Raw genomic sequence first — 72089 nt, 5'->3', positions numbered from 1 at the left:
ACACAAGTACAATTACAGTGTGATCCCCGGAGTACCACAGTCACACAGGTACAGGTACAGGTACAGTGTGATTGTGGGAGTATCAGAATCACACAAGTACAATTACAGTGTGATTCTGGGAGTACCATAGTCACACAGGTACAGGTACAGTGTGATCCTGGGAGTACCACAGTCACACAGGTACAGGTACAGTGTGATCCTGGGAGTACCACAGTCACACAGGTACAAGTACAGTTACAGTATGATCCTGGGAGTACCACAGTCACACAGGTACAAGTACAGTGTGATCTTGGGAGTACCACAGTCACACAGGTGCAGTTACAGTGTGATCTTGGGAGTACCACAGTCACATGGGTGCAGGTACAGTTACAGTGTGATCCTGGGAGTATCACAGTCACACAGGTGCAGGTACAGTTACAGTGTGATCCTGGGAGTATCACAGTCACACAGGTGCAGGTACAGTTACAGTGTGATCCTGGGAGTATCACAGTCACACAGGTACAGGTACATTTACAGTGTGATCTTGGGAGTATCACAGTCACACAGGTACAGGTACAGTTACAGTGTGATCTTGGGAGCATCACAGTCACACAGGTACTGTTACAGTGTGATCCTGGGAGTACCACAGTCGCACAGGTACAGTTACAGTGTGATCCTGGGAATACCACAGTCACACAAGTACAATTACATTGTGATCCCGGGAGTACCACAGTCACACAGGTACAGTTACAATGTGATTTTGGGAGTATCACAATCACACAAGTACAATTACAGTGTGATCCTGGGAGTACCACAGTCACACAAGTACAGGGACAGTTACAGTGTGATCCTGGGAGTACCACAGTCACACAGGTACAGGTACAGTTACAGTGTGATTTTGGGAGTATCACTGACCTACATTGGCTCAAATTTAAAGTCCTTTCATGGCCTTGACTCTCCCTAACTCTGTCCCCTGCTCCAGCCCAACCTCCCACTCCCCGAAATGCAAGTTGTTGTAATAAAAGTGGAATTTGCAATATTCAATAACCGTAAACCAGTGCCCGTGAGAATGTCTCAGTAAAAAAGGAGGTAGCAGACAAACTGGATAAGATGAAAATAGATAAATAGGAGATAATTAAAAGGTTGGCTCAAAGTAGTAAAGTCACCCGGTCCAGATGGGAAGCATCCTAGGTTACTGAGGGAAGTAAGGGTGGAAATTGCAGAGGTTCTGGCCACAATCTCCCAATCCTCCTATAGATATTGGTGCCAGAGCACTGGTGGATTGCAAATATTACACCCCCGTTCAAAAAAGGGGAGAGGGATAAATCCAGCAATTACAGGCCAGTCAGCCTAACGTCGGTGGTAGGGAAACTTTTAGAGACAATAATCCGGGATAAAATTAATTGTCACTTGGAAGAATATGGATTAATAAATGAAAATCAGCACGGATTTGTTAAAGGAAAATCATGTCTGACTGTCTTGATTGAGTTCTTTGATGAAGTAACAGAGAGGGTTGATGAGGGTAGTGCAGTTGATGTGTATATGGACTTTCAAAAGGCGTTTGATAAAGTGCCACATAATAGACTTGTTTGTAAAATTAAAGCCCATGGGATTAAAGGGACAGCAGCAGCGTGAATACAAAATTGGTTGAGGGACAGAAAGCAGAGAGTAGTGGTGAAGGGCTGTTTTTCAGACTGGAGGGAAGTAAACAGTGGTGTCCCCCAGGGATCAGTATTAGGACCACAGCTCTTTTTGATATATATTAATGACCTGGACTTGGGTATAGAGGGTATAGTTTCAAAGTTTACAGATGACACGAAACTCAGGAATGTAGTAAATAATGTGGAGGATAGTAACAGACTTCAGGAGGGCATAGACAGACTGGTGAAATGGGCAGACACATGGCAGATGAAATTTAACACAGAAAAGTGTAAAGTTAATTTTTTTTTAATGCAGTGAGTTATTATGGTCTGGATTGCACTGCCTGAAAGGTGGTGGAAGCAGATTCAATAATAACTTTCAAAAGGGAATTGGATAAATGCTTAAAGGGGAGAAATTTGCAGGGCTATGGGGAAAGAGCTGGGGAATGGGACTGATCATTCTATGATTCTAAACAAAAAATCTGATTAAACTAAATCTAATTTAAATCATAATACTGTTACCGCTGTCGATAAAACATGCTTAGCACCATTTTGTGAAGAATTGGCCTCCCTGAGCCAGGTGTCCAGCTCCAGACAGGAGAGTGGCATTAACCTGCCCCTATGTTGGGGGAAGGATGCTCTGTGGCTCCAGTAAGGGTCCCTGGAAGCAGGGCAAGTCGACTCTGACTGTCCCTCTCTCCCTCAAAGGAAAATATCTCCCTTGTGCTCTGCTTCACCCAGAAGGTTCCTGTCAAGATTGGAAACTCCCATCAGGGGGAAATCTCTGCTGGCAAAGGGGAGGGTGAGCAGGCAGAGGTCGTGGTCCACATTGAGACCAACGACATAGGTAGGAAGGGAGATGAGGTCCTGCATCAAGAATTTAGGGAGCTAGGTGGCAGATTAAAGAGCAGGACCTCAAAGGTTGTAATCTCTGGATTACTCCCAGTGCCACGGGCTAGTGAGTACAGAAATAGGAGGATAGAACAGATGAATGCGTGGCTAAAGAGTTGGTGCAGGAAGGAGGGTTTCAGTTTCCTGGATCACTGGGCCTGCTTCTGAGGAAGGTGGGACTTGTACAAGTCGGACGGGTTGCACCTGAACCAGAGCGGGACAAATATCCTTGCGGGGAGGTTTGCTAGCACTGTTGAGGGGGGGTTTAAACTAACTTGGCAGGGGGATGGGATACAGAGTGGAGCTACAATAGGGGGTGATGTGCAGCCAAATATAGAGAAAAAAACAAGTCAGCTTGGAAGACAGGGCAAATATGTGAGGGCAAGGCTGGATGGCATCTATTTTAATGCAAGGAGTCTTGCGAATAAGGTGGATGAACTGAAGGTGTTGATAAACACATGGGAGTATGATATTGTTGCTGTCACAGAGACATGGGGCCCGATTTTACCAGGGGTGCGGGTTCTCGGCGGGTAGGCCAGCGCGCCCGGTGAAATTAGTGGGTTTCCCGCGCGATCGCAGCAGGCAACACACTAATTGGAGCCAATTACCTGCTCCTCCGGGTTCCCCGATGCTGATCTGCGACTCGGGCGGGCTGCGCATGCGCAGTAAGATCTGTCAGCTGGAGGCGCTCTATTTAAAGGGGTAGTCCTCCACTGACAGATGCTGCCACAAACAGCAAAAATTACAGCATGGAGCAGCACAGGGGGAAGGCTGCTCCCAGTTTAATAATGCCTCACCCCAGGTATCATTAGATGGGGTGAGGAGGAGGGGGAGGAAAGAGATCTTCCCCCCGGCGGGCGGGAGGAAGCGGCCCACCTCTGCCACCAAGAAAGCCTGGCTCGAGGTGGCAGAGGGGGTCACCTGCGCCACCAACATATCGCCCACCTGCACACAGTGCAGGAGGCGCTCCAATGACCTCAGTCGGTCAGCCACAGTGAGAACACGTAGTCTTTCCCCTACACTCCGTCTGCCACATCACTGCCCCCACCCCACATCTCCATCGGCACTGCCAACACGACTCTGTCACATGACCCCTCATACCCACTCAAACCTCATCCTCATCTTACCTGCACTTACTCACCTCGCCAGTACTCACCCCGCCACTACCACGCAACCCAATCCTCATACAATCTCATGGCTCTATCCCATACTCACCCTCTCGTGCATCTCTCTCACGGCCAGCCTCACTGAACCTGCCACTACCTGTGCTGCAGCCACAGGGCATGCATCACATATGTGCAGTAGGCAGCGTAAGGCAAACGTGTCGTGAGCATGAAGGGGATGCACAAGGGTGTTTGAGGGATTGTCATGGTTCTTACTTCTATTGAATTAAAGAACAACTCACATCACACATTATATTGGCACCACTACTGCCATGTCTTCGCGAATCCTGTCCGGTTTGTGCAATAATGCCCGCTCCTGGGTATCCCTATGAGGACCCACCACTGATGCCACCCATTGTGTCACTGCAGAGTGGGTGTAGGTGTATTTGCAGGGCTCTTCTGCGCAGACGACTGAGAGACATCGGGGATGTCCCCGGTTGCAGCCTCGAAGGCTGTGGAGCAGAAGTTCGGGAGGGCAGTGGTGACTTTGACAGCGACAGGTAGGAAGATGGTGCAAGGGCCAGCCAGGTGCAGCTCGGCATGAAAGAGGCTGCAGATGTCCACGGCTACATGTCGAGTGACTCTGAGCCTCCGTGTGCACTGCTGCTCAGAGAGGTCCAGGAGGCTGAGCCTCGGTCTGTGGAACGTGTGGCGAGGGTAGTGCCCTCTGCGACGCATCTCTCTCTGCGGTAGCCCTCCGTCCTGCTGTGCAGGTGGATGTGTCACAGCACTCTGTTGTGGAGCTCCATGTGTCAGAGGTGGACGGCGTGGATGGCGAGGCTGGTGATGCTGTTCGCCCTCTGAGGAGGTCATGACTGCAGCTACGGCGGCCCCCATCCGCAAGATGTACATCTGAGGGGGTCCGCAATGTCTCCGGACCCCGGGGTAAGTGTGCAGGTTGGTGACTTCGACCATCAGGAGGGGGGTGGTGGAGGCCAAACTTTGTCCCAAGTGACAGAGTGGCCTCCTGCAATGGCTGAAGGTCTCGCCCCCCCCCCCCTACCTGTCAAATGGACCTTTGCAGCTGCCACAGGCTGACGGCTGCAACACGTCTATTTCAACTGGGAGTGTTTCCCCCAGTGTGTGAAACAGTCCCATGTTTATCCAAAATCACACACAGTCCCTTAATCAGGTCAGTTAAGGACCTGAACAACCAAAGTAAATACACTCAAGTTGCATCACGCTGGCTTTAATTGCCTGCGGGATTCCCACCAGCGGGGGCTGCGCACGCACCCCCGCACGTCAGCGCGGAACCCGATAGTGGGCGGGATCGAGGCGCGATCCGGTCCCGCTCCGGGATTTCGGGATTTTCTGGGCCCCCCCGCCGAGAACGCACCCGGTAGCGGGTGCTAAAATCGGGCCCATGGTTGAGGGAGGGGCAAGACTGGCAGCTCAATATTCCGGGGTACAGAATCTTCAGGCGAGACAGAGGGGGAGGTATAAGAGGAGGGGGGGTCGCAATATTAATTAAAGAATCAATTACTGCCATAAGGAGGGATGATATATTAGCAGGTTCCTCTAATGAGGCCATATGGGTGGAGCTTAAAAACAAAAAGGGGGCAAGCACTTTGATGGGAGTGTACTATAGGCCCCCAAACAGTCAGGGGGAGATAGAGGAACAGATATGTAGGCAAATCTCAGAAAATTGTGCAAATAATAGGGTAATAATAGTGGGGGATTTCAACTTCCCCAATATTAACTGGGATACTCAGAGTGTAAAAGGCTTAGAGGGTACAAAATTCTTAACGTGCATCCAGGAGAGCTTTTTGAGCCAGCATGTAGAAAGTCCGACAAGAGAGGGGGCGGTACTGGACCTAATTCTAGGGAATGTGGCCGGCCAAGTGGAAGAAGTGCTAGTAGGTGAGCACTTTGGTGACAGTGACCATAATTCGGTGAGATTTAAGGTGGTCATGGAAAAGGACAGGGAGGGGCTGGAAATAAAGGTTCTAAATTGGGGGAAGGCCGATTTTAATAGGATAAGGCAGGATCTGGCCAAAATGGACTGGGATCAGCTGCTTGTAGGAAAATCCGCATCGGAGCAATGGGAGTCTTTCAGAAGGGAGATTGAGACCATACAATGGCAACATGTTCCCGTAAAGGTCAAGGGTGGTTCCAAGAACTCCAGGGAACCTTGGATGTCAGGGGCTATACGAGAATGGATTAGGAAAAAAAGGAGGGCTTTTGGCAGATACAAAAGGCTAAAGACGGAGGAAGCCCTAGAGGAGTACAAAAAGTGCAGGGGGATACTTAAAAAAGAAATTAGGAGATCAAGGAGGGGCCATGAAATAACACTGGCGAGCAAAATAAAGGAAAATCCTAAGATGTTTTATAAGTATATTAAGGGTAAGAGGATGACTAGGGAAAAAATAGGGCCCATTAGGGACAAAAATGGCAATGTGTGTGTGGAGCCGGCAGATGTAGGAGGGGTTCTAAATGAATTTTTTGCATCTGTTTTCACTATGGAGAAGGACGATGTAGACATAGAAATACGGCAGGGGGACTGTGATATACTCGAACATATTAACATCGAGCGGGAGGAGGTATTGGCGGTTTTAGCAGGCCTAAAAATGGACAAATCCCCAGGCCCGGACGAAATGTATCCCAGGCTACTGTGTGAGGCAAAGGAGGAGATTGCGGGGGCCTCTCTGGCCACAGGGGATGTGCCAGAGGACTGGAGAACCGCTAATGTAGTACCATTAATCAAGAAGGGGAGTAGGGAAAAACCGGGGAACTACAGGCCAGTGAGCCTAACATCAGTGGTAGGAAAATTATTGGAAAAAATTCTGAAGGACAAAATTAGTCTCCACTTGGAGAAGCAAGGATTAATCAGGGATAGTCAACATGGCTTTGTCAAGGGAAGATCATGTCTGACTAATTTGATTGAATTTTTTGAGGGGGTGACTAGGCGTGTGGATGAGGGTAACGCAGTGGATGTGGTATACATGGATTTCAGTAAGGCCTTCGATAAAGTCCCCCACAGGAGACTGGTCAAGAAGGTACGAGCCCATGGAATCCAGGGTGCCTTGGCACTTTGGATACAAAACTGGCTTAGTGGCAGAAGGCAGAGGGTGATGGTCGAAGGTTGTTTTTGTGACTGGAAGCCTGTGGCCAGTGGGGTACCACAGGGATCGGTGCTGGGTCCCTTGCTGTTTGTGGTCTACATTAATGACTTGGATATGAATGTAAAAGGTATGATCAGTAAGTTCGCTGATGATACAAAAATTGGTAGGGTGGTAAATAGCGAGGAGGATAGCCTCAGTCTGCAGGACGATATAGATGGGTTGGTCAGATGGGCGGAACAGTGGCAAATGGAATTTAACCCAGAAAAGTGCGAGGTGATGCACTTTGGAGGGACTAACAAGGCAAGGGAATACACAATGAATGGGAGGACCCAAGGCAAGACAGAGGGTCAGAGGGATCTTGGTGTGCAAGTTCACAGATCCCTGAAGGCGGCGGAACAGGTAGATAAGGTGGTAAAGAAGGCATATGGGATACTTGCCTTTATTAGCCGAGGCATAGAATATAAGAGCAAGGAGGTTATGATGGAGCTGTATAAAACACTGGTTAGGCCACAGCTGGAGTACTGTGTGCAGTTCTGGTTGCCACACTACAGGAAGGATGTGATCGCTTTGGAGAGGGTGCAGAGGAGATTCACCAGGATGTTACCAAGGCTGGAGCGCTTCAGCTATGAAGAGAGACTGGGAAGATTGGGTTTGTTTTCCTTGGAGCAGAGGAGGCTGAGGGGGGACATGATTGAGGTGTACAAAATTATGAGGGGCACAGATAGGATGGATACTAAGGAGCTTTTTCCCTTCGTTGAGGGTTCTATAACAAGGGGACATAGATTCAAGGTAAAAGGCGGGAGGTTTAGAGGGGATTTGAGAAAGAACTTTTTCACCCAGAGGGTGGTTGGAGTCTGGAACTCACTGCCTGAAAGGGTTGTGGAGGCAGGAAGCCTCACAACATTCAAGAAGCATTTGGATGAGCACTTGAAATGCCATAGCATACAAGGCTACGGACCAAATGCTGGAATATGGGATTAGAGTAGACAGGGCTGATGGCCGGCGCGGACACGATGGGCCGAAGGGCCTCTATCCATGCTGTATAACTCTATGACTCTATGACTCTAAGATGGTGTGGCCCTTCCCTCAGTGCAGTCGGTGAGAGGGACAAGTTCCGTCTTGGTGCACTTACTTAATCTCTGTTGCTCCCTTCTTCTGTCCTGCCATCACTAACACAGACTTTATGGACCTCATTCCAAAGTCATAGTGATCCTACGGAGACAGGAAACGATAGTGAGTTCAGAAGCTTCCTCAGAGAGAACAAATTATTCAAAAATTCTGGCCCCTCTCTGTGTTCCACTCAGAGCATCTTGGAACATGGCCCTCACTACAAACAGCTGCTGTGAATGTGACATCAATGGGATACTGCTGGTGAATCATTAATTACTCAGGGACATGCTGGCAGCTTGCCCATTCAAACTTAAGCAAAACACTTCCATTTGCATCACTCGGAACATAGGAACAGGAGGAGGCCATTCAGCCCCTCGAGCCTGTTCCGCCTGATACTGACTGTGATGTCGCTTTTGGAACTGAGAGTCACCAGCGTGCAGATTGAGTGCAGGATCCGACCTGCAGTACTCCCGGCTTCCAGAGTGAAATGTTCTTTAACAAGACTTTCCTCCTCCTACCACCCTACTCCCCCCCCCCCGCCCCCACCGCCCCAATCTCATCCTAATGGATCTGACTAGGATTCGAGCTGGACAGGGAGAAAGCCGGGCAGTATTTTTGGGTGGAAACCTTCCTGATGGCCCCTGTGAATCTAGTCAGTGAGTGTCTATTATGCCATGAAAGGCGTCACTGCCAGGCCTCCCCTGACGTGAACATGGGCACACGTTCGAGCAGGGCTCACTGGAGAGCGATCAAGAGTGGGACGCTCTCCCTCCCGGCTGATTTTGCCCTCCCCGGTTCAGGGGAAGTGAGGCCTCCACCGGCCCCTCTGCCTGAGTCCGACAATCCCAGCCCGGCTGAGGAATCGAAGTTGGGATCTTTCTGAGCTCAGCGGCTCCAGGCCACACTGGGTACTTAGCTTACATTTGAATGGACAAACTGCCAACATGTTCTCCAGTAAAGTGGGTTTTACTGTTATCGACTGAGCCACAGAGCCATTGGGGGAAATCATGAATTTAAGGCAATTACTGTGCAAAAATGGCTTCATTCAACTCTCTATATGTTCTCAACTCTGTAATTGTGCAATTAAAATTGCATCCAGATCAATCCCCATTTTGAAACTGGTTCAATAATCTTTGGAAGCCTGAGCTCCTACCTGTTGGGATAACTGTTTGCTGGCCAGCTGGTACAGATCGACGATCTTTCCGGAGAGAGATTTGGCCGATTTAAATCCCTCGGAGAACAGCATGATTTCTGCTATGAGCTGGTAATCAGGCACGATCATTGCCACCGGCCTGAACAAGGTCTTCAGGTTATCTGGAAGTTCGACACGGCCTTCGTACCTGGAGAAATGAAAACAAGTCTGGCATTACACACAGGAAATGCACAACAGGTTAGGCAGCATCTGAGAGGGAAAAGGCTGGTCAACAATTCAGGGGAAGGTGCTTCCCACTGAAGACAAAGCTTAACAGCTGACTGCAAACCGACACACTCACACCGCAGGCCGACACACTCACCCAGCACTCACAGTGGAGACCAACACCCTCACACCGCAGATCGACACACTCACCCAGCACTCACACTGGAGACCAACACCCTCACACCGCAGATCAACACACTCACCCAGCACTCACACTGGAGACCAACACACTCACACCGCAGATCGACACACTCACCCAGCACTCACACTGGAGACCAACACCCTCACACCGCAGATCGACACACTCACCCAGCACTCACACTGGAGACCAACACCCTCACACCGCAGATCGACACACTCACCCAGCACTCACACTGGAGACCAACACCCTCACACCGCAGGCCGACACACTCACCCAGCACTCACACTGGAGACCAACACCCTCACACCGCAGGCCGACACACTCACCCAGCACTCACACTGGAGACCAACACCCTCACACCGCAGATCAACACACTCACCCAGCACTCACACTGGAGACCAACACACTCACACCGCAGATCGACACACTCACCCAGCACTCACACTGGAGACCAACACCCTCACACCGCAGATCGACACACTCACCCAGCACTCACACTGGAGACCAACACCCTCACACCGCAGATCGACACACTCACCCAGCACTCACACTGGAGACCAACACCCTCACACCGCAGGCCGACACACTCACCCAGCACTCACACTGGAGACCAACACCCTCACACCGCAGATCGACACACTCACCCAGCACTCACACTGGAGACCAACACCCTCACACCGCAGATCGACACACTCACCCAGCACTCACACTGGAGACCAACACCCTCACACCGCAGGCCGACACACTCACCCAGCACTCACACTGGAGACCAACACCCTCACACCGCAGATCGACACACTCACCCAGCACTCACACTGGAGACCAACACCCTCACACCGCAGATCGACACACTCACCCAGCACTCACACTGGAGACCAACACCCTCACACCGCAGATCGACACACTCACCCAGCACTCACACTGGAGACCAACACCCTCACACCGCAGATCGACACACTCACCCAGCACTCACACTGGAGACCAACACACTCACACCGCAGATCGACACACTCACCCAGCACTCACACTGGAGACCAACACCCTCACACCGCAGGCCGACACACTCACCCAACACTCACACTGGAGACCAACACCCTCACACCGCAGATCGACACACTCACCCAGCACTCACACTGGAGACCAACACACTCACACCGCAGGCCGACACACTCACCCAGCACTCACACTGGAGACCAACACCCTCACACCGCAGATCGACACACTCACCCAGCACTCACACTGGAGACCAACACCCTCACACCGCAGATCGACACACTCACCCAGCACTCACACCGCAGGCCGACACACACACACCACAGAACAACACACTCACCCAGCACTCACACTGGAGACCAACACCCTCACACCGCAGATCGACACCCTCACACCGCAGGCCGACACACTCACCCAGCACACCGCAGGCCGACACACTAACACCGCAGGCCGACACACTCACCCAGCACACCGCAGGCTGACACACTCACCCAGCACACCGCAGGTCGACACACTCACGCCGCAGGCCGACGCACTCACCCAGCACACCGCAGGCTGACACACTCACACCGCAGGCCGACACACTCACCCAGCACACCGCAGGCCGACACACTCACCCAGCACACCGCAGGCTGACACACTCACCCAGCACACCGCAGGCCGACACACTCACCCAGCACACCGCAGGCTGACACACTCACCCAGCACACCGCAGGCTGACACACTCACCCAGCACACTGCAGGCCGACACACTCACCCAGCACACCGCAGGCCGACACACTCACCCAGCACACCGCAGGCCGACACACTCACCCAGCACACCGCAGGCTGACACACTCACCCAGCACACCGCAGGCTGACACACTCACGCCGCAGGCCGACACACTCACCCAGCACACCGCAGGCCGACACACTCACCCAGCACACCGCAGGCCGACACACTCACCAGCACACCGCAGGCCGACACACTCACCCAGCACACCGCAGGCCGACACACTCACCCAGCACACCGCAGGCCGACACACTCACCCAGCACACCGCAGGCCGACACACTCACACAGCACACCGCAGGCCGACACACTCACCCAGCACACCGCAGGCCGACACACTCACCCAGCACACCGCAGGCTGACACACTCACCCAGCACACCGCAGGCTGACACACTCACGCCGCAGGCCGACACACTCACCCAGCACACCGCAGGCCGACACACTCACCCAGCACACCGCAGGCTGACACACTCACGCCGCAGGCTGACACACTCATCCAGCACACCGCAGGCCGACACACTCACCCAGCACACCGCAGGCCGACACACTCACCCAGCACACCGCAGGCCGACACACTCACCCAGCACACCGCAGGCCGACACACTCACCCAGCACACCGCAGGCTGACACACTCACCCAGCACACCACAGGCTGACACACTCACGCCGCAGGCCGACACACTCACCCAGCACACCGCAGGCCGACACACTCACCCAGCACACCGCAGGCCGACACACTCACCAGCACACCGCAGGCCGACACACTCACTCAGCACACCGCAGGCCGACACACTCACCCAGCACACCGCAGGCCGACACACTCACCCAGCACACCGCAGGCCGACACACTCACCCAGCACACCGCAGGCCGACACACTCACCCAGCACACCGCAGGCCGACACACTCACACAGCACACCGCAGGCTGACACACTCACCCAGCACACCGCAGGCTGACACACTCACCCAGCACACCGCAGGCTGACACACTCACGCCGCAGGCCGACACACTCACCCAGCACACCGCAGGCCGACACACTCACCCAGCACACCGCAGGGTGACACACTCACCCAGCACACCGCAGGCCGACACACTCACCCAGCACACCGCAGGCCGACACACTCACACAGCACACCGCAGGCTGACACACTCACCCAGCACACCGCAGGCTGACACACTCACCCAGCACACCGCAGGCTGACACACTCACCCAGCACACCGCAGGTCGACACACTCACACCGCAGGCCGACACACTCACCCAGCACACCGCAGGCCGACACACTCACCCAGCACACCGCAGGCCGATACACTCACAAAGCACACCGCAGGCTGACACACTCACGCCGCAGGCTGACACACTCACCCAGCACACCGCAGGCCGACACACTCACCCAGCACACCGCAGGCCGACACACTCACCCAGCACACCGCAGGCTGACACACTCACCCAGCACACCGCAGGTCGACACACTCACGCCGCAGGCTGAGACACTCACCCAGCACACCGCAGGCCGACACACTCACCCAGCACACCGCAGGTCGACACACTCACACCGCAGGCCGACACACTCACCCAGCACACCGCAGGCCGACACACTCATCCAGCACACCGCAGGCCGACACACTCACCCAGCACACCGCAGGCTGACACACTCACCCAGCACACCGCAGGCTGACACACTCACCCAGCACACCGCAGGCCGACACACTCACCCAGCACACCGCAGGCCGACACACTCACCCAGCACACCGCAGGCCGACACACTCACCCAGCACACCGCAGGCTGACACACTCACCCAGCACACCGCAGGCTGACACACTCACGCCGCAGGCCGACACACTCACCCAGCACACTGCAGGCCGACACACTCACCCAGCACACTGCAGGCCGACACACTCACCCAGCACACCGCAGGCTGACACACTCACGCCGCAGGCCGACACACTCACCCAGCACACCGCAGGGTGACACACTCACCCAGCACACCGCAGGCCGACACACTCACCCAGCACACCGCAGGCTGACACACTCACACAGCACACCGCAGGCTGACACACTCACGCCGCAGGCCGACACACTCACCCAGCACACCGCAGGCCGACACACTCACCCAGCACACCGCAGGCCGACACACTCACCCAGCACACCGCAGGCCGACACACTCACCCAGCACACCGCAGGCCGACACACTCACCCAGCACACCGCAGGCCGACACACTCACCCAGCACACCGCAGGCCGACACACTCACACAGCACACCGCAGGCCGACACACTCACCCAGCACACCGCAGGCCGACACACTCACTCAGCACACCGCAGGCTGACACACTCACCCAGCACACCGCAGGCTGACACACTCACGCCGCAGGCCGACACACTCACCCAGCACACCGCAGGCCGACACACTCACCCAGCACACCGCAGGCTGACACACTCACGCCGCAGGCTGACACACTCACCCAGCACACCGCAGGCCGATACACTCACCCAGCACACCGCAGGCTGACACACTCACGCCGCAGGCTGACACACTCACCCAGCACACCGCAGGCCGACACACTCACCCAGCACACCGCTGGCCGACACACTCACCCAGCACACCGCAGGTCGACACACTCACCCAGCACACCGCAGGCTGACACACTCACCCAGCACACCGCTGGCCGACACACTCACCCAGCACACCGCAGGCTGACACACTCACCCAGCACACCGCAGGTCGACACACTCACGCCGCAGGCTGAGACACTCACCCAGCACACCGCAGGCCGACACACTCACCCAGCACACCGCAGGTCGACACACTCACACCGCAGGCCGACACACTCACCCAGCACACCGCAGGCCGACACACTAACACCGCAGGCCGACACACTCACCCAGCACACCGCAGGCTGACACACTCAGCCAGCACACCGCAGGCCGACACACTCACCCAGCACACCGCAGGCCGACACACTCACCCAGCACACCGCAGGTCGACACACTCACACCGCAGGCCGACACACTCACCCAGCACACCGCAGGCCGACACACTAACACCGCAGGCCGACACACTCACCCAGCACACCGCAGGCTGACACACTCAGCCAGCACACCGCAGGCCGACACACTCACCCAGCACACCGCAGGCCGACACACTCACCCAGCACACCGCAGGCCGACACACTCACCCAGCACACCGCAGGCTGACACACTCACCCAGCACACCGCAGGCTGACACACTCACCCAGCACACCGCAGGCTGACACACTCACCCAGCACACCGCAGGTCGACACACTCACGCCGCAGGCTGAGACACTCACCCAGCACACCGCAGGCCGACACACTCACCAGCACACCGCAGGCCGACACACTCACCCAGCACACCGCAGGCCGACACACTCACTCAGCACACCGCAGGCCGACACACTCACCCAGCACACCGCAGGCCGACACACTCACCCAGCACACCGCAGGGTGACACACTCACCCAGCACACCGCAGGGTGACACACTCACCCAGCACACCGCAGGCCGACACACTCACCCAGCACACCGCAGGCCGACACACTCACCCAGCACACCGCAGGCCGACACACTCACTCAGCACACCGCAGGCTGACACACTCACCCAGCACACCGCAGGCTGACACACTCACGCCGCAGGCCGACACACTCACCCAGCACACCGCAGGCCGACACACTCACCCAGCACACCGCAGGCTGACACACTCACGCCGCAGGCTGACACACTCACCCAGCACACCGCAGGCCGATACACTCACCCAGCACACCGCAGGCTGACACACTCACGCCGCAGGCTGACACACTCACCCAGCACACCGCAGGCCGACACACTCACCCAGCACACCGCAGGCCGACACACTCACCCAGCACACCGCAGGCTGACACACTCACCCAGCACACCGCAGGTCGACACACTCACGCCGCAGGCTGAGACACTCACCCAGCACACCGCAGGCCGACACACTCACCCAGCACACCGCAGGTCGACACACTCACACCGCAGGCCGACACACTCACCCAGCACACCGCAGGCCGACACACTAACACCGCAGGCCGACACACTCACCCAGCACACCGCAGGCTGACACACTCACCCAGCACACCGCAGGCCGACACACTCACCCAGCACACCGCAGGCCGATACACTCACCCAGCACACCGCAGGCTGACACACTCACCCAGCACACCGCAGGCCGACACACTCACCCAGCACACCGCAGGCCGACACACTCACCCAGCACACCGCAGGCTGACACACTCACCCAGCACACCGCAGGTCGACACACTCACGCCGCAGGCTGAGACACTCACCCAGCACACCGCAGGCCGACACACTCACCCAGCACACCGCAGGCCGACACACTCACCCAGCACACCGCAGGCTGACACACTCACCCAGCACACTGCAGGCCGACACACTCACCCAGCACACCGCAGGCCGACACACTCACCCAGCACACCGCAGGCCGACACACTCACCCAGCACACCGCAGGCTGACACACTCACCCAGCACACCGCAGGCTGACACACTCACGCCGCAGGCCGACACACTCACCCAGCACACTGCAGGCCGACACACTCACCCAGCACACTGCAGGCCGACACACTCACCCAGCACACCGCAGGCTGACACACTCACGCCGCAGGCCGACACACTCACCCAGCACACCGCAGGGTGACACACTCACCCAGCACACCGCAGGCCGACACACTCACCCAGCACACCGCAGGGTGACACACTCACCCAGCACACCGCAGGTCGACACACTCACCCAGCACGCCGCAGGCCGACACACTCACCCAGCATACCGCAGGTCGACACACTCACCCAGCACACCGCAGGCCGACACACTCACCCAGCACACCGCAGGCTGACACACTCACCCAGCACACCGCAGGGTGACACACTCACCCAGCACACCGCAGGCCGACACACTCACCCAGCACACCGCAGGGTGACACACTCACCCAGCACACCGCAGGCCGACACACTCACCCAGCACACCGCAGGGTGACACACTCACGCCGCAGGCTGACACACTCACCCAGCACACCGCAGGCCGACACACTCACCCAGCACACCGCAGGCCGACACACTCACCCAGCACACCGCAGGCCGACACACTCACCCAGCACACCGCAGGCCGACACACTCACCCAGCACACCGCAGGCCGACACACTCACCCAGCACACCGCAGGCCGACACACTCACCCAGCACACCGCAGGGTGACACACTCACCCAGCACACCGCAGGCCGACACACTCACCCAGCACACCGCCGGCCGACACACTCACCCAGCACACCGCAGGCCGACACACTCACCCAGCACACCGCAGGGTGACACACTCACCCAGCACACCGCAGGGTGACACACTCACCCAGCACACCGCAGGCCGACACACTCACCCAGCACACCGCAGGGTGACACACTCACCCAGCACACCGCAGGGTGACACACTCACCCAGCACACCGCAGGCCGACACACTCACCCAGCACACCGCAGGCCGACACACTCACCCAGCACACCGCAGGGTGACACACTCACCCAGCACACCGCAGGCTGACACACTCACCCAGCACACCGCAGGGTGACACACTCACCCAGCACACCGCAGGTCGACACACTCACCCAGCATACCGCAGGCGGACACACTCACGCCGCACACCGCAGGCCGACACACTCACCCAGCACACCGCAGGCCGACACACTCACCCAGCACACCGCAGGCCGACACACTCACCCAGCACACCGCAGGCTGACACACTCATGCCGCAGGCCGACACACTCACCCAGCACACCGCAGGCCGACACACTCACCCAGCACACCGCAGGCCGACACACTCACCAGCACACCGCAGGCCGACACACTCACCCAGCACACCGCAGGCCGACACACTCACCCAGCACACCGCAGGCCGACACACTCACCCAGCACACCGCAGGCCGACACACTCACCCAGCACACCGCAGGCCGACACACTCACACAGCACACCGCAGGCCGACACACTCACCCAGCACACCGCAGGCCGACACACTCACTCAGCACACCGCAGGCTGACACACTCACCCAGCACACCGCAGGCTGACACACTCACGCCGCAGGCCGACACACTCACCCAGCACACCGCAGGCCGACACACTCACCCAGCACACCGCAGGCTGACACACTCACGCCGCAGGCTGACACACTCACCCAGCACACCGCAGGCCGATACACTCACCCAGCACACCGCAGGCTGACACACTCACGCCGCAGGCTGACACACTCACCCAGCACACCGCAGGCCGACACACTCACCCAGCACACCGCAGGCCGACACACTCACCAAGCACACCGCAGGCCGACACACTCACCCAGCACACCGCAGGCCGACACACTCACCCAGCACACCGCAGGCCGACACACTCACCCAGCACACCGCAGGCCGACACACTCACCCAGCACACCGCAGGTCGACACACTCACACCGCAGGCCGACACACTCACCCAGCACACCGCAGGCCGACACACTAACACCGCAGGCCGACACACTCACCCAGCACACCGCAGGCCGACACACTCACCCAGCACACCGCAGGCCGATACACTCACCCAGCACACCGCAGGCTGACACACTCACGCCGCAGGCTGACACACTCACCCAGCACACCGCAGGCCGACACACTCACCCAGCACACCGCAGGCCGACACACTCACCCAGCACACCGCAGGCTGACACACTCACCCAGCACACCGCAGGTCGACACACTCACGCCGCAGGCTGAGACACTCACCCAGCACACCGCAGGCCGACACACTCACCAGCACACCGCAGGCCGACACACTCACCCAGCACACCGCAGGCCGACACACTCACCCAGCACACCGCAGGCCGACACACTCACCCAGCACACCGCAGGCCGACACACTCACCCAGCACACCGCAGGCCGACACACTCACACAGCACACCGCAGGCCGACACACTCACCCAGCACACCGCAGGCCGACACACTCACTCAGCACACCGCAGGCTGACACACTCACCCAGCACACCGCAGGCTGACACACTCACGCCGCAGGCCGACACACTCACCCAGCACACCGCAGGCCGACACACTCACCCAGCACACCGCAGGCTGACACACTCACGCCGCAGGCTGACACACTCACCCAGCACACCGCAGGCCGATACACTCACCCAGCACACCGCAGGCTGACACACTCACGCCGCAGGCTGACACACTCACCCAGCACACCGCAGGCCGACACACTCACCCAGCACACCGCAGGCCGACACACTCACCCAGCACACCGCAGGCTGACACACTCACCCAGCACACCGCAGGTCGACACACTCACGCCGCAGGCTGAGACACTCACCCAGCACACCGCAGGCCGACACACTCACCCAGCACACCGCAGGTCGACACACTCACACCGCAGGCCGACACACTCACCCAGCACACCGCAGGCCGACACACTAACACCGCAGGCCGACACACTCACCCAGCACACCGCAGGCCGACACACTCACCCAGCACACCGCAGGCCGACACACTCACCCAGCACACCGCAGGCCGACACACTCACCCAGCACACCGCAGGCCGACACACTCACCCAGCACACCGCAGGCTGACACACTCACCCAGCACACCGCAGGCCGACACACTCACCCAGCACACCGCAGGCCGATACACTCACCCAGCACACCGCAGGCTGACACACTCACGCCGCAGGCTGACACACTCACCCAGCACACCGCAGGCCGACACACTCACCCAGCACACCGCAGGCCGACACACTCACCCAGCACACCGCAGGCTGACACACTCACCCAGCACACCGCAGGTCGACACACTCACGCCGCAGGCTGAGACACTCACCCAGCACACCGCAGGCCGACACACTCACCCAGCACACCGCAGGTCGACACACTCACACCGCAGGCCGACACACTCACCCAGCACACCGCAGGCCGACACACTCACCCAGCACACCGCAGGCCGACACACTCACCCAGCACACCGCAGGCTGACACACTCACCCAGCACACCGCAGGCTGACACACTCACCCAGCACACTGCAGGCCGACACACTCACCCAGCACACCGCAGGCCGACACACTCACCCAGCACACCGCAGGCCGACACACTCACCCAGCACACCGCAGGCTGACACACTCACCCAGCACACCGCAGGCTGACACACTCACGCCGCAGGCCGACACACTAACCCAGCACACTGCAGGCCGACACACTCACCCAGCACACTGCAGGCCGACACACTCACCCAGCACACCGCAGGCTGACACACTCACGCCGCAGGCCGACACACTCACCCAGCACACCGCAGGGTGACACACTCACCCAGCACACCGCAGGCCGACACACTCACCCAGCACACCGCAGGGTGACACACTCACCCAGCACACCGCAGGGTGACACACTCACCCAGCACACCGCAGGCCGACACACTCACCCAGCACACCGCAGGCCGACACACTCACCCAGCATACCGCAGGTCGACACACTCACCCAGCACACCGCAGGCTGACACACTCACCCAGCACACCGCAGGCCGACACACTCACCCAGCACACCGCAGGGTGACACACACACCCAGCACACCGCAGGCCGACACACTCACCCAGCACACCGCAGGCTGACACACTCACCCAGCACACCGCAGGCTGACACACTCACCCAGCACACCGCAGGCCGACACACTCACCCAGCACACCGCAGGCCGACACACTCACCCAGCACACCGCAGGCTGACACACTCATCCAGCACACCGCAGGCCGACACACTCACCCAGCACACCGCAGGCTGACACACTCACCCAGCACACCGCAGGCTGACACACTCACCCAGCACACCGCAGGTCGACACACTCACCCAGCACACCGCAGGCTGACACACTCACCCAGCACACCGCAGGCTAACACACTCACCCAGCACACCGCAGGCTGACACACTCACCCAGCACACCGCAGGCTGACACACTCACCCAGCACACCGCAGGTCGACACACTCACCCAGCACACCGCAGGCTGACACACTCACCCAGCACACCGCAGGCCGACACACTCACCCAGCACACCGCAGGCCGACACACTCACCCAGCACACCGCAGGGTGACACACTCACCCAGCACACCGCAGGCCGACACACTCACCCAGCACACCGCCGGCCGACACACTCACCCAGCACACCGCAGGCCGACACACTCACCCAGCACACCGCAGGGTGACACACTCACCCAGCACACCGCAGGCCGACACACTCACCCAGCACACCGCAGGCCGACACACTCACCCAGCACACCGCAGGGTGACACACTCACCCAGCACACCGCAGGGTGACACACTCACCCAGCACACCGCAGGCCGACACACTCACCCAGCACACCGCAGGCCGACACACTCACCCAGCACACCGCAGGCCGACACACTCACACCGCAGGGTGACACACTCACCCAGCACACCGCAGGCTGACACACTCACCCAGCACACCGCAGGCCGACACACTCACCCAGCACACCGCAGGCCGACACACTCACCCAGCACACCGCCGGCCGACACACTCACCCAGCACACCGCAGGCCGACACACTCACCCAGCACACCGCAGGGTGACACACTCACCCAGCACACCGCAGGCCGACACACTCACCCAGCACACCGCAGGCCGACACACTCACCCAGCACACCGCAGGGTGACACACTCACCCAGCACACCGCAGGCCGACACACTCACCCAGCACACCGCAGGGTGACACACTCACCCAGCACACCGCAGGGTGACACACTCACCCAGCACACCGCAGGCCGACACACTCACCCAGCACACCGCAGGCCGACACACTCACCCAGCACACCGCAGGCCGACACACTCACACCGCAGGGTGACACACTCACCCAGCACACCGCAGGCTGACACACTCACCCAGCACACCGCAGGCTGACACACTCACCCAGCACACCGCAGGCTGACACACTCACGCCGCAGGCTGACACACTCACCCAGCACACCGCAGGCCGACACACTCACCCAGCACACCGCAGGCCGACACACTCACCCAGCACACCGCAGGCTGACACACTCACCCAGCACACCGCAGGTCGACACACTCACGCCGCAGGCTGAGACACTCACCCAGCACACCGCAGGCCGACACACTCACCCAGCACACCGCAGGTCGACACACTCACACCGCAGGCCGACACACTCACCCAGCACACCGCAGGCCGACACACTCACCCAGCACACCGCAGGCCGACACACTCACCCAGCACACCGCAGGCCGACACACTCACCCAGCACACCGCAGGCCGACACACTCACCCAGCACACCGCAGGCCGACACACTCACCCAGCACACCGCAGGCCGACACACTCACCCAGCACACCGCAGGCCGATACACTCACCCAGCACACCGCAGGCTGACACACTCACGCCGCAGGCTGACACACTCACCCAGCACACCGCAGGCCGACACACTCACCCAGCACACCGCAGGCCGACACACTCACCCAGCACACCGCAGGCTGACACACTCACCCAGCACACCGCAGGTCGACACACTCACGCCGCAGGCTGAGACACTCACCCAGCACACCGCAGGCCGACACACTCACCCAGCACACCGCAGGTCGACACACTCACACCGCAGGCCGACACACTCACCCAGCACACCGCAGGCCGACACACTCACCCAGCACACCGCAGGCCGACACACTCACCCAGCACACCGCAGGCTGACACACTCACCCAGCACACCGCAGGCTGACACACTCACCCAGCACACTGCAGGCCGACACACTCACCCAGCACACCGCAGGCCGACACACTCACCCAGCACACCGCAGGCCGACACACTCACCCAGCACACCGCAGGCTGACACACTCACCCAGCACACCGCAGGCTGACACACTCACGCCGCAGGCCGACACACTCACCCAGCACACTGCAGGCCGACACACTCACCCAGCACACTGCAGGCCGACACACTCACCCAGCACACCGCAGGCTGACACACTCACGCCGCAGGCCGACACACTCACCCAGCACACCGCAGGGTGACACACTCACCCAGCACACCGCAGGCCGACACACTCACCCAGCACACCGCAGGGTGACACACTCACCCAGCACACCGCAGGCCGACACACTCACCCAGCACACCGCAGGCCGACACACTCACCCAGCATACCGCAGGTCGACACACTCACCCAGCACACCGCAGGCTGACACACTCACCCAGCACACCGCAGGCCGACACACTCACCCAGCACACCGCAGGGTGACACACTCACCCAGCACACCGCAGGCCGACACACTCACCCAGCATACCGCAGGCTGACACACTCACCCAGCACACCGCAGGCTGACACACTCACCCAGCACACCGCAGGCCGACACACTCACCCAGCACACCGCAGGCTGACACACTCACCCAGCACACCGCAGGCTGACACACTCACCCAGCACACCGCAGGCCGACACACTCACCCAGCACACCGCAGGCTGACACACTCACCCAGCACACCGCAGGCTGACACACTCACCCAGCACACCGCAGGTCGACACACTCACCCAGCACACCGCAGGCTGACACACTCACCCAGCACACCGCAGGCCGACACACTCACCCAGCACACCGCAGGCTGACACACTCACCCAGCACACCGCAGGCTGACACACTCACCCAGCACACCGCAGGTCGACACACTCACCCAGCACACCGCAGGCTGACACACTCACCCAGCACACCGCAGGCCGACACACTCACCCAGCACACCGCAGGCCGACACACTCACCCAGCACACCGCAGGGTGACACACTCACCCAGCACACCGCAGGCCGACACACTCACCCAGCACACCGCCGGCCGACACACTCACCCAGCACACCGCAGGCCGACACACTCACCCAGCACACCGCAGGGTGACACACTCACCCAGCACACCGCAGGCCGACACACTCACCCAGCACACCGCAGGCCGACACACTCACCCAGCACACCGCAGGGTGACACACTCACCCAGCACACCGCAGGGTGACACACTCACCCAGCACACCGCAGGCCGACACACTCACCCAGCACACCGCAGGCCGACACACTCACCCAGCACACCGCAGGCCGACACACTCACACCGCAGGGTGACACACTCACCCAGCACACCGCAGGCGGACACACTCACCCAGCACACCGCAGGCCGACACACTCACCCAGCACACCGCAGGCCGACACACTCACCCAGCACACCGCCGGCCGACACACTCACCCAGCACACCGCAGGCCGACACACTCACCCAGCACACCGCAGGGTGACACACTCACCCAGCACACCGCAGGCCGACACACTCACCCAGCACACCGCAGGCCGACACACTCACCCAGCACACCGCAGGGTGACACACTCACCCAGCACACCGCAGGGTGACACACTCACCCAGCACACCGCAGGCCGACACACTCACCCAGCACACCGCAGGCCGACACACTCACCCAGCACACCGCAGGCCGACACACTCACACCGCAGGGTGACACACTCACCCAGCACACCGCAGGCTGACACACTCACCCAGCACACCGCAGGCTGACACACTCACCCAGCACACCGCAGGCTGACACACTCACGTCACTGCCATGACCAGGTCAATAAAAACAACTCTGACCAGAAAGTAAATTGCTCCATGGCATGGAAAAGATTAAACTCATTGGTTTGTTTTGAGCCATCACTCAATCTCCAGATGGCACAAACTGGTCATGCTGTTTGCACAACAAGCTTTGCTCGAGGTTTTGAGCATTAAATCTCACCACTGGCTGTTGGTCCCGTGAATGTAACTCACAGAAACCAGGTGCAACTCCACAGAAAATCTTCAGCAAAGGATGGGGGAGGACTGGTCGGGTAACAGATCATTGAGGGGGGGGACTGGTCGGGTAACAGATCATTGAGGGGGAGGACTGGTCTGGTAACAGATCATTGAGGGGGGGACTGGTCTGTTAACAGATCATTGAGGGGGGACTGGTCTGGGAACAGATCATTGACGGGGGGGACTGGTCTGGGAACAGATCATTGAGGGGGGGACTGGTCTGGTAACAGATCATTGAGGGGGGGACTGGTCTGGTGACAGATCATTGAGGGGGGGGACTGGTCTGGTAACAGATCATTGAGGGGGGGGGACTGGTCTGGGAACAGATCACTGAGGAGGGGGACTGGTCTGGGAACAGATCATTGAGGGGGAGGGACTGGTCTGGTAACTGATCATTGAGGGGGGGGACTGGTCTGGGAACAGATCATTGAGGGGGGGGACTGGTCTGGTAACAGATCATTGAGGGGGGGACTGGTCTGGTGACAGATCATTGAGGGGGGGGACTGGTCTGGTAACAGATCATTGAGGGGGGGGACTGGTCTGGAAACAGATCATTGAGGGGGGGACTGGTCTGGTAACAGATCATTGAGGGGGGGACTGGTCTGGGAACAGATCATTGAGAGGGAGACTGGTCTGGTAACAGATCATTGAGGGGGGGGACTGGTCTGGAAACAGATCATTGAGGGGGGGACTGGTCTGGTAACAGATCATTGAGGGGGGGACTGGTCTGGTAACAGATCATTGAGGGGGGGACTGGTCTGTTAACAGATCATTGAGGGGGGACTGGTCTGGGAACAGATCATTGACGGGGGGGACTGGTCTGGGAACAGATCATTGAGGGGGGGACTGGTCTGGTAACAGATCATTGAGGGGGGGACTGGTCTGGTGACAGATCATTGAGGGGGGGGACTGGTCTGGTAACAGATCATTGAGGGGGGGGGACTGGTCTGGGAACAGATCACTGAGGAGGGGGACTGGTCTGGGAACAGATCATTGAGGGGGAGGGACTGGTCTGGTAACTGATCATTGAGGGGGGGGACTGGTCTGGGAACAGATCATTGAGGGGGGGGACTGGTCTGGTAACAGATCATTGAGGGGGGGACTGGTCTGGTGACAGATCATTGAGGGGGGGGACTGGTCTGGTAACAGATCATTGAGGGGGGGGACTGGTCTGGAAACAGATCATTGAGGGGGGGACTGGTCTGGTAACAGATCATTGAGGGGGGGACTGGTCTGGGAACAGATCATTGAGAGGGAGACTGGTCTGGTAACAGATCATTGAGGGGGGGGACTGGTCTGGAAACAGATCATTGAGGGGGGGACTGGTCTGGTAACAGATCATTGAGGGGGGGACTGGTCTGGGAACAGATCATTGAGGGGGAGACTGGTCTGGTAACAGATCATTGAGGGGGGGGACTGGTCTGGGAACAGATCATTGAGGGGGGGACTGGTCTGGTAACAGATCATTGAGGGGGGGACTGGTCTGGGAACAGATCATTGAGGGGGGGGACTGGTCTGGGAACAGATCATTGAGGGGGGGGACTGGTCTGGTAACAGATCATTGAGGGGGGGACTGGTCTGGGAACAGATCATTGAGGGGGGGACTGGTCTGGGAACAGATCATTGAGGGGGGGGACTGGTCTGGTAACAGATCATTGAGGGGGGGACTGGTCTGGTGACAGATCATTGAGGGGGGGGACTGGTCTGGTAACAGATCATTGAGGGGGGGGGACTGGTCTGGGAACAGATCACTGAGGAGGGGGACTGGTCTGGGAACAGATCATTGAGGGGGAGGGACTGGTCTGGTAACTGATCATTGAGGGGGGGACTGGTCTGGTGACAGATCATTGAGGGGGGGGACTGGTCTGGTGACAGATCATTGAGGGGGGGGACTGGTCTGGTAACAGATCATTGAGGGGGACTGGTCTGGGAACAGATCATTGAGGGGAGGGACTGGTCTGGGAACAGATCATTGAGGGGGGGGAACTGGTCTGGTAACAGATCATTGAGGGGGGGGACTGGTCTGGAAACAGATCATTGACGGGGGGGACTGGTCTGGGAACAGATCATTGACGGGGGGGACTGGTCTGGTAACAGATCATTGAGGGGGGGACTGGTCTGGTAACAGATCATTGAGGGGGGGGGACTGGTCTGGTAGAAGATCATTGAGGGGGAGGACTGGTCTGGTAGAAGATCATTGAGGGGGGGGGACTGGTCTGGTAGAAGATCATTGAGGGGGAGGACTGGTCTGGTAACAGATCATTGAGGGGGGGGGACTGGTCTGGTAACAGATCATTGAGGGGGAGGACTGGTCTGGTAACAGATCATTGAGGGGGGGGGACTGGTCTGGTAGAAGATCATTGAGGGGGGGGGACTGGTCTGGTAGAAGATCATTGAGGGGGAGGACTGGTCTGGTAACAGATCATTGAGCGGGGGGGACTGGTCTGGTGTTGGATCAGTCCACCAGTGTGTGGAGGATGCAATCTGCAGAAAGATCATAATTCACATCAGTGGAGTAGTGGGTGCCCTCCTGAGGTTGGAACTAAAGCATGTTTCTGCAGGCAGAGTGGATGAGTGTTTTGCATCTGACCCAGTCGTGCCTGACAATGTCGAAGGAGTTTTTTCCGGCTTCTGAAATGTGCAGTACTTGACCTTGGATGCAAAAAGTTTTAAATTCCCCAACAGTGCTTAACCATAATTTGCACAAAAACCCTTCTTTTTTTTTGCAGTAAGTTTGCTTCGTTATGTAGGCATTACTCCGTGCTGCAGTTACACTTGATGAAGCAGCCCTCTCTTTTTCCCTTACACCCATATCCACAGAGCTGCACCCTCCACCAGTCTTTGTCACAGCTACTTGTTATACCTTTCAGTCACTTCTATAGTGTACTGTGGTTTTCTCTTTGATTGATTGCCCTTGCCAGCACAGCTGCCGACACACTCTACCTCAATGCCCTTGAAGATGTATCAGTGTCGTCATTCTTTTTAAAGGTGCTATACAATCGGGCCATGTACACCCACAGCAGCCTTTCATTTCCGAGCTATGCTTTAATCGTAGCAACCTTACTGCTACCCATACTGGGATAAGCTAACAGCACAGCCCAGGCATCAAACCAAGAATCTGCTGGTCTGGATGGTCCAGTTAAATGTTGACTCTCAGCTGAGCAGTCCGATGGGCCCAACTCCCAGCTGATGACAGTCAGCAAAGTCCCTTGTCAGAACTGGCACTGCGTGCACAGCCAGATCCAGAGCCCTGTGGGTGCGCGCACGGCCAGATCCAGAGCCCTGTGGGTGTGCACACGGCCAGATCCAGAGCCCTGTGGGTGCGCACACAGCCAGATCCAGAGCCCTGTGGGTGTGCACACGGCCAGATCCAGAGCCCTGTGGGTGTGCACACAGCCAGATCCACAGCCCTGTGGGTGTGCACACGGACAGATCCAGAGCCCTGTGGGTGTGCACACGGCCAGATCCAGAGCCCTGTGGGTGTGCACACGGCCAGATCCAGAGCCCTGTGGGTGTGCACACGGCCAGATCCAGAGCCCTGTGGGTGTGCACACGGACAGATCCAGAGCCCTGTGGGTGTGCACACGGCCAGATCCAGAGCCCTGTGGGTGTGCACACGGCCAGATCCAGAGCCCTGTGGGTGTGCACACGGCCAGATCCAGAGCCCTGTGGGTGTGCACACGGCCAGATCCAGAGCCCTGTGGGTGTGCGCACGGCCAGATCCAGAGCCCTGTGGGTGTGCGCACGGCCAGATCCAGAGCCCTGTGGGTGTGCACACGGCCAGATCCAGAGCCCTGTGGGTGTGCTCACGGCCAGATCCAGAGCCCTGTGGGTGTGCGCACGGCCAGATCCAGAGCCCTGTGGGTGTGCGCACGGCCAGATCCAGAGCCCTGTGGGTGCGCGCACGGCCAGATCCAGAGCCCTGTGGGTGTGCGCACGGGCAGATCCAGAGCCCTGTGGGTGCGCACACAGCCAGATCCACAGCCCTGTGGGTGTGCACACGGCCAGATCCAGAGCCCTGTGGGTGTGCACACAGCCAGATCCAGAGCCCTGTGGGTGTGCACATGGCCAGATCCAGAGCCCTGTGGGTGTGCGCACGGCCAGATCCAGAGCCCTGTGGGTGTGCACACGGCCAGATCCAGAGCCCTGTGGGTGTGCACACGGCCAGATCCAGAGCCCTGTGGGTGTGCACACGGCCAGATCCAGAGCCCTGTGGGTGTGCACACAGCCAGATCCGGAGCCCTGTGGGTGTGCACACGGCCAGATCCAGAGCCCTGTGGGTGTGCGCACGGCCAGATCCAGAGCCCTGTGGGTGTGCACACAGCCAGATCCACAGCCCTGTGGGTGTGCACACGGCCAGATCCAGAGCCCTGTGTGTGTGCACACAGCCAGATCCAGAGCCCTGTGGGTGTGCGCACGGCCAGATCCAGAGCCCTGTGGGTGTGCACACAGCCAGATCCACAGCCCTGTGGGTGTGCACACAGCCAGATCCAGAGCCCTGTGGGTGTGCGCACGGCCAGATCCAGAGCCCTGTGGGTGTGCACACGGCCAGATCCAGAGCCCTGTGGGTGTGCACACGGCCAGATCCAGAGCCCTGTGGGTGTGCGCACGGCCAGATCCAGAGCCCTGTGGGTGTGCGCACGGCCAGATCCAGAGCCCTGTGGGTGTGCACACGGCCAGATCCAGAGCCCTGTGGGTGTGCACACGGCCAGATCCAGAGCCCTGTGGGTGTGCACACGGCCAGATCCAGAGCCCTGTGGGTGTGCACACAGCCAGATCCGGAGCCCTGTGGGTGTGCACACGGCCAGATCCAGAGCCCTGTGGGTGTGCGCACGGCCAGATCCAGAGCCCTGTGGGTGTGCACACAGCCAGATCCACAGCCCTGTGGGTGTGCACACGGCCAGATCCAGAGCCCTGTGTGTGTGCACACAGCCAGATCCAGAGCCCTGTGGGTGTGCGCACGGCCAGATCCAGAGCCCTGTGGGTGTGCACACAGCCAGATCCACAGCCCTGTGGGTGTGCACACAGCCAGATCCAGAGCCCTGTGGGTGTGCGCACGGCCAGATCCAGAGCCCTGTGGGTGTGCACACGGCCAGATCCAGAGCCCTGTGGGTGTGCACACGGCCAGATCCAGAGCCCTGTGGGTGTGCACACGGCCAGATCCAGAGCCCTGTGGGTGTGCACACGGCCAGATCCAGAGCCCTGTGGGTGTGCACACGGCCAGATCCGGAGACCTGTGGGTGCGCGCACAGCCAGATCCAGGCTCTTCCCACTCACAGTTGGGAAAGATCAGAGAGCCATGGCGGGGCACTGTACTAGACATCCCGATCTTCAGAAGGCAGAGAGTGCAGGGCGAGTATTCCAACCGGCAGTACCATTAGCGCCAGTTGGATTCGGGCAGGTGGGGACTGAAAATCGAGCGGCTCGCTTTGCCAAGATTAAACTTGATCAACCTCCCCCTATGGCTTCACATTCATTCCATTCACTCCCACTTCTTTTGAGCGGAGGTTAAGTTCCACATGCGTCCACCATACTAATCAGGCCCCTACAAACTTCTGTGGGGCAATTCTAACCCTAACCGCCTGGCAGAAAGCGGGCGGATGGGCAGCTAAGATTGTCCAGGTTACTTACCCGCCCTGGAGCAGCCAGGAGCTGAGCGCTCCTGATTATAACCTGCTCTACTAAGCAGGCGACAAGGACACCCGGCCAAAGCCAGCGGGGTCCTTCTTTACATAGGCACAACATCACCGGGATCGACTGCAATTTTAACTCAGTGGCCTGAGGGAGGGAGCTGCAGTGGTTTTCCCACCAGGTGAGATGACAGGGAGGGAGGAGCAGGGGTCACAAGAGGCCCAAACAGGTATATATTTTTACTTTCTTTGTGGGCCCAAAAGGAGCGAGACCCCCTCGAGAGGGGCCCGGATGATGATCCTGCCACCTACCTAGTGTTGGCGGGTGGCTTCTAGGCTGTGCCATTTTCTGCCGCTTCCTGCTGAGCAGAACAGGTGGGCGGTGGGCTGTCGGAATTTTGCACCGTCCAAAACCCGGCCGGAGTTAAAATCAGGAACCCCAGTGTCTGCACCCTGCAATACTTCTGCCCATTACAGGACAGTAGCTTGACTCTGTATCGAACAATGCTGCACTGTCCTGGGAGTGCTCGTTACTGAGGTTAGGTAACAAATGTGGGAAGTTTTCTACTCCCCAGCACTGACATTTCTAATCGTTGCAATTACAAAAAACACCGAAAATGTCAATTTTCCAAATATTTCTGAATGGCATTGGAATATTTTAAAACACTGAGGTTCCTGCCTCAGCTGAAAATCAATTTTTGGCAGAAATAACAAGCGTTTATCATTGAACTGCTGCTTACCCAGGGTTCATAGTTACAAAGACACCACAGGAAATATTCAGCCGGATTTCTCTGCCTTCAAACACGAATCTGGAAGACAAGAAGCAAACAGCGACTCAATCGATGATGACACAATGCACAACATCTCAAAGGACAGGAACATAATCAGCTTTAAATCATCCATCCGTATTATTCAAATAATCCAGTGAGGGTCGTATTTGAGCCAAATGAGTGGCTGGCTGCAAGCACACTGGTCTGCACCAAGTCCCCTTCTCCCATCACCCCTGTGCTCACTGACCGACATTGGCTCCCAGTCTGGCAACACTTCAATTTTAAAAATCTCATCCTTGTTTTCAAATCCCTCCATGGCCTCATCCCTCCCTGTCTCTGTAACTCCCTCCAGCCCGAAAACCCTCCGAGATCTCTGCGCTCCTCCAATTCTTGCTACTTGCACATACCCGGTTTTAATCAAGCACCATTGGCGGTCCTGCTTTCAGCTGCCGAGGCCCGAAGCACAACATCCAGCCAAGCAAATGGTGGAAATAACAATTGGGTTGCCATGGATGAAAGGGACCATTTTTTAAGTACCAGGTTTCCCAAGTGTGCCAGCAGAGCAAATTAAAGTATAAATGTGTCAATACATTAAATGTTTATGATGCTCAAACGTACAATACAGTTTAATAGAGGCCATGAGGTCCAAAAACTATTTGCAATGTTTAATTGGGTCCCCGAGGGTGATGGACTTTTAATACTGCTTAATTAGGGTCCCAAGGGTGATGGACTTTTAATGCTGTTTAATTGTGGTCCTGAGAGTGATGTACTTTTAATACTGTTTAATTGTGGTCCTGAGAGTGATGTACTTTTAATACTGTTTAATTGTGGTCCTGAGAGTGATGTACTTTTAATACTGTTTAATTGAGGTCCTGAGAGTGATGTACTTTTAATACTGTTTAATTGTGGTCCTGAGGGTGATGTACTTTTAATACTGTTTAATTGGGGTCCTGAGAGTGATGTACTTTTAATACTGTTTAATTGGGGTCCTGAGGGTGATGTACTTTTAATACTGTTTAATTGTGGTCCTGAGGGTGATGTACTTTTAATACTGTTTAATTGTGGTCCTGAGAGTGATGTACTTTTAATACTGTTTAATTGTGGTCCTGAGAGTGATGTACTTTTAATACTGTTTAATTGTGGTCCTGAGAGTGATGTACTTTTAATACTGTTTAATTGAGGTCCTGAGAGTGATGTACTTTTAATACTGTTTAATTGAGGTCCTGAGAGTGATGTACTTTTAATACTGTTTAATTGGGGTCCTGAGAGTGATGTACTTTTAATACTGTTTAATTGGGGTCCTGAGAGTGATGTACTTTTAATACTGTTTAATTGGGGTCCTGAGGGTGATGTACTTTTAATACTGTTTAATTGTGGTCCTGAAGGTGATGTACTTTTAATACTGTTTAATTGAGGTCCTGAGGGTGATGTACTTTTAATACTGTTTAATTGGAGTCCTGAGAGTGATGTAATTTTAATACTGTTTAATTGGGGTCCTGAGAGTGATGTACTTTTAATACTGTTTAATTGAGGTCCTGAGAGTGATGTCCTTTTAATACTGTTTAATTGGAGTCCTGAGAGTGATGTACTTTTAATACTGTTTAACTGGGGTCCTGAGAGTGATGTACTTTTAATACTGTTTAATTGTGGTCCTGAGAGTGATGTACTTTTAATACTGTTTAATTGGGGTCCTGAGAGTGATGTATTTTTAATACTGTTGAATTGAGGTCCTGAGAGTGATGTACTTTTAATACTGTTTAATTGTGGTCCTGAGAGTAATGTACTTTTAATACTGTTTAATTGGGGTCCTGAGAGTGATGTATTTTTAATACTGTTGAATTGAGGTCCTGAGGGTGATGTACTTTTAATACTGTTTAATTGTGGTCCTGAAGGTGATGTACTTTTAATACTGTTTAATTGTGGTCCTGAGGGTGATGTACTTTTAATACTGTTTAATTGTGGTCCTGAGAGTAATGTACTTTTAATACTGTTTAATTGGGATCCCGAGGGTGATGTACTTTTAATACTGTTTAATTGGGGTCCTGAGGGTGATGTACTTTTAATACTGTTTAATTGTGGTCCTGAGAGTAATGTACTTTTAATACTGTTTAATTGTGGTCCTGAGGGTGATGTACTTTTAATACTGTTTAATTGGGGTCCTGAGAGTGATGTACTTTTAATACTGTTTAATTGTGGTCCTGAGGGTGATGTACTTTTAATACTGTTTAATTGAGGTCATGAGAGTGATGTACTTTTAATACTGTTTAATTGAGGTCCTGAGAGTGATGTACTTTTAATACTGTTTAATTGTGGTCCTGAGAGTGATGTACTTTTAATACTGTTTAATTGTGGTCCTGAGAGTAATGTACTTTCAATACTGTTTAATTGAGGTCCTGAGGGTGATGTACTTTTAATACTGTTCAGCTGTGGTCCTGAGAGTGATGTCCATTTAATACTGTTTAATTGGGATCCTGAGAGTGATGTCCATTTAGTACTGTTTAATTGGAGTCCTGAGAGTGATGTACTTTTAATACTGCTAATTGGGGTCCAGAGAGTGATGTACTTTTAATATTGTTTAATTGGAGTCCTGAGAGTGATGTACTTTTAATACTGCTAATTGGGGTCCAGAGAGTGATGTACTTTTAATATTGTTTAATTGGAGTCCAGAGAGTGATGTACTTTTAATATTGTTTAATTGGGGTCCTGAGAGTGATGTACTTTTAATATTGTTTAATTGGAGTCCAGAGAGTGATGTACTTTTAATATTGTTTAATTGGGGTCCTGAGGGTGATGGACTTTTAATACTGTGTAATTGGGGTCCTGAGAGTGATATACTTTTAATACTGTTTAATTGGGGTCCTGAGGGTGATGTACTTTTAATACTGTTTAATTGGGGTCCTGAGAGTGATGTACTTTTAATAGTGTTTAATTGGGTTGCTGAGGGTGATGTACTTTTAATACTGTTTAATTGGGGTCCTGAGAGTGATGCACATTTAATACTGTTTAATTGGGGTCCTGAGGGTGATGTACTTTTAATACTGTTTAATTGAGGTCCTGAGACTGATGTACTTTGAATACTGTTTAATTGGGGTCCTGAGAGTGATGTACTTTTAATAGAGTTTAATTGAGGTCCTGAGGGTGATGTACTTTTAATACTGTTGAATTGGGGTCCTGAGGGTGATGGACTTTTAATACTGTGTAATTGGGGTCCTGAGAGTGATGTACTTTTAATAGAGTTTAATTGGGGTCCTGAGAGTGATGTATTTTTAATACTGTTCAATTGGAGTCCTGAGAGTGATGTACTTTTAATACTGTTTAATTGGAGTCCTGAGAGTGATGTACTTTTAATACTGTTTAATTGGAGTCCTGAGAGTGATGTATTTTTAATACTGTTTAATTGGGGTCCTGAGAGTGATGTACTTTGAATACTGTTTAATTGGGGTCCTGAGAGTGATGTACTTTGAATACTGTTTAATTGGGGTCCTGAGAGTGATGTACTTTTAATAGAGTTTAATTGGGGTCCTGAGAGTGATGTACTTTTAATACTGTTTAATTGGGGTCTTGAGAGTGATGTACTTTTAATACTGTTTAATTGTGGTCCTGAGAGTGATGTACTTTTAATACTGTTTAATTGGGGTCCTGAGAGTGATGAACTTTTAATACTGTTTAATTGAGGTCCTGAGGGTGATGTACTTTTAATACTGTTTAACTGTGAAACTGAGAGTGATGTACTTTTAATACTGTTTAATTGTGGTCCTGAGAGTGATGTACTTTTAATACTGTTTAATTGAGGTCCTGAGGGTGATGTACTTTTAATACTGTTTAACTGTGAAACTGAGAGTGATGTACTTTTAATACTGTTTAATTGGGGTCCTGAGGGTGATGTACTTTTAATACTGTTTAATTGGGGTCCTGAGAGTGATGTCCTTTTCATATTGTTTAATTAGGGTCCTGAGGGTGATGTCCTTTTAATACTGTTTAACTGTGGTCCTGAGGGTGATGTACTTTTAACACAGCTTAATTCGAGTCCTGAGAGTGAAGTACTTTTAACACTGTTTAATCGGGGTCCTGAGAGTGATGTACTTTTAATATTCTTTAATTGGGGTCCTGAGAGTGATGTAATTTTAATACTGTTTAATTGGGGCCCTGGGAGTGATGTACTTCAATACTGTTTAATTGGAGTCCTGAGAGTGATGTAATTTTAATACTATTTAACTGTGGTCCTGTGAGTGATGTACTTTTAATACTGTTTAATTGGAGTCCAGAGAGTGATGTAATTTTAATACTATTTAACTGTGGTCCTGTGAGTGATGTACTTTTAATACTGTTTAATTGGAGTCCTGAGAGTGATGTATTTTGAATACTGTTTAATTGGAGTCCTGAGAGTGATGTACTTTTAACACTGTTTAATTGGGGTCCTGAGGGTGATGTACTTTTAATACTGTTTAATTGGGGTCCTGAGGGTGATGTACTTTTAATACTGTTTAATTGTGGTCCTGAGAGTGATGTACTTTTAATACAGTTTAATTGGGGTCCTGAGAGTGATGTACTTTTAATACTGTTTAATTGGGGTCCTGAGGGTGATGTACTTTTAATACTGTTTAATTGGGGTCCTGAGGGTGATGTACTTTTAATACTGTTTAATTGTGGTCCTGAGAGTGATGTACTTTTAATACTGTTTAATTGGGGTCCTGAGAGTGATGTACTTTTAATACTGTTTAATTGGGGTCCTGAGAGTGATGTACTTTTAATACTGTTTAATTGGGGTCCTGAGGGTGATGTACTTTTAATACTGTTTAATTGGGGTCCTGAGAGTGATGTACTTTTAATACTGTTTAATTGGGGTCCTGAGAGTGATGTACTTTTAATACTGTTTAATTGGGGTCCTGAGAATGAAGTACTTTTAATACTGTTTAATTGGGGTCCTGAGGGTGATGTACTTTTAATACAGTTTAATTGGGGTCCTGAGAGTGATGTACTTTTAACACTGTTTAATTGGGGCCCTGAGAGTGATGTACTTTTAATACTGTTTAATTGGGGTCCTGAGAGTGATGTACTTTTAATACTGTTTAATTGGGGTCCTGAGGGTGATGTACTTTTAATAGAGTTTAATTGGGGTCCTGAGGGTGATGGATTTTTAATACTGTTTCATTAGGGTCCTGAGAGTGATGTACTTTTAATACTGTTTAATTGGGGTCCTGAGAGTGATGTACTTTTAATACTGTTTAATTGGGGTCCAGAGAGTGATGCACATTTCATACTGTTTAATTGGGGTCCTGAGGGTGATGTACTTTTAATACTGTTTAATTGAGGTCCTGAGAGTGATGTACTTTGAATACTGTTTAATTGGTGTCCTGAGAATGAAGTACTTTTAATACTGTTTAATTGGGGCCCTGAGAGTGATGTACTTTTAACACTGTTTAATTGGGGTCCTGAGGGTGATGTACTTTTAATACTGTTTAATTGGGGCCCTGAGAGTGATGGATTTTTAATACTGTTTCATTAGGGTCCTGAGAGTGATGTACTTTTAACACTGTTTAATTGGGGTCCTGAGGGTGATGTACTTTTAATACTGTTTAATTGGGGGCCTGAGGGTGATGTACTTTTAATAGAGTTTAATTGGGGTCCTGAGGGTGATGGATTTTTAATACTGTTTAATTGGGGTCCTGAGGGTGATGTACTTTTAATAGAGTTTAATTGGGGTCCTGAGGGTGATGGATTTTTAATACTGTTTAATTAGGGTCCTGAGAGTGATGTACTTTTAATACTGTTTAATTGGGGTCCTGAGAGTGATGTACTTTTAATACTGTTTAATTGGGGTCCTGAGAGTGATGTACTTTTAATACTGTTTAATTGGGGTCCTGAGAGTGATGTACTTTTAATACTGTTTAATTGGGGTCCTGAGAGTGATGTACTTTTAATACTGTTTAATTGGGGTCCTGAGAGTGATGTACTTTTAATACTGTTTAATTGGGGTCCTGAGAGTGATGTACTTTTAATACTGTTTAATTGGGGTCCTGAGAGTGATGTACTTTTAATACTGTTTAATTGGGGTCCTGAGAGTGATGTACTTTTAATACTGTTTAATTGGGGTCCTGAGGGTGATGGATTTTTAATACTGTTTAATTGGGGTCCTGAGGGTGATGTACTTTTAATAGAGTTTAATTGGGGTCCTGAGGGTGATGAATTTTTAATAATGTTTAATTAGGGTCCTGAGAGTGATGTACTTTTAATACTGTTTAATTGGGGTCCTGAGGGTGATGTACTTTTAATAGAGTTTAATTGGGGTCCTGAGGGTGATGGATTTTTAATACTGTTTAATTAGGGTCCTGAGGGTGATGTACTTTTAATACTGTTTAATTGGGGTCCTGAGAGTGATGTACTTTTAATACTGTTTAATTGGGGTCCTGAGGGTGATGTACTTTTAATACTGTTTAATTGGGGTCCTGAGGGTGATGTACTTTTAATAGAGTTTAATTGGGGTCCTGAGAGTGATGTAATTTTAATACTGTTTAATTGGGGTCCTGAGGGTGATGTACTTTTAATACTGTTTAATTGGGGTCCTGAGAGTGTTGTACATTTAATACTGTTTAATTGGGGTCCTGAGGGTGATGTACTTTCAATAGAGTTTAATAGGGTCCTGAGAGTGATGTACTTTTAATACTGTTTAATTGGAGTCCTGAGAGTGATGTACTTTTAATACTGTTTAATTGGGGTCCTGAGGGTGATGGACTTTTAATACTGTTTAATTGGGGTCCTGAGAGTGATGTACTTTTAATACTGTTTAATTGGGGTCCTGAGAGTGATGTACTTTTAATACTGTTTAATTGGGGTCCTGAGAGTGATGTACTTTTAATACTGTTTAATTGGGGTCCTGAGGGTGATGTACTTTTAATAGAGTTTAATTGGGGTCCTGAGGGTGAAGGATTTTTAATACTGTTTAATTGGGGTCCTGAGAGTGATGTAATTTTAATACTGTTTAATTGGGGTCCTGAGAGTGATGTACTTTTAATACTGTTTAATTGGGGTCCTGAGAGTGATGTACTTTTAATACTGTTTAATTGGGGTCCTGAGAGTGATGTACTTTTAATGCTGTTTAATTGGGGTCCTGAGAGTGATGTACTTTTAATACTGTTTAATTGGGGTCCTGAGAGTGATGCACATTTAATCCTGTTTAATTGGGGTCCTGAGGGTGATGTACTTTTAATACTGTTTAATTGAGGTCCTGAGAGTGATGTACTTTGAATACTGTTTAATTGGGGTCCTGAGAGTGATGTACTTTTAATAGAGTTTAATTGAGGTCCTGAGGGTGATGTACTTTTAATACTGTTTAATTGGGGTCCTGAGGGTGATGGACTTTTAATACTGTTTAATTGGGGTCCTGAGAGTGATGTACTTTTAATAGAGTTTAATTGGAGTCCTGAGAGTGATGTACTTTTAATACTGTGTAATTGAGGTCCTGAGTGTGATGTACTTTTAATACTGTTTAATTGGGGTCCTGAGGGTGATGTACTTTTAATACTGTTTAATTGGGGTCCTGAGGGTGATGTACTTTTAATACTGTTTAATTGGGGTCCTGAGAGTGATGTACTTTTAATACTGTTTAATTGGGGTCCTGAGAGTGATGTACTTTTAATACTGTTTAACTGGGGTCCTGAGAGTGATGTACTTTTAATGCTGTTTAACTGCGGTCCTGAGAGTGATGTACTTTTCATGCTGTCTAATTGGGGTCCTGAGAGTGATGTGACTGGTATATTAATAAGGCATATTTGCTATTTTCAAGCCTGCAGGTGTGGGGAAATAACTGTAAGGTTTAATTTTTCAGCTGAGTGTGGAAATGCTCACCTCATAGCCTCACTGTCCTTGGCCACCTTAATGGTGAGGATCTGCGAGGCGGTTACAGACAGGACCTCCACGTCAATCCGATTAAACTCATCAAAGCAGAACCAGGCTCCAGACTGAGCCATTCCGGAGAATAATTTTCCCATCATCTGCAAGGAGGGGAGGTCCAGAGGGGAAATAAAGAAAGGTCAAAGTTAATGACAGCCTTGATTAGCGGTGCCAGCTGAGGGCAGCGTCTGTGCGACAGATATCTTTTACCTTTACTGGAATGAGGTTTTAATGAAATAGATGGCGGAGCCCGACTGACGGTACATTACAGCCGTGGATGATTGGAGTGACAGGTTCGCTGCTTTCAAATTTAAGAAATGTATTTGTGTGTCAATAACTAATCTATTCCTCTGTGCTCTGTCGGTTTCCACTGACCTGGGGTGGGCGAGGGGGATATTCCGACTGATACAGACAGATGCAAACTGCTGTCAGACAGGGGAAGGAAAACATAAAATCTAACAGAAGATGCTCCGAGAGCAGGACGTGACTATACACTGGGAAAGCCATTTAATCAGTAGGAGGAGTAAGCAGGGACTGACTCTTGGGGTATAGCTCCAGGTACATTGATTGCCTTCCTGTACCTCAACCTCAGGCATCATTCTTCATGTCTGAGCCTAGATGGAGAGTGTCTGCGGGCTACTCAACTATGGAGGCCCAAAGCCGCTCTCATCCATTCCTCACATGCGTTGCCACCAGCAGGACTCTCTGGATAGCAAGGGATACCTGGTTGCTTTATACTCATCCTCGGCTAGGGGTGTTGAGGTCAATTATATATGGAGTCCCATACGGTTGACATCAGCTGGTTCAGCACAGACTGGGGATTAATCTTGGGACTTTCTGGTCTGTATAACTAAGTACTACATCATGTAATTCCTTTAATCAGTGACTCGCCCAGCAGGGAACTGATTAAGTCTCGAACCAGGCTGAATACAGAAAGTACAGAGGAGAAATGAAAAAGGGAATAAGAGGGGAAAAGAAAGAGTATGAGAATAGATTAGCGGCTAACATAAAAGGGAATCCAAAAGACTTTTATAAACATATAAATAGTAAAAGGGTAGTCAAAGGAGGAGTGGGGCCGATTAGGGGCAAATAGGAGATCTTCTTGTGGAGGCAGATGGATGGAACAGGGTACTTTCTAAATGGTAAAAAGTTTAAAAACAGTGGATGTCCAAAGGGACCTAGGGGTTCAGGTACATAGATCATTGAAGTGTCATGAACAGGCGCAGAAAATAATCAAGAAGGCTAATGGAATGCTGGCCTTTGTATCTAGAGGACTAGAGTACAAGGGGGCAGAAGTTATGCTGCAGCTATACAAAACCCTGGTTAGACCACACCTGGAGTACTGTGAGCAGTTCTGGGCACCGCACCTTCGGAAGGACATATTGGCCTTGGAGGGAGTGCAGTGTAGATTTACTAGAATGATACCCGGACTTCAAGGGTTAAGTTACGAGGAGAGATTACACAAATTGTGGTTGTATTCTCTGGATTTTCGAAGGTTAAGGGGTGATCTGATCGAAGTTTATAAGATATTAAGGGGAACAGATAGGGTGGATGGAGAGAAACTATTTCCGCTGGTTGGGGATTCTAGGGGTAGGGGGCACAGTCTAAAAATTAGAGCCAGACCTTTCAGGAGAGAGATTAGAAAACATTTCTACACACAAAGGGTGGTCGAAGTTTGGAACTCTCTTCCGCAAATGGCAATTGATACTAGCTCAATTGCTAAATTTAAATCTGAGAGAGATAGCTTTTTGGCAATCAAAGGTATTAAGGGATATGGGCCAAAGGTGGGTATATGGAGTCAGATCACAGATCAGCCATGATCTTATCAAATGGCAGAGCAGGCACGAGGGGCTGAATGGCCTACTCCTGTTAGAGACAATAATCTGCAACAAAATTAATTGGCACTTGGAAAAGTATGGGCTAATAAATGAAAGTCAGCACAGATTTGTTAAAGGAAAATCATGTTTGGCTAACTTCATTGAGTTCTATAATGAAGTAACGGAGAGGGTTGATGAGGGTAGTGCAGTTGATGTTGTGTATATGGACTTTCAAAATGCGTTTGATAAAGTACCACATAATAAACTTGTTAGTAAAATTAAAGCCCATGGGATTAAAGGGACTGTGGCAGCATGGATATGAAATTGGCTCGGGGACAGAAAGCAGAGAGTAGTGGTGAAGGGTTGTTTTTCAGACTGGAGGGAAGTATACAGTGGTGTTCCCCAGGGGTCAGTATTAGGACCAGTGAACTTTTTAGAAACATAGAAAAATTTACAGCACAGATGGAGCCACTTGGCCATTGTAGGATGCATCCCATCTGGACCAGGTGACCAGTACTGCCAATCTTTTAAGTACCTCCTCCTTCACTGCTACAATGGCATATTAATACATATTAATAACCTTGATTTGGGTATAGACAGTGTAATTTCAAAGTTTGCAGATGACATAAAACAATGTGGAGGATAGTAACAGACTTCAGGAGGACATAGTCAGACTGGTGAAATGGACAGACATAGGGCAGATGAAATTTAATGCAGAGAAGTGTGAAGTGATGCATTTTGGTAGGAAGAATGAGGAGAGGCAATAGGAACTAAATGGTACAATTTTAAAGGGGGTGCAGGAACAGAGAGACCCAGGTTGCACGTAGACAAATCTTTGAAGGTGGCAGGACAAGTTGAGAAGGCTGTTAAAAAAGCATATGGGATCCTGGGCTTTATTAATAGAGGCATAGAGTACAAAATCAAGGACGTTATGATTAATCTTTATAAAACACTGGTTAGGTCTCAGTTGGAGCATTGTGTTCAATTCTGGGCACCACACTTTCGGAAGGATGTGAAGGCCTTCGAGAGGGTGCAGAAAAGATTTACTAGAATGGTGCCAGGGATGAGGGACTTCAGTTATGTGGAGAGACTGGAGAATCTGGGGTCGTTCTGCTTAGAACAGAGAAGGTTAAGGGGAGATTTGATAGAGGTGTTCAAAATCATGAACGGTTTTGACAGAGTAAATAAGGAGAAAGGCAGAAGGGTCGGTAACCAGAGGACACAGATGATCGGCAAAAGAGCCAGAGGCGACATGAGGAAACATTTTTTACGAGTTATAATGAACTGGAATGCACTGCCTGAAAGGGTGGTGGAAGCAGATTCAATAGTAACTTTCAAAAGAGAATTGGATAAATACTTGAAGGGAATAAATTTACAGGGCTATGGGGAAAGAGCAGGGGGTAGGACTAATTGGATAGCTCTTTCAAAGAGCCGCACAGGCACAATGGGCCAAATGGCCTCTTCCTGTGCTATACCTACTATGATACTATGATAAGATATTTTCAACAAAATAAAATAAGAATAATAACGATGTCAGAAGTGCTGAAGGTAAAACGGACTTCCAGGGGCTCCAATTCCCTTTCACAACAACTAGATTTCTCCAGCACAATTCATCCATTCATCCGTGGAACCTGGGTTTGGTCCAGGCTAATGTAGATTTTAAAGAGCATCTTAAAGGAGGAGAGAGGTTTGAGAGGCGGAGAGGTTTAAGGAGGGAATTCCAGAGCTTAGGGCCTAGGCAGCTGAAGGCATGGCCGCCAATGATGGGGGGCAAGAGGCAGAATTGGCGATCTCAGAGGGCTGTAGGGCTGGAGGAGGTTACAGAGATAGGGAGGGGCGAGGCCTTGGAGGAATTTGAAGACCCTCCAAAACCCTTCCCTTCAATTCCCTTCAAGTATTTATCCAATTCCTTTTTGAAAGCCACGATTGAATCTGCCTCCACCACCCTTTCAGGCAACGCATTCCAGATCATAACTACTCGCTGCGTGAGAAAGCTTTTTCCTCATGTCGCCTTTGCTTCTTTTGCCAATCATCTTAAATCTGTGACCTCTGGTTCTCGACCCTTCCGCCAATGGGAACAGTTTCTCTTTATTTACTTTATCTAAACCCTTCATGATTTTGAACACTTCTATCAAATCTCCTCTCAACCTTCTCTGCTCTAAGAACAACCCCAGCTTCTCCAGTCCATACATGTAACTGAAGTCCCTCGTCCCTGGAACCATTCTGGTAAATCTCCTCTGCACCCTCTCGAAAGCCTTCACATCCTTCCTAAAGTGCAGTGCCCAGAATTGGACACAATACTCCAGTTATGGCCGAACCAATGTTTTATAAAGGTTCAACATAGCTTCCTAGTACTCTATGCCTCTATTGATAAAGCCCAGGATCCCTATGCTTTTTTAACCGCTTTCTCATCCTATCCTGCCACCTTCAACGATTTGTGCACATATACCCCCAGGTCTCTCTGTTCCTTTTAGAATTGTACCATTTAGTTTATATTGCCTCTCCTCATTCTTCCTGCCAAAATGTATCAATTCGCACTTCTCTGCGTTAAATTTCATCTGCCACGTGTCCGCCCATTCCACCAGCCTGTCTATGTCCTCTTAAAGTCTATCACTATCCTCCTCACTGTTCACTACACTTCCAAGTTTTGTGTCATCTGCAAATTTTGAAATTGTGCCCTGTACACCCAAGTCCAAATCATTAATATATATCAAGAAAAGCAGTGGTCCCAGCACCAACCTCTGGGGAACACCACTGTATACCTCCCTCCAGTCCGAAAAACAACCGTTCACCACTCCTCTCTGTTTCCTGTGACTTAGCCAATTCTGTATCCACGCTGCCACTGCCCCTTTTATTCCATAAGCTTCATTTCTGCTGACAAGTCTATTATGTGGCACTTTATCAAACGCCTTTTGGAAGTCAATATACACAACATCAACCGCATTGCCCTCATCAACACTCTGTTACCACATTAAAAAACTCAATCAAGTTAGTTAAACACGATTTTGCCTTTAACAAATCCATGCTGGCTTTCCTTAATTAATCTACACTTGTCCAAGTGAGTATTAATTCTGTCCCAGATTGTCGTTTCTAAAAGCTTCCCCACCACTGAGGTTAAACTGACTGGCCTATAGTTGCCGGGTTTATCCTTACACCCTTTTTTGACGAAAATAGATGGAGTGAAGGTACAGATCAGCCATGATCTAAATGAATGGCGGAACAGACTCGAGGAGCTGAATGGCCTCCTGCTGCTCCTATGTTCCTTCCTATTTACTGGTTCTACAGGATTCTCTCTTCGCCCCATCGCTGACTCAAATTCAACCCTTTCAATGCAGCACAGGTTGAGAGGCACGAGGCCAAGAAATATTAAGGTGCTTGGAGAAAGTGGGAGGGAGGCAACGGTGAGTAAAGAGGAACCATGAAAATGGGGCAGGGTAAAACAAAAAGCCGGACAAGCAGCTGGCTTTCTCCAGCAGCATTTCCAGCATCAGCATTTCGGTCTGAGTGATGAAAAGGGACTGAAGTACAGATGTACCTGAATGTAAGTAGAAACAGCTGAGGAAACTGCTGCAATCTCAGCATCTGAAGGAATGTTCCAGGCTGGTTCATGACTTCCTTTTCCCAGTAGAGTGGGGTGGGTGGAGAGGGAAGGGAGATGGATGTTGTGCTTGGGGGATGCTAGTGCTTCCTGAATGGATTATTTTGCCATGGTTTTAGCTAGAATCAGCAGCATGGAACTCCCAGGTGTTTATGTATGGAGGCAGGTACAGCACGGGTTAGATACTGCATAATGTCGCCTCTAATCTGCCCCAAACAATATGCCTGAAGCACCAACCATCTAAAAGCCCCCCGGCTGTACAGGGGTGATGATACTAGGGGTGAATTCCCATGGGGATTCTTTCCGCTCATCTACCAGAAAAGACACGGAAACCCTGGCATAAACGGTGTTGACATTTTCCCAAGGTTTCCGCAGCTCTTCCGGCGAGTTTACGGTAAACAGGTGGGAGAATCCCCACCACCCCCGCTGGAAATTCACCCCTACTATTTCCCACAAAAGCCTTCCGACAAATTTAAAGCAGGGTCTGCTGCTCCCATGCACAGACCGTGCCTGCTGGCAGAGGAGGGGAGAGGAGATACTCTGCATAGTATGTGCTGCCCGGGTGTTGCTGGGGGGCGGTGGGAATCTTGTACTGTGAACGAGAAGGTAGCAGACTGTTTTGTTTTGTCATTTTGGTTTATTTCTTGCTGCCTTTGATTGTGTCATTTTGGCTAACTTTATTTATCTATGCGCACCCACTGTTCTTGGGATTTAGCCACTGCCTAGAACCAGTTGCCTCAGCATAGAATAGACATTCTTTTGCGGAACAGGCTCAAGGGACTGAATGGCCTCCTCCTGTTCCAATGTAACAGGCTCGAGGGGCTGAATGGCCTCCTCCTGTTCCTATGTAACAGGCTCAAGGGGCTGAATGGCCTCCTCCTGTTCCTATATAACAGGCTCAAGGGACTGAATGGCCTCCTCCTGTTCCTATATAACAGGCTCAAGGGACTGAATGGCCGACTGCTGTTCCTATGTAACAGGCTCAAGGGGCTGAATGGCCTCCTCCTGTTCCTATGTAACAGGCTCAAGGGGCTGAATGGCCTCCTCCTGTTCCTATGTAACAGGCTCAAGGGGCTGAATGGCCTCCTCCTGTTTCATTGTAACAGGCTCGAGGAGCTCTGACTCCACCAATTAGACTGCACCGGGGAAGCAGTCCCTCACAACTTTGAAGTCTTCTGCAGCTGGAACCTTCTGGGTCCTGTCCTGACAATTCCCCAGTATGGCAATTCCTGATTCATGGACAACTGGAGCTCAAGGTCTCTACAGCATCGTGTATGACATTCACTAGAGAGCCCACAGCTGTGCTCTGCACCTGGGTTGAGGGGGTCCCTGCTGCACATGCCAGGAATGTAGAGTGTCATATTCCACAGCACTAACACCATCACTTTGGTGAGCACACAATTCACATAACTCTTGACGATTATCATCTTTGTTCAGCTGGAGTTATTAATGAATCCAGACAATTTCAGTTGATGTTTTAGCTCTGCTACCCACTGAGCAGCACATCAGTGTGGGTCTTTAAACAGACCAAAGGTCAGTGTCTGCTTCACTGGCACCCAGAACAGCTGCCCAATCTTAATTGTCAGTTATTATTGGATCATATGCTCCAGCGAATCTGACAATTGCTGATTTTCCACGGTATCATCCCTATATATTGCCTTCAGAAAAAAAACTTAATTGTGTACAATCTATCATTTTATCCATTTGTCGGTGAATAAATAAGAGCTTCCTGCTGCACCATTTCACATTGATGTTTTTCTCCTCCGTATTTCTGAGTAAGTTCACATGTTCATCAAGATCAGCAAAGTCACTCAAGGGTTTGGAATTGTTTTCTGCTTTTAAAATCTAGTCCCAAAATAAAACACTCCCAGGGCAGGTACAGCACGGGTTAGTTACAGAGTAAAGCTCCCTCTACACTGTCCCAAAATAAAACACTCCCAGGGCAGGTACAGCACGGGTTAGATACAGAGTAAAGCTCCCTCTACACTGTCCCATCAAACACTCCCAGGGCAGATACAGCACGGGTTAGATACAGAGTAAAGCTCCCTCTACACTGTCCCAAAATAAAACACTCCCAGGGCAGGTACAGTACATGTTAGATACAGAGTAAAGCTCCCTCTACACTGTCCCATCAAACACTCCCAGGGCAGGTACAACACGGGTTAGATACAGAGTAAAGCTCCCTCTACACTGTCCCATCAAACACTCCCAGGGCAGATACAGCACGGGTTAGATACAGAGTAAAGCTCCCTCTACACTGTCCCAAAATAAAACACTCCCAGGGCAGGTACAGTACATGTTAGATACAGAGTAAAGCTCCCTCTACACTGTCCCATCAAACACTCCCAGGGCAGGTACAACACGGGTTAGATACAGAGTAAAGCTCCCTCTACACTGTCCCATCAAACACTCCCAGGGCAGGTACAACACGGGTTAGATACAGAGTAAAGCTCCCTCTACACTGTCCCATCAAACACTCCCAGGGCAGGTACAGCACGGGTTAGATACAGAGTATAGCTCCCTCTACACTGTCCCATCAAACACTCCCAGGGCAGGTACAACACGGGTTAGATACAGAGTAAAGCTCCCTCTACACTGTCCCATCAAACACTCCCAGGGCAGGTACAGCACGGGTTAGATACAGAGTAAAGCTCCCTCTACACTGTCCCATCAAACACTCCTAGGGCAGGTACAGCACGGGTTAGATACAGAGTAAAGCTCCCTCTACACTGTCCCATCAAACACTCCCAGGGCAGGCACAACACGGGTTAGATACAGAGTAAAGCTCCCTCTACACTGTCCCATCAAACACTCCCAGGGCAGGTACAGCACGGGTTAGATACAGAGTAAAGCTCCCTCTACATTGTCCCATCAAACACTCCCAGGGCAGGTACAGCACGGGTTAGATACAGAGTAAAGCTCCCTCTACATTGTCCCATCAAACACTCCCAGGGCAGGTACAGCATGGGTTAGATACAGAGTAAAGCTCCCTCTACATTGTCCCATCAAACACTCCCAGGGCAGGTACAGCACGGGTTAGATACAGAGTAAAGCTCCCTCTACACTGTCCCATCAAACACTCCCAGGGCAGGTACAGCACGGGTTAGATACAGAGTAAAGCTCCCTCTACACTGTCCCATCAAACACTCCCAGGGCAGGTACAGCACGGGTTAGATACAGAGTAAAGCTCCCTCTACATTGTCCCATCAAACACTCCCAGGGCAGGTAATGATTCCTTCACTCCCAATACCAGCCATCCTATCAGCCAGCTGCAAATAATTCCAGGCCCCAGAGGTAAGAGAATGGTGTGCTAAGTCATTGAGGCACCTAGTTTTAGTCTATTAAGATGCTGTTGTCAGAGGCTAATGTCTGAGGTAAGATAGGGCCAACTCACTGTTCCAGGAGGGGTTGTTTAATGCAAAACATTTACAGTTCTAAACCAATGGCAGATTTGACAGGATTCAGCCGTAAAACCCATGTTGTTTTGCCGCAGTGAATGGAGTAGAAGTATTTTTACCTTATAATCTAGACCTTCTGAGCAGTTGAAGACAACACAGTGCTTTCCCAGGGCCTGGAAAACAAAACCACAGTGAATTTCATTCTCCTTTTTACTTACTGTCACCCCCTTTGAGTGTGAAATTGTGATGTAGCTTTTATAAATAAAACATTGGTTCGGCCTCAGCTGGAGTATTGTGTCCAATTCTGGGCACCACTCTTTCAGAAGGATGTGAAGGCCTTAGAGAGGGTGCAGAAGAGATTTACTCGAATGGTGCCAGGGATGAGGGGCTTCAGCTATGTGGAGAGACTAGAGAAACGGGTTGTTCTCCAGAAAAGGCTAAAGGGAGATTTAATAGAAGTGTTCAAAATCATGGACGGTTTTGATAGAGTAAATAAGGAGAAACTGTTTCCAGATAATGATCTGGAATGCACTGCTTGAAAGGGAGGTGGAAGCAGATTCAACAGTAATTTTCAAAAGGGAATTGGATAAATACTTGAAGGGAAAAAATTTACAGGGCTATGGGGAAAGAGTGGGGGAATGGGACTAATTGGATAGCTCTTTCAAAGGGCCGAATAGCCTCCTCCTGTGGTGTATGATTCTATAAATGGAGAGCAGCTCCTTTGGCCAGAAGGTGTGTCTGGACCTGAGAGACAGTCCATGGTGCTGGGGGTTCTCCCGATTGGCTGCCATAAGTCTGTGTAAGACCAGCGGGAGCCCCATTAACACGAGTTTTTCCTGAAGTTACGACGGCCGATGGGGGAGAACCCCCAACAAAATTCCCAACCCGTGTTTACTAATGAAATAAAATACAGCTGAGATTCACGCTGACACCCAATGCTAACTGCCAGCTACTGTTTGTAGAGCAATAACCAACAGAAATGGCCGATCCACCAGGCCATATTTAAAAGATACTGGTGCTGAATTTCCTCTTCAATTACATTGGTCAACTGCCCAAATATGGCAGGCATTTTGTAACGGGATGCATTATAGAGTATGTTAGTGTAGTGGTTATGGTACTGGACTGGTAACCAGTCTTGAAGACTGGAGGTCGTGAGTTTAGATTTCAGGTTGTGAAACTGAATTCAGTAAATCTGGTAACTTGTGGGCTGGCACCAGACACAAGGCCATGAAATCTGCTGATTGTTGTAAAAACCCAATTGGTCCACTGAAGACCTTCAGGGAAGGGAACCTGCCTCCCTTACCCACTCTGGCACGATAAGTGTCTCCGGTCTCCATATGACGTGGCCTAACTACACCACCCGGTTGTAAAAACAATTGCTGTGGCAACTAGGATTGGGCCATAAATGTGGCCTTGCCGGTGTCGCCTGCATCCTGAGAACCAGTGGAGGAGGCACAGCTGCAAAGTTCTGCAGGAATCCATTCTTTTAAAAGCAGAACTAGTGAGATCGGGGTCGCAGCTTCTTGACCAGTGAGGTAGGGACCCTGAGGATGTCCTTGTAATACTCCTTGCATTGAAGTATATACCCTTTAACCCCATCAAATTCCTGTGCTGAACACGATTTAACCTTTGCTTCTTTTGCCTTTCTGAGTCACTAACTATGTCACTAACTGCTTTTCTATTTCCCGTTTCCTGGTCTGAATTTGTCCTATCTGTACCTGCCCTTCAAAATGATCATGGTTGATCGTCTAACTCAGTATCCTGTTCCCACTTTTTCCCCATATCCCTTGATGCCTTCAGCATTAAGAAATATATCTATCTCCTTCTTGAATACATCTAATGACTTGGCCTCCACTGCCTTCTGTGGTAGAGAATTCCACAGGTTCACCACCCTCTGAGTGAAGAAATTTCTCCTCATCTCGGTTCTAAATGGTTCTAATTTTATAAAGGTTCATCATGACATCCATACTTTTGTACTCTATGCCTCTATTTATAAAGCCCAGGATCCCGTATGCTTTTTTAACCATTTTCTCAACCTGCCCTGCCACCTTCAACAATTTGTGCACATATACCCCCAGATCTCTCTGTTCCTGTACCGCTTTTAGATTTGTCCCCCCTAGTTTATATTGCGTCTCCTCGTTCTTAGAACCATAGAACCATAGAAAAGATACAGCACAGAAGGGGCCATTCGGCCGAAGTATCTACGCCGGCTTGAAGAACAACCAGGTGCCCATTCCAATCCCAACTTCCAGCACCCGGTCCATAGCCCTGCAGCTTACAGCACTTTAGTGCAGGCCCAGGTACTTTTTAAAAGAGTTGAGGGTCCCTGCCTCTACCACCAATTCGGGCAGCGAATTCCATACACCCACCACCCTCTGGGTAAAAAAGATTTTCCTCATGTCCCCTCTAATCCTTCCGCCAATCAGCTTAAATCTATGTCCTCTAGTTCTTGAACTCTCCGCTAGGGGAAACAGATACTTCCTGTCTACTCTATCTGGGCCCCTCATAATTTTGTACACCTCAATCAAGTCTCCGCTCAGCCTCCTCTGCTCCAAGGAAAACAACCCCAGCCTATCCAATCTCTCCTTGTAGCTGCAATTACGTCCTTCCTGTAATATGGTGACCAGAACTGCACACAATACTCCAGCTGTGGCCTTACCAGCGTTTTATACAGTTCCATCATGACATCCCTGCTTCTGTATTCTATACCTCGGCTAATAACGAAGAGCATTCCGTATGCCTTCTTCACAACCTTATCTACCCGTACTGCCACCTTCAGGGACCTGTGCACATGCACTCCAAGGTCTCTCACTTCCTCTACCCCTCTCAATATATTCCCGTTTACTGTGTATTTCCTTTTACTGTTTGCCCTCCCTAAGTGCATTACCTCACACTTCTCTGGGTTGAACTCCATTTGCCACTTTTCCACCCACTCCACCAACCCATTGATATCTTCTTGGAGTCTATAGCTATCCTCTTCACTATCAACTATACGGCCAATTTTTGTGTTGTCTACAAATTTGCCAATCATGCCCCCTATATTCAAGTCCAAATCATTAATATATACCACAAACTGCAAGAGACCCAACACTGAGCCCTGTGGCACAGCACTGGATTTCCATTCGCAAAGACATCCATCGACTTTTACCTTTTATTTCCTGTTACTGAGCCAATTTTGGATCCAATTCGCCACATTTCCCTGTATCCCATGGGCTTTTACCTTTCTGACCAGTCTGCCATGTGGGACCTTCTCAAACGCCTTCCTAAAATCCATGTAGACAAAATCCATTGCACTACCCTCATCAATCCTCCTTGTCACTTCCTCAAAGAATTCAATCAGATTTGTAAGGCATGACCTTCCCTGAACAAATCCATGCTGACTATCCCTGATTAAACCTTGCCTTTCTAAGTGACAGTTTATTCTATCTCTCAGTATTGATTCTAATAGTTTGCCCACCACCAAGGTAAGACTGACTGGCCTATAATTGTTCGGCCTTTCCCTCGTACCCTTTTTAACAATGGTACTACATTTGCAGTCTTCCAGTCCTCCGGTACCTCCCCTTTTTCTAGTGAGGATTGGAAAATGATCTGCTATTTCCTCCCTGGCTTCCTTCAATAGCCTCGGAAACAATCCATCCGGTCCTGGTGACTTATCAACTTTCAAGGATTCAAGGCTTCCTCTCTCGTTATGTTTACCTTATCCAATATTTCACACTTTTCCTCTTTAACTACTACGTCCGGATCATCCCTTTCCTTTGTGAATACGGAGACAAAATATTCATTTAAAACCCTACCCACATCCTCTGCTTCTACACACAATTTACCCTTCTCATCCCTGATAGGTCCCACCTTTTCCTTAGCTATCCTCTTGTTCTTACTGATAAAACATCTTTGGGTTTTCTTTAATCTTACTAGCGAATATATTTTCATGCCCTCTTTCCTTATTTCCTTTTTTACGTCATCCCTGTACTTTCTATACACCTCTAGGCTTTCTGCAATATTTAGTTTTCTGTGACAATCATATGCTTTCTTTTTCTGCTTTATCTTGCTCCGTATACTTCTAGACAACCAGGGGGCTTGAAATTTGGCAGTGCCACCCTTTATCTTTTAGGGGATGTATCTGCATTGTACCCGTAGAATTTCACTTTTTAGTGCCTCCCACTGGCTTGCCACTGATTTCTCCTCAAGTAGTTGTGTCCAGTCCACTTCTGCCAAATCACTTCTTAGTTCTGTAAAATTTGCCTTCCCCCAATTTAAAACATTTACTCCTGATTTAACTCTGTCCTTTTCCATAATAATGCTAAAACTAACTGAATTGTGGTCACTATGCCCAATATGGTCACCCACTGTCACTTCACCCACTTGCCCATCTTCATTTCCCAGGACTAAATCTAGAATTGCATCCCCTCTTGTTGGGCTTGTCACGTACTGGCTAAAAAAGTTCTCCTGGACACCGATCAAGAATTTTGCGCCCTCTGTGCCCCTCATACTGTTTCAATCCCAGTTGATGTTAGGGTAGTTGAAGTCCCCTACTATTATTGCCCTCTTATTTTTGCACTCAGAAATTTGCCAACATATTTGTTCTTCTATCTCCCTTTCGCTATTCAGGGGTCTACTGTACACTCCTAGTAGTGTGACTGCCCCTTTTTTATTTGTTAGCTCAACCCATATGGCCTCGATTGATGATCCATTTAGCATATCATCCCTTCTCACAACTGTAATTGATTCTTTAACCAATAATGCTACCCCTCCTCTTTGTTTATCACCCACTCTATCCTGCCTGAAAACTCGACATCCAGGGATATTGAGCTGCCAATTATTCCCCTCTTCAAGCCAGGTTTCTGTTATAGCAATGATATCATGCTGCCATGTGTCTATCTGTGCCCTTAGCTCATCTGCTTTGTTTGTAATACTCCTTGCATTGAAGTATATACCCTTTAACCCCCGTCAAATTCCTGTGCTGAACACGATTTAACCTTTGCTTCTTTTGCCTTTCTGAGTCGCTAACTACGTCACTAACTGCTTTTCTATTTCCCGATTCCTGGTCTGAATTTGTCCGATCTGTACCTGCCCTTTGGTTCCTGTTCCCCTGCTATACTAGTTTAAACCCTCCCCAACAAAACTAACAAATGCCCCAGCGAGGGGTCCCGGTTCTGCTTGGGTGCAACCCGTCCAGCTTGTACAGGTCCCGCCTTTCCCAGAAACAGTCCCAATGCCTCAGGAATTTAAACACCTCCCTCCTGCACCATCTCTCAAGCCACACATTCATCTGCTCTATTCTCCTATTTCTGCTCGCACTAGCACGTGGCACTGGGAGTAATCCTGAGATTACTACCTTAGAGGTGCTGCTTTTTAATTTATTTCCTAACTCCCTACATTCTGCTTGCAGGACCTCATCCTTTTTTTTACTGATGTCGTTTGTACCGATATGGACCATGACCTCTGGCTGTTCACCATCCCCCTTCAGAATGTCCTGCAGCCGCTCCATGACATAGAATCATAGAAGTTACAACATGGAAACAGGCCCTTCGGCCCAACATGTGCATGTCGCCCAGTTTATACCACTAAGCTAGTCCCAATTGCCTGCACTTGGCCCATATCCCTCTATACCCATCTTACCCATGTAACTGTCCAAATGCTTTTTAAAAGACAAAATTGTACCCGCCTCTACTACTGCCTCTGGCAGCTAGTTCCAGACACTCACCACCCTTTGAGTGAAAAAATTGCCCCTCTGGACCCTTTTGTATCTCTCCCCTCTCACCTTAAATCTATGCCCCCTCGTTATAGACTCCCCTACCTTTGGGAAAAGATTTTGACTATCTACCTTATCTATGCCCCTCATTATTTTATAGACTTCTATAAGATCACCCCTTAACCTCCTACTCTCCAGGGAAAAAAGTCCCAGTCTATCCAACCTCTCCCTATAAGTCAAACCATCAAGTCCCGGTAGCATCCTAGTAAATCTTTTCTGCACTCTTTCTAGTTTAATAATATCCTTTCTATAATAGGGTGACCAGAACTGTACATAGTATTCCAAGTGTGGCCTTACTAATGTCCTGTACAACTTCAACAAGACATCCCAACTCCTGCATTCAATGTTCTGACCAGTGAAACCAAGCATGCTGAATGCCTTCTTCACCACCCTATCCACCTGTGACTCCACTTTCAAGGAGCTATGAACCTGTACTCCTAGATCTCTTTGTTCTATAACTCTCCCCAACGCCCTACCATTAACGGAGTAGGTCCTGGCCCGATTCGATCTACCAAAATGCATCACCTCACATTTATCTAAATTAAACTCCATCTGCCATTCATCGGCCCACTGGCCCAATTTATCAAGATCCCGTTGCAATCCTAGATAACCTTCTTCACTGTCCACAATGCCACCAATCTTGGTGTCATCTGCAAACTTACCAACCATGCCTCCTAAATTCTCATCCAAATCATTAATATAAATAACAAATAAAAGCGGACCCAGCACCGATCCCTGAGGCACACCGCTGGACACAGGCATCCAGTTTGAAAAACAACCCTCTACAACCACCCTCTGTCTTCTGTCGTCAAGCCAATTTTGTATCCAATTGGCTACCTCACCTTGGATCCCGTGAGATTTAACCTTATGTAACAACCTACCATGCAGTACCTTGTCAAAGGCTTTGCTGAAGTCCATGTAGACCACGTCTACTGCACAGCCCTCATCTATCTTCTTGGTTACCCCTTGACCCTAGCACCAGGGAGGCAACATACCATCCTGGAGTCACGTCTGTGGCCGCAGAAACGCCTATCTGTTCCCCTTACGATGGAATCCCCTATCACTATTGCTCTCCCATTCTTTTTCCTCCGCTCCTGTGCAGCAGAGCCACTCGTGGTGCCACGGTCTTGGCTCTTGCTGCATTCCCCTGATAAGCCATCTCCCCCAACAGTATCCAAAGCGGTCTATCTGTTTGAGAAGGAGATGGCCCCAGGGGACTCCTGCTCTACCTGCCTTGTCCTTTTACTCTGCCTGGCGGTCACCCGTTTCCTTTCTGCCTGCGTAATCTTTACCTGCGGTGTGACCACCTCACTGAACGTGCTATCCACGATAATCTCAGCATCACGGATGCTCCACAATGAATCCACCCATTGGTCGCCAGGGACACCGGTAGTGTCCATGACTTCCCACATAGTGCAGGAGGAGCATATCTACCAAAGTATATCACTTCGCATTTTTCTGCGTTAAATTTCATCTGCCGCATGTCCGCCCATTCCACCAGCCTGTCTATGTCCTCTTGAAGTCTATCACTATCCTCCTCACTGTTTACTACCCTTCCAAGTTTTGTGTCATCTGCAAATTTTGAAATTGTGCCCTGTACACCCAAGTCCAAGTCATTAATATATATCAAGAAAAGCAGTGGTCCCAGGACCAACCCCTGGGGAACACCACCATACACCTCCCTCCAGTCCGAAAAACAACCGTTCACCATTACTCTCTGTTTCCTGTCACTTAGTCAATTCTGCTACTGCCCCCTTTATTCCATGGGCCGCAATCTTGATGATAAGTCTTAAGCACCAGCTGATAAAACAAAATTTTAAAAATTAACAAGGGCCCAGGAGGCATTGACCGTGAAAAGCTGCAGGCCTTTTAGAGGCGCTCCCATGTTAAGGACCTCCCCATGCTTTCTTCCCACCAGGTTTCCAGGATGGGCTGGGGACTTGGTGACCGGCACATGCACAGGCTGAGTGCTGGAGCAGCTTCCTTCCCTGGCACCCTTCCACATATACTAATAGAGCTCCCACCTGCTTCCGATGGGAGCGGTAAATGCCCCGCCCAGACTCTCCCAGACAACGAAGCAAGACCACAATTCCGAGGTGATTGGTCTGAAACTAAGTTCTGACATGATTTCGCAGGATGTCCGTGTCCAAAATCAGGACGTACCCGACATTACAATCAGCTCCAGAAAAAGTGGGATGGAGAGAATTTGGTGGCTAGAAGTGGTGGAGGGATGCCTGTTCTAATCTTGTCACATACCATGCGAAGCCTAACAGCCTCATTAGCGCTCTAATCCCTAAACCACGTCGTCAGCAGTTTCTTCCTCGCTTCATTAGCTCTACAAGAGGCTGAAGCCGGGCCACTGTCTCTCAGTTCCTGCCAGAGGCTGCTCATCCACCTAACTCATTTGCTTGGTAAATGAATGCCTGCTGCTAATTGATGAGGGAAGCCAGTCACACTCTTGTCAGGCTAATTAAATAATATCGCATCAATATATCATTGGCACCTATTTCTGACATAAAGTGATGTGACATCATTTAAATTTTTGAGACTATGAAGGGAAACGACAGAGGTAGTCCAAGCACATTATACACTGTGGTGATAGGGCGACACTAAATGAGGAAGTGAGGAGAGAAAAGGGAAATTAGGGCAACATTTTCACCCAGAGGGTAATCGAGTTGTCACCAGGGAAGGACACTGAAACGCACAGGATAAATGGGATGAAAGGACAATTAGAAATTCTGAAGAAAGAAGGGATTGAGAGAGGTGGCAACAACAACAACAACAACAACAACAACAACAACTCACATTTATATAGTGCCTTTAACATAGTGAAACGTCTCAAGGCACTTCACAGGAACGATTATCAAATAAAATTTGTCACCGAGCCACATAAGGTGATATTAGGACAGGTGACCAAAAGCTTGATCAAAGAGGTAGGTTTTAAGGGGCGTTTTAAAGGAGGAGAAGTGGAGAGGTGGAGAGGTTTGGAGAAGGAATTCCAGAACTTAGGGCCTTGGCAGCTGAAGGCATGGCCGCCAATGGTGGGGCGACGAAAATCGGGAATGCGCAAGAGGCAAGAATTGGAGGAGCGCAGAAATCTTGGAGGGGTGTAGGGCTGGAAGAGGTTACAGAGATAGGGAGGGGGCGAGGCCATGGAGGGATTTGAACACAAGGATGAGAATTTTAAAATCGAGGCGTTCCCGGACCGGGAGCCAATGTAGGTCAGCGAGCACAGGGGTGATGGGTGAACAGGACTTGGTGCGAGTTAGGATACGGGCAGCAGAATTTTGGATGAGCTCAAGATTAAGGAGGGTGCAAAGTGGGAGGCCGGCCTGGAGAGCATTGGAATAGTTGAGTCTGAATAAAATGGGTAGTAGCGGTCAGTCTCTGAAAAGAAGCAGGCTTGTTGGGCGTAATGGCTTTTTCCATTTCCTAACGATTCACATTTGTTATCGATCTATGTTTTGATCTCTGTTTAGTTTTACTGAGTTAAAATCTCCGTTAAAATAGCAGACAAAAGGAGTTTGGTACTAGTATTCAAAGAGTCGAATATCAAGGCATAAGATCTGAGCAAGGAGTCAGGGTTATGGGAAAGATAACATTCTAATCACTGCATCATGCTGGGAACACTTACTTTAGCAAGATCTTTGACCGTTTCTGTTTTGCCTGTCCCTGTTGGTCCTGCAGGCGAGCCGCCGAGGTTCAGGTGCAGGGCTCCAGTCAGAGTCAGCCAGCAGCGGTCAGTGAGTGGCGTGATTACTAATCGGGGCGAGCAGCCAAGATACTCGTAGCCGTAGGTGAAGATGCTGTTGGCCTGCACCACATAGCAAGAGTTGTTCTGCACGTTCCACTCATAACGCAACTGCCTGAAACGGAGACTTTCTGTCAGTGCTCCTTCACGGGTTTCAAAAACAAAACACTTTTATAGGATGACAATGACCCCAAGACCGATGTGCAGTCACAACGCATCTTAGGAATGCACCCGGTGTGCTTGGGGCTGCTTCACTAGACTGTGGCTGGTACTGCTCTGCCTCTGCATGGATACAAAGTCACGCTCACTTTTAATTCATAACGCTGTTCACAGCCTGACAGATTACCTTTGTACATCATCCAGAATAACATACATAAAAACACACATACAGCGAAATATGCACATACATGAACACACTGTGCATGTTCTCTCTATATATGTACATGTTATGTACATCTGTATGTGTATATACATACAACATAGCACTGTGCATTTTCTCTCTCTCTCTATGTGTGTATCAGTGGTACATTCCAGTAATTGATTGAGGATTAAATCCTGTGACTTCTAGTAATACTATTGTATACTGCTGATACTCCACACATTATGCTGGATCAAGACTGCCGGGGATTCCAGAGGATCCTGAATTAGCAATTGCAGGGAACATCACCACTGCCCCAACCTGAACCATCTAAAAATGCAAACAGTCACTATCTAAATCATGAACAGGGTCACTAATTTGCAGCTTTTCCAATAAAATGAACAGAATTGTGGAATATGATCTCTAAAACATCAGGCAAATTTCCAGAAAATGTAATAAATCCCAGTGATAAAAGCAAAATCCAACTAATTCAGTCATCATAGACCAAGAGGAATAATTTACAAAGGGACGGAATCTGACCCCCTGAATACCGGTAAAAGTCACAGAATCCCAAGTAATAAATTGGAATTTGTCTTTTCCGGTAACCCAACTGGTGATTATAGCCGGGACATTCCTCGCTCCAGCCACATTCCTTCGCCAGAATGCTGCAAAGTAGGGGCATGGGATCGGGAGCAGCTCTGAGGAATTTCATGCCTCCGACCTGTGCCGGGCACATTGTTCCCCCTTCACTGTAGTCACACTTGCATCTAGGACCTGCAGCATCCATATAATATTCACTGTTCACATCAGCCCATCGCCAGTCTCACTACAGACTTCTATATTGGGTGGGCACCATGTCAAGACGATGGGCTCCTCCTGAGGGCCAAGTCAGACATAGGGGGCCTGGGGGAGGAGGGATTCCTGGAGGGATCCCGGGTCTCTGCTCTGAATCCTATCTCATCCCGATCCACGCAGGGGCCTGAGGCCGGGCCGACTGGAAGGAATTCCCACACCAGGGCTTTTCTCAGCCCAGGTACGAGGATGGACATGTTGGGTACCAATGGCGGGAGAGTGGGGGGTCACTGTGAGGATGGACGTGTTGGGTGACCGATGGCGGGAGAGTGGGGGGTCACTGTGAGGATGGACGTGGTGGGTGACCAATGGTGGGAGAGTGGGGGGGCACTGTGAGGATGGATGTGTTGGGTGACCAATGGCGGGAGAGTGGGGGGTGGGTCACTGTAAGGATGGATGTGTTGGGTGACCAATGGCGGGAGAGTGGGGGGGCACTGTAAGGATGGATGTGTTGGGTGACCAATGGCGGGAGAGTGGGGGGGCACTGTAAGGATGGATGTGTTGTGTGACCAATGGTGGGAGAGTGGGGGGGCACTGTGAGGATGGATGTGTTGGGTGACCAATGGCGGGAGAGTGGGGGGGCACTGTAAGGATGGATGTGTTGGGTGACCAATGGTGGGAGAGTGGGGGGGCACTGTGAGGATGGACGTGTTGGGTGACCAATGGCGGGAGAGTGGGGGGTGGGGCACTGTAAGGATGGATGTGTTGGGTGACCAATGGCGGGAGAGTGGTGGGGCACTGTGAGGATGGATGTGTTGGGTGACCAATGGTGGGAGAGTGGGGGGGCACTGTGAGGATGGATGTGTTGGGTGACCAATGGTGGGAGAGTGGGGGGTGGGGCACTGTAAGGATGGATGTGTTGGGTGACCAATGGCGGGAGAGTGGTGGGGCACTGTAAGGATGGATGTGTTGGGTGACCAATGGTGGGAGAGTGGGGGGTGGGGCACTGTAAGGATGGATGTGTTGGGTGACCAATGGCGGGAGAGTGGGGGGGCACTGTAAGGATGGATGTGTTGGGTGACCAATGGCGGGAGAGTGGGGGGGCACTGTGAGGATGGACGTGTTGGGTGACCAATGGCGGGAGAGTGGGGGGGGGCACTGTGAGGATGGACGTGTTGGGTGACCAATGGCGGGAGAGTGGGGGGTGGGGCACTGTGAAGATGGATGTGTTGGGTGACCAATGGCGGGAGAGTGGGGGGTGGGGCACTGTGAAGATGGATGTGTTGGGTGACCGATGGCGGGGGGGGGGGGGCACTGTGAGGATGGATGTGTTGGGTGACCAATGGCGGGAGAGTGGGGGGGCACTGTGAGGATGGATGTGTTGGGTGACCAATGGTGGGAGAGTGGGGGGTGGGGCACTGTGAGGATGGATGTGTTGGGTAACCAATGGCGGGTGAGTGGGGGGGGACTGTGAGGATGGACGTGTTGGGTGACCGATGGCGGGAGAGTGGGGGGGGGCACTGTGAGGATGGACGTGTTGGGTGACCGATGGTGGGAGAGTGGGGGGGGGCACTGTGAGGATGGACGTGTTGGGTGACCGATGGCGGGAGAGTTGGGGGGGGGGGCACTGTGAGGATGGACGTATTGGGTGACCGATGGCGGGAGAGTTGGGGGGGGGGCACTGTGAAGATGGATGTGTTGGGTGACCAATGATGAGAGAGTGGGAGGCGGGTGATCATGTGATGAAACCTCCAGGAATATATCCGACCAGAGTTGACAAATGCTGGGCTCCCTCCCCAACCAAAAATGCCTGTTCCATTATTGACAGCAAACAATTAAGGCAGTGCAAGGTTCCTTAGCCCATGGTGCTAGCTGCCCAGTGCCCCCCCTCCTGACCTCACCTAACTGATAGGCGCCCATGATCCATGGGTGGTGCTATGAGAGCCTTTAAATTATATGGTCCCCACCTGAACCCAGGATGGGGGTTGAAAGCAGAGGTCACTGGCTCACGCTCCACTGGCAAGGGCAGGACAGAAGATTCTTGCCCCTCCCCCCTCCACCCCCCCAACATCAATGTATCCAGCTGGATCGATGCTTCCCAGTGATCGTCTGAGACCAGTTAATACCTGCTCCACTCGAAATCATCCGCTCTGAACACGTCCTTGCCGATCAGGTCACTCAGCACATCGCGGCAGTGCACATAGATGGTCAGCAGAGCCTCCAGCACTGTTTCCTGGGAAGCCCGCAGGTGCTCACACACGAGCTCTGCTAGCCCATTGAGCCTGTTCATCAGCTCCAGGTGGACATCCTGCAGCTGGGCGTGCGGCCTGGTTCTATTGAAACAGTTCATGCAGTCCCTATTGAACATTATCTGACTCTGCACAAACGGACAAAAAGAACAGGTATCACCAAGCCTGGAAGATTTTTTTTTCTGTTAAACACAAAATCCCAACCCCGGAGAAAGCTAAAGTCTTTGTTGGTGATCCTATCCTATTATGATCGGGAATGCACTGCCTGAAAGGGCGGTGGAAGCAGATTCATAACTTTCAAAAGGGAATTGGATAAACACTTGGAGGGGAAACATTTGCAGGGCTCTGGGGAAAGAGCAGGGGAATGGGACTAATTGGATGGCTCTTTCAAAGAGCCGGCACAGGCACGATGGGCGGAATGGCCTCCTCCTGTGCTGTAAGATTCTTTGATTCTATGATCCTATTTCATGAAGTTAATCAATTTGAGGACAGGTGAAAGACCCAAATTAACAAGATGAAACCACTGGAATTGTGGCATTCGTTCACAGAATTTTCCAACTTTTCTTAAAGGGGCCACTATGGTGCAAATCACACTGAGGAGATTTCCTGCCTGGACCATTCTACCCTCCTGAGCCAAGGATGATGGGTGTGGCTGTGCCGAGAACAGCAGGCCCAAGGCGTATGAATGACAATGAAACAAACATGAAAATAAAAGTTATTTAAAAAGTGTTTTATTTTATAAAGTCATTGGACACTCTACACAATGCATGGAAGAGAGGTAAAGTCTGAATCAAAGTATGGGGCCTATAAATCATAGTGTATCTAATAGTACTCCCATTGTTAGAAACTGTCAGCCAATAACTCATATGTACAAACATTGATGGCCTACTGGTCTACTTAAAGATGTACTGCAGCAGTCTTTCACATTTTTCCAGGGTGACTGTTACAGCTTCTGGGTTTCTCCAGCTCTGCAGACAGAGAAAAGTCAGTGGCTCTGAGCCTCCAGCACCTCTTTGACATGTTGGTGGTGTCAGTGCAGCACCTTTCAGCACTGAAAACGTGGCTGCCTGGGCAATGCAGGCTATTCCGACATAATCCATCACTTCTGGGTTTGTGTATGAATCTAATTCAAACACCAGAATGAACCTGCATTTATATGGTACCTCATCACCTCCCAAAGCACTGCTCATCCAAAGAATTACAGGGCGGTCACTGTTCAACCCCAAGCTGAGTTTCCAAACCCATATCCTCCATCACAAAGACCGCCTACATCCACCTCCATTTTAACGCCCGCCTCTGCCCCAGCTGCTGAAACCCTCATCCATGCCTTTGTGATCTCCAGACTTGACTATTCCAACGCTCTCCCGGCCAGCCTCCCATCTTCCATCCTCCGTAAACTTCAGCTCATCCAAAACTCTGCTGTCTGTATCCCGCCCCAAGTCCTGCTCACAACCAACCCAGTGCTTGCTGATCTGCATGGGATGCCAGTCCCCTAACACCTCAAATTTAAAATTCTCATCCTCATTTTATAATCGCTTTATTGCATCATAATTCCCATCTCTGTAACCTCCTCCAGTGCTGCATCTACCCTCCCCCCGCCCTCCAATACTCTCTGTTCCTCTGACTCGGGCCTCTTGCGCATTCCCTCCTCTCGTTACCCCACCATTGGTAGCTGTACCGTGCTTTGGAATTCCCTTCCTAGACCCACTCCACCTCCCTCGCCACCTTTAAGATCCTCCTTAAAAACCACCTCTTTGACCAACCTTTCAGTTACTCCTCCTAAAATCTCCTTCTTTGTCTCAACGACTGTTTTTCTCGAATCATTTTTTACAAGAATGATTCTTAGCTTAAAAGAACCTCAGTTACTCAGATAGGCTCAAGGACCTTGGTCTATTTACGTTAAAACAGCATAGACTTAGAAGTGACCTGATAGAGGTCTATAAAATAATTAAAGGGCTGGATAGCATCCCTAGTGATAGATTACTCCAGTTCAACAGATCGGGGAGGACCAGGGGACACGAGTTTAAACTATGGAAGAGTAGGAACAGACTGGATGTTAGGCGGCTCTTCTTTTCCTAGAGTAGTGAGCCTCTGGAATACACTGCCAGCTGCTGACTCTCTGCCTTCAAGAGGGAACTGGACTGGTATTTGACTGGGGCAGAGATCGCATCAGATAGTCTTAGTAGATAAGACTTGGTCCATGTGATCTCCATCGCCTGTTGGGGTCAGAAAGGAATTTTCCAGTGTATTTTTTCCCTTATTGGCCCTGAATTCTCTGAATTTTTGCCTCTCTCAGGAGATTCCATGGCTGTGGTCGGGGGGGGGGGGGGGGGGGGATGGTGAGAGGTGGAAAAGGCTGAAGCGTTTGCAACCATCTTCAGCCAGAAGTGCCGAGTAAATGATCCAACTCGGCCTCCTCCCGATATCCCCACCATCACAGAAGCCAGTCTTCAGCCAATTCGATTCACTCCACGTGATATCAAGAAACGGCTGAGTGCACTGGATACAACAAAGGCTATGGGCCCCGACAACATCTCGGCTGTAGTGCTGAAGACATCTGCTCCAGAACTAGCTGCGCCTCTAGCCAAGCTGTTCCAGTACAGCTACAACACTGGCATCTACCCGACAATATGGAAAATTGCACAGGTATGTCCTGTCCACAAAAAGCAGGACAAATCCAATCCGGCCAATTACCGCCCCATCAGTCTACTGTCAATCATCAGCAAAGTGATGGAAGGTGTCGTCGACAGTGCTATCAAGCGGCACTTACTCACCAATAACCTGCTCACCGATGCTCAGTTTGGGTTCTGCCAGAACCACTCGACTCCAGACCTCATTACAGCCTTGGTCCAAACATGGACTAAAGAGCTGAATTCCAGAGGTGAGGTGAGAGTAACTGCCCTTGACATCAAGGCAGCATTTGACCGAGTGTGGCACCAAGGAGCCCTGGTAAAATTGAAGTCAATCGGAATTAGGGGGAAAACTCTCCAGTGGCTGGAGTCATACCTAGCACAAAGGAAGATGGTAGTGGTTGTTGGAGGCCAATCATCTCAGCCCCAGGACATTGCTGCAGGAGTTCCTCAGGGCAGTGTCCTAGGCCCAACCATGTTCAGCTGCTTCATCAATGACCTTCCCTCCATCATAAGGTTAGAAGTGGGGATGTTCGCTGATGATTGCACAGTGTTCAGTTCCATTCGCAACCTGTCAGGTAATGAAGCAGTCCGTGCCCGCATGCAGCAAGACCTGGACAACATCCAGGCTTGGGCTCATAAGTGGCAAGTAACATTTGCGCCAGACAACAGCCAGGCAATGGCCATCTCCAACAAGAGAGAATCTAACCACTTCCCCTTGACATTCAACGGCATTACCATCACCGAATCTCCCACCATCAACATCCTGGAGGTCACCATTGACCAGAAACTTAACTGGACGAGCCAAATAAATACTGTGACTACAAGAGCAGGTCAGAGGCTGAATATTCTGTGGCGAGTGACTCACCTCCTGACTCCCCAAAACCTTTCCACCATCTACAAGGCACAAGCCATGAGTGTGATGGAATACTCTTCACTTACCTGGATGAGTGCAGCACCAACAACACTCAAGATGCTCGACACCATGCAGGACAAAGCAGCCCGCTTGATTGGCACCCCATCCACCACCCTAAACATTCACTCCCTTCGCCACCGGTGCACTGTGGCTGCAGTGTGTACCATCCACAGGATGCGCTGCAGCAACTCACCAAGGCTTCTTCGACAGCACCTCCCAAACCCACGACCTCTACCACCTAGAAGGACAAGGGCAGCAGGCACATGGGAACAACACCACCTGCACGTTCCCCTCCAAGTCACACACCATCTCGACTTGGAAATATAGCGCCGTTCCTTCATCGTCGCTGGGTCAAAATCCTGGAACTCCCTTCCAAACAGCACTGTGGGAGAACCTTCACCACACGGACTGCAGTGGTTCAAGAAGGCGGCTCACCACCACCTTCTCAAGGGGAATTAGGGATGGACAATAAATGTGGCCTCGCCAGCCACGCCCACATCCCATGAACGAATAAAAAAAAAGAACTTTCTTAATCAGTATGTTTGTAGCCCAACGAGGAAGGAAGCAGTGCTGGATCTAGTTCTGTGGAGTTAAGTCGGGCAAGTGGAGTGTGTTTCAGTGGGAGAACATCTGGGTAATAGTGATCATAATATAATGAGGTTTAAAGTAGTTACAGAAAGCGAGAAAGAAAAATCAAAGGTGAAATTACCCAACTGGAAGGGAGACAATTTCAGTGATTTGAGAAGGGATCTTGCACAGGTGGACTGGAAAGAAAGATTGGCCAAGAAAAAAGTAAATGAGCAATGGCAGGCCTTCAAGGCAGAGATAGTTCAGGTACAAACCCAGCATAATTCCATCAGGAGGAAAGATAGAGCATCCAAAGCTGGAGCTCTCTGGATGACGAAGGAAATAGAGGATAAAATAAAACAGAAAAAGGTTTATGACAAAAGTCAGTTATGGAATACAGTCGAAAACCAGGCAGAATACAAAGAGTACAAGGGGAAACTGAAGAAAGATATAATAAGGGCAATGGGAGAATATGAGAAAAGATTAGCAGGAAACATAAAAGGGAACCCAAAAATCTCTTATGAACATATAAAAAGTAAAAGGATGGTTAAAGGAATGGTAGGGCCGATTAGGAACAAAGAAGAAAATCTTCTTGTGGAGGCAGAGGGCATGACCGAGGTACTGATTGAGTACTTTGCACCTGTCTTCACAAAAGAAGAGATTGAAGTTAATGTCACAGTAGAGGAGAGGGGAGTAGAGATATTGGATAGGATAAAAATAGATAGAAAGGAGGTGCTAAATAGGATGGCATCACTCAAAGTCAACAAGTCACCCGGTCCAGATGGGATGCATCCTTGGTTGCTGAGGGAAGCAAGGGTGGAGATAGCAGAAGCTCTGACCACAATCTTTCAATCCTCCTTGGATATGGGAGTGGTGCCAGAGGACTGGAGGATTGCAAATGTTACACCCCTATTCAAAAAGGGGAGAGGGATAAACCCGGTAACTACAGGTCAGTCAGTTTAACATCAGTGGTGGGAAAACTATTAGAGACCATTGTTAAGGACAAAATTCATTCTCACTTGGAGAAGCATGGGTTAATGAGGAACAGTCAGCACGGATTTGTTAAAGGCAAATTATAGCTGACTAACCTGATTGAGTTCTTTGATGAAGTAACAGGGAGGGCTGATGACCGTAGTGCAGTCGATGTTGTATATGTGGACTTTCAAAAGGCATTTGATAAAGTACCACATAATAGACTTATTCGGAAAATAGAAGTACATTGTATTAAAGGGACGGTGATAACTTGGGTTCATAATTGGCCACGGGATAGGAGGCAGAGAGTAGTGATGAACGGATGTTTTTCTGACTGGAAAGAAGTATGCAGTCGGGTCCCCCACAGGTCAGTATTAGGAGCATTGCTTTTCTTGTTATATATAAATGATCTGGATTTGGGTATAGGGAGTACAATTTTGAAGTTTATGGATGATACAAAACTTGGCAACATAGTAAATAGTGAGAAGGATAGTAGCAGATTTCAGGAGGACGTAGGCAGACTGGTGAAATGGGCAGACACATGGCAAATGCAATTTAATGTGGAATAGTGTGAAGTGATGCACTTTGGGAGAAACAACATGGAGAGGCAGTATAATCTAAATGGTAATATTTTGAGGGGGTGCAAGAGCAGAGGGACCTGGGGATGCATATTCACAAATCTTTGAAGGTGGCAGGGCAAGTTGATAAGGCAGTTAAGAAAGCCTATGGGATATTTGGCTTTGTCAATAGGAGCATTGAATACAAAAACAAGGAAGTCCTGCTAAACCTTTACAAATCACTGGTTAGGCCTCAGCTGGAGTATTGTGTACAATTCCGGGCACCACACTTTAGGAAGGATGTCAAGGCCTTGAAGAGGCTACAGAGGAGGTTTACCAGGATGATACCAAGGATGAGGGATTTCAGTTATGTGGAGAGAAAGGAGAAGCTGCATTTGCTCTCCTTAGAGTAGAGAAGGTTAGGCGGAGATGTGATAGAGGTGTTCAAAATCATGAGCGGTTTTGATAGAGCAAGTAAGGAGAAACTGTTCCCTCCAGCAACTGGATCGGTGACCAGAGGTCATAGATTTAAAATAATTGGCAAAAGAACTAGAGGGGAAATGAGGAGAGTTGTTTTCACACAGAAGGTTATTAAGATCTGGATCGCACTACCTAAAAGAGTAGTGGAAGCAGATTCCATAGGAACTTTCAAAAGGCAATTGGACATGTACTTGAAGAGGTTTAATTTTCAGGTTTATGGGGTGGGACTAAATTGGACAGCTCGTTTAAAGAGCCGGTACAGGCATGACTTCTGACTATAATTCTATGATTCTAATTAACTTCATCTGTTTCCACTGGCAGGAGGGTTGATAACCAGAGGACACAGGTTTAAGATAATTGTCAAAAAAGCCAGTGGGGAGACAAGGATAAATGATTTTACTCAGTGAGTTGTTATGATCTGGAATGCAATGCCTGAAAGGGTGGTGGAAGCAGATTCAATAATAACTTTCAAAAGGGAATTGGATAAATTCTGAAAAAGGAAAAATTTGCAAGGCTATAGGGAAAGGGCAGGGGAGTGGGACTAATTGGACAGCTCTTTCAAAGAGCCGGCACAGGCACGATGGGCCAAATGGCCTCCTTCTGTGCTGTATGATTCTATGATTCTATCTCACCAGAGTGTTTAACAGTCTGCCTTCCAGAAGGTGCTATATAAATGCAAGTTGTAGCAGGACAAGATGAAGCGGTTGGCAGAACTGTGTTTCTCACATACATCATCAGTTTGAGACAATGGAGTTGTTTCCAGGAGAAACAAACTCTCAGGCCTCATTTGAATGAAGCAGGCCAGTCTCCCGCCTGAAAGCGACGGGAGCGATGTCAGGGCCAGCGAGCGGGGGTAAAAATCGGGTTGGGATCCCGAGGACCCAAAATGTCACCCACGACGTTATGGGGCCGTGATTTCCCAATGTAAAGTAAGGCGGTCCTCCTGTGTCCGTTCTCAGGTGCCAATGGGTAACACACTTGCCTCTGAGTCAGGAGGTTGTGTTTTCAAGTCCCACTCCAGAGATTTGAACACTAATTAATCTAGCCTGGCACGACTGGGAGTGCTGCACTGTCAGGGGTGCTGTCTTTCAGATGAAGTGTTAAACCGAGGCCCTGCCTGCCCTCTCAGGTAGGTGTAAAAGATCAATGTAGGGACTGGCACATGCAGGATGCCACTTGCTACCAAATGGCACTGGTGCATGGCGCTTGATGCCAGCTGGCAACAGGGTGGCTTGATTCAAGGTAACGATGCACAAGGATGTGGTTCATGGTTCCTGAACCAACATCACAACAACTGCTTTATGATGGGCTAGTACTGTGGAACCGAGGCTCCAGGTAAAGCGTTTCCAGGAAGACAGCCTCGTGCTGAAATACACGGGTCGAGAAATCCTTCACCCTTCCAGTGCACTGTAACTCCAGCGGGAATACGCAGAGGGGCTGCAAACTCGGCCTGGCGATTGGTGGCTGTGGGCCCCACCCCAGGATCCAGTCCTGGTGATTGGGGGATGTGGGCCTCACCCCACGATCCAGGCCTGCTGATTGGGGGATGTGGGCCTCACCCCCACGATCCAGGCCTGATGATTGGTGACTGTGGGCCCCACCCCCAGGATCCAGGCCTGATGATTGGTGACTGTGGGCCCCACCCCTATGATCCAGGCCTGATGATTGGTGACTGTGGGCCTCACCCCTATGATCCAGGCCTGATGATTGGTGACTGTGGGCCCCACCCCCAGGATCCAGGCCTGATGATTGGTGACTGTGGGCCCCACCCCTATGATCCAGGCCTGATGATTGGTGACTGTGGGCCCCACCCCCAGGATCCAGGCCTGATGATTGGTGACTGTGGGCCCCACCCCTATGATCCAGGCCTGATGATTGGTGACTGTGGGCCTCACCCCCACGATCCAGGCCTGATGATTGGTGACTGTGGGCCCCACCCCCAGGATCCAGGCCTGATGATTGGTGACTGTGGGCCCCACCCCTATGATCCAGGCCTGATGATTGGTGACTGTGGGCCCCACCCCTATGATCCAGGCCTGATGATTGGTGACTGTGGGCCTCACCCCCACGATCCAGGCCTGATGATTGGTGACTGTGGGCCCCACCCCCAGGATCCAGGCCTGATGATTGGGCGATGTGGGCCTCACCCCCACGATCCAGGCCTGATGATTGGGCGATGTGGGCCCCACCCCCACGATCCAGGCCTGATGATTGGTGACTGTGGGCCTCACCCCCAGGATCCAGGCCTGATGATTGGTGACTGTGGGCCCCGCCCCAGGATCCAGGCCTGCTGATTGGGGGATGTGGGCCTCACCCCCAGGATCCAGGCCTGATGATTGGTGACTGTGGGCCTCACCCCCACGATCCAGGCCTGATGATTGGTGACTGTGGGCCTCACCCCCACGATCCAGGCCTGATGATTGGGGGATGTGGGCCCCACCCCCAGGATCCAGGCCTGATGATTGGGGGATGTGGGCCCCACCCCTGGGATCCAGGCCTGGTGATTGGTGGCTGTGGGCCCCACCCCTAGGATCCAGGCCTGGTGATTGGTGGATGGTAATGGACAGCTGACTTTCCAACCTCTGGGCACCCAAGCTGTGGTTACCAGGGGTATTTAAATTGGGTCACCTTCCCCCTGATCCCACATACTTCGGTGGGGTCAGCCCAGCGAGTGCCATGATCGCTGACCCTGGGGGTTCAGGTCCCCTGATAAAAGCATTAAAGCTTCGCAGCTTTAATGCCAACTCAGTGGAATATGTTTCCTCTTTAAGTGATGTTTCTTACTTTTCCACTTACTGAATATCCCTCTTGGTGTGTGAATAGGTACACCAGGCAGATCTGACAGGGTATTCTGCTATGATGCAGCGAGGGCCCATCATGTCTGTCAGCAGTTGTAAAGACTTTGGAGCATTTAACCCAGCGTTTAAACACTGTGGGATTGGAAGTTATTAGTACTGATGACACCAGTTAGTAATCTAATTGTCAAAGTCTCAAACACTGACTTAAATCAATTGCATTTAAATTAAAGTTGCTCAAATAATTGACTCAAGGCATCATTGAAGCAATGAGGAAATGTCTCTACGAGAAGCTGTGCTACCACTGAGCCACAGCTGACCCGTGAATTATTAGATCCTGTTTTTCCAGCACTGCTCGATGAAGCCCGCCATCCCTGGGTACATCCTATTCCACGGCAGGACAGACCCACCAGAGGTGGCGGTACAGTGATATACAGTCAGGAGGGAGTGGCCCTGGGAGTCCTCAAGATTGACTCTGGACCCCATGAAATCTCATGGCATCAGGTCAAACATGGGCAAGGAAACCTCCTGCTGATTACCACCTACCATCCTCCCTCAGCTGATGAATCAGTCCTCCTCCATGTTGAGCACCACTTGGAGGAAGCACTGAGGGTAGCAAGGGCACAAAACGTACTCTGGGTGGGGGACTTCAATGTCCATCACCAAGAGTGGCTCAGTAGCACCACTACTGACCGAGTCCTGAAGGGCATAGCTGCCAGACTGGGCCAGTGGCAGGTGGTGAGTGAACCAACATGAGGGAAAAACCTACTTGACCTCGTCCTCACCAATCTACCTGTCGCAGATGCATCTGACCATGACAGTATTGGTAGGAGTGACCACCGCACATTCCTTGTGGAGACGAAGTCCTGTCTTCACACTGAGGACACCGTCCAATGTGATGTGTGGCACTATCACCGTGCTAAATGGGATAGATTCAGAACAGATCCAGCAGCTCAAAACTGGGCATCCATGAGGTGCTGTGGGCCATCAGCAACAGCAGAACTGTATGCCAGCACAATCTGTAACCTCATAGCCTGGCATATTCCTCATTCTATTATTACCAACAAGCCAGGGGATCAACCCTGGTATAATGAGGAGTGTAAAAGAGCATGCCAAGAGCAGCACCAGGCGTACCTAAAAATGAGGTGCCAACCTGATGAAGCTACAACACGGGACTACATGCATGCTAAACAGCGGAAGCAACATGCTATAGACAGAGCTAAGCGATTCCACAACCAACGGATCGGATCAAAGCTCTGCAGTCCTGCCACATCCAGTCGTAAATGGTGGTGGACAATTAAACAACCAACGGGAGGAGGAGGCTCTGTAAACATCCCCATCCTCAAAGCGGCACTTACCAATAACCTGCTCACCGATGCTCAGTTTGGTTTCCGCCAGAACCACTCGGCTCCAGACCTTGGTCCAAAGATGGATAAAAGAGCTGAATTTCAGAGCTGAGGTGAGAGTGACTGCCCTTGGCATCAAGGCAGCATTTGACCAAGTGTGGCATCAAGCAGCCCCAGTAAAACTGAAGTCAATGGGAATCAGGGGGAAAACTCTCCAGTGGCTGGAGTCATACCTAGTACAAAGGAAGATGGTAGTAGTTGTTGGAGGCCAATAATCTCAGCCCCAAGACATTGCTGCAGGAGTTCCTGATGGAATACTCTCCACTTGCCTGGACGAGTGCAGCTCCAACAACACTCAAGAAATCATCCAGGACAAAGCAGCCCACTTGACTGACACCCCATCCACCACCTTAAACATTCACTCCTTCCACCACCGGCGCACAGTGGCTGCAGTGTGTACCATCTACAGGATGCACTGCAGCTACTCACCAAGGCTTCTTCGACAGCACCTCCCAAACCCGCGACCTCTACCACCTAGAAGAACAAGAGCAGCAGGCACATGGGAACAACACCACTTGTACATTCCCCTCCAAGTCACACACCATCCTGACTTGGAAATATATCACCGTTCCTTCATCATCACTGGGTCAAAATCCTGGAACTCCCTACCGAACAGCACTGTGGGAGAACCTTCACCACTTGGACTGCAGCGGTTCAAGAAGGCGGCTCACCACCACCTTCTCAAGGGCATCTAGGGATGGGCAATAAAAGCTGGCCTTGCCAGTGACATCCCAAGAATGAATTAAAAAATGGCCCGCAGAGCTTCAAGTGTTGATCTGTAGGTTCACAAGCAGACGTTCCAGCAGGAGGCAGTGGGCAGGAGTAGAAACCGTCCCAATCTAGTGTTGCCAACCCTCCAGGATTGTGCTGGAGACTCCAGGAACTGAAGATTAATCTGTAGGACACTTCTATGAGCAAAACCCAGGAGAAAAATCACAGGGGCATTAAAAAATGTTTTTATTTTCTTTGAACTCTTTCATTTATTAGTTATAAAAATATTGGGAGAATGGAAAAAAAAAGTTTGACATAGTCAAGAATCATTCAATTGGGTAATGAAGAGACTGTTTGGTGGGGGAAGGCAGTTTACTACGAGGATGGACGTATTTAGGCGAGCAATGGCGGGAGTGTGGGGGCGGGGAGGTTAGAGGCTGGAGGTCACCTCCAGGTAACGAAACCTCCAGGAATTTGTCCAACCAGAGTTGGCAACCTCTACCCCAATCACTGGTTCGGGGTGCCAAGGCCTCCGGTCATTCTCCAACTGCAGCTCCGACCGAGAGCAGCTAATCAGGGACTGAATTTGGTGCTTTCCTGATCTGTATGTTTCAGTTCCACATGAGACAGTGCACTTACCAGCTGACCCATGGCCTGGGTGGAGAGTTAGGGAAATATATGAATTGTTCTAACAGATGCCGTCTCTGCTTACCACAGTGAGGACCACCTGTCCTGGATGAGACAGCACCCACTTTTTGAAGTCTGTTGATTCCCAGTCGGCTATTCCTATCCGGAGATGCCTAGATTAACGTTCAAAAAGAAATATCAGCAGTTGACAGCCAGGACGTTAACCCAGCCCATGGACAGGGCTCACTGTGGATACTGTTACTATACAGACTAATTGTACTGCCTGGAACTAACTCAGGGATATGTTTGTGTGAAATTTGATTGAGATGAAGACGAATGCATTGGTCAATTCAGTGGAAGATTTGTTT

Source organism: Heptranchias perlo, chromosome 5 (genome assembly GCF_035084215.1).
Source record: "Heptranchias perlo isolate sHepPer1 chromosome 5, sHepPer1.hap1, whole genome shotgun sequence".
In the NCBI taxonomy this organism is placed as follows: domain Eukaryota; kingdom Metazoa; phylum Chordata; class Chondrichthyes; order Hexanchiformes; family Hexanchidae; genus Heptranchias; species Heptranchias perlo.
The sequence above is the reverse complement of the archived record's forward strand: the minus strand, read 5'-3'. Positions refer to the sequence as shown.